This window comes from Pipistrellus hanaki (genome assembly GCF_964339955.1).
Source record: "Pipistrellus hanaki genome assembly, chromosome: 8".
NCBI classification, from domain to species: Eukaryota; Metazoa; Chordata; class Mammalia; order Chiroptera; family Vespertilionidae; genus Pipistrellus; species Pipistrellus hanaki.
In genome coordinates this window covers 14244023-14316111 of record NC_140510.1, presented here as the reverse complement: position 1 = coordinate 14316111, position 72089 = coordinate 14244023, and positions in this window count along the sequence as shown.

The window sequence follows — 72089 nt, the reverse complement described above, 5'->3', positions numbered from 1 at the left end:
TTGCTAAACTTAATGAACAGGCTTTATTTGATTAATTATTAATTGATACAGCACAATTATTGATCTTCTGTATATATAACATGCACTAAAGTATTTCATGGTGTATGAATAATTTTGAACCTTAATCTTATCACTCAACAAATTTATGGGCAAGGCATAAAAATAATACAGAACTCAGTTACTAAAATCAGAATGTGGTTAATACCACAAAAGACACAAAGATAAAATGTGAGGAGAAAGTAGTCAGCATTATTGGGCAGGGGGAACTGAGAAATAAAAGTTGAGTAAAGAGATGGCATTTTAGGCAACCATGGAAGAAACAGCAGGGATAAAAAGAATAACATTAGCACTTTTCCAATCTTTTTACAGCAATTCAAAAGTAACCTGTTTACCTTAGGATCCTCCTGGGTTGATGCCATGGCTAGGATGGAAAAAGAGCCGTTTTTAACTCGAGTTCTTTAATTACTTTCCCAAAGGTTACAAATATTTTATTTTTAAGGCCTCTCCTTGGATTTTTATTCCAGAAGACTTGTGTTATGGCCATAATCTTGTTGAGATATAATCCATTTTTCCAACAAGCATTTTCATCTATGTATAAAATGCATATACATCTAATATGTATAAAATGTTGAAGTTACAAACAAACCTGTTCTGGCACCTTTTTACTGGTGCAAATGCAGGCATTACTTTCATGAGTTGAGTACCATCTGCGGTTGGAGATATCTGTTTCTTGTGTGAAAGACAGAGGACTAAGCCTTGGAAATCAACAGTTCTGCTGATTGGGAGACATAAGACATGTAGTGGGATCAGCTCTGGATGCCTGCCAAAGCTCCCTAGATAATAATGATTGTTTTATTGGGCTTATCAATTATCTGCCTTAAATGTTAAGATGGCTCTCAGAACAGGAATAAATGAAAATAGGAATAATTTGTGATCAGGGAATTATAATAAAAGTTCTTTGATAGCCTGATCCCAGAACTTTAGAATAATGTGGGGTGACTTGGGGACTATTGTCACTAGTAGCTGACTTGAATGAGTAGTATGTTCCTGAGTTTCCAATGAACTATAGTTCAGTGGATTTTATGTGTGCCTTTCTGACTTGACAATGATTTATGACTTTGTCCATAGAGAGAATTTATTGAAGGCATTAGTCAATGATTGCAGGGCAGAAATTGTTATGCTTACATTAGGAGTTACCTCCAGTGGTTATTTCTATGGATTCTATGGATTCGTGGAAGAATCTGTATATACAAGTAGACATTCCTATGGCATTATGGGGGTTTCTGTGTGCTGAATTGTTTCAACTAAAGAACTGGTGGTGAGAAGAGCTTTAAAAACTCACATGAGGAAATTCTGGCCATCTATTTTTGTGTTCTATAAATTTAGGGTTTGAATCACATTTTAAGCTTGGCAGTATTGCAAAGAGAATTATTTTACAAAACACAAATGTCACCATTAAAAAGAAAGCGTAAGACTGAACGACATTTAGCAGAATGAATGCAGTGTCTTTCCATTGCTGTGGAATTCCACTTAGGGGAAGAAATTGTTTCTGAGATTGTTTATGTTTGGTTCTGGTTGAGGAGGAGGAGGGAGAAGTGAACCTGTTAAGAATGTCAGTGTATTAATCTGTTACAGTTATGTACCCAAAGGCCAATTTGCATAATGTATAATATATACCTGGAGCTCTTGGAAGCAGGTAATCTTCAGGGTAGAGGCAAATTATCACCATGAAGGAAAGTCTGGGGCCAGCCAAATGTCTACCCTGAGGAGTTTGTGATGATGGTTAAGAGATGGAACAAGGTGTAAAAAGCTGAATAAAGATAAGGTAGCCAAATCCAATAAAAGGGACAATTCACATCATGTTTGATGGCTGTTGGGTCAGTTCTTATAAAATGTGGAAATGAGGAGCCAGCTTGAGAGCTTGACTTGCATAGTCTAGACAATACATTAACTTTCTTATAAATGTTAATTCCTCCTCACATTTATATAGTGCTAGGCAATCCCTTTTGAGTGAGAATAATAAACACTTCATTATTTAAACTGAAAGATAAATGAAAATCTAATAGATTCTAAAGCAAGTGTTTCCCAGATGAGATTAACATATACCCATGACTATCTAAATCATCAACTTCAAAACACTAATTTGAATAGATATATGCGTTTATGTGTGTTTCAGCATTATTTACAACTAGAGGCCCAGCACCCTACAAGAGAAGCTCGCTTCTGCTTGCCTCAGTTGGCTGCCCCGCCCATCACAGCTCCCAGCTCTCCACTGCTCATAGCTCATGCTCCACCCACCCTCCATTGCTTGTTTGGTCAGGAGGCCATTTTGGAGTCATGACCACAGGCCTTTTATGATATAGATAGTCAATATATAGAAGCAACCTAAGTATCCATCAATAGAGGACTAGATTAATATATATATATATATATATATATATATATATATATATATATATATATGAATATGAGTATCATCAGCAATAAAAAAGAATATCTTATGTTTATAACAACAAGAAAGGACCTAGGAGGTATTATGCTAAGTGAAATGCATTAGACAGAGAAAGACATATAGTACATGATTTTATTATATATTAAATTTACAAAAACAAAACAAATGATTAAGCAAATAAAACAGAAATGGCTTCATAGGTATAGAAGAACAACCTAATGGTTGCCAAAGGGAAGAGGGGTTGGAGGATAGGTGCAATATAAATAAGAAAATAAATTAAATAAATAAATAAATAAATAAATTACTACTTTCTTTATTCCTGCCACTTGTTTGCTTAGAATACTATGTGACAGGATTCTAGAGAGGTGAGTTTTGGACAGTTGACCACCTAAAAATATTTGTATTAGTTTTCTCCATAAACTTGCATTTCATTATTATTTGAGAGTTTATAGTGTTATCACTGGGTTCTTGCAAGCAGTCCTTGAAATGATTCTTATTGAAAGAATGAAACTGTGTTTCACTTTTTGTTTTATTAGTAGTTGCAATACTTAGCAGAATAAAAGAATCTGTCCTTTGTTGATATAACACAGTGGTATAGAGCATATATTCTGGATGTAGTCAGACTTGCCTCCTCTGCTACTTACCAAGGTCCCTACATTTTTTTTTTTTTTTTTTTTGCAGAGTCATATGTACTAGCAGGAAATAAACCCATAAATTTAGCTCACATTCAACTCTGATATTTTCCTGCAAGCAAGAATTGTTATAGGTCTGTGTCCTGTCCTGAGGAACTCAGAAAAAGATACTGTGAAAGCCCTGTTGACAACAGGCCACATAGGATAAGAAAGTTCTGAATAATTTCTATCTGTAGTCCCTGCCAAGTAACTATAAAGTCTCAAATATGAGTATGCTGGAATCTTGAGGCTGGCAGGCACAGAAAGGCATATGGCTCGGCAGTATGGAAAAGGAGAAGCATATGATTTTTGTAATTATGGCTGTTCTCTGCTATTTTGATTCTATTTTCCTTTGGACGTATAATGAAAGTTACTTCCTTGGGTGTGACCATGAACTGGCCTTGACCAGTGGAATGTAAGTAGCGATTATATGTGCCATTATTGGGAAGAAGCCTTTAAGTTAGAGCATGGCTCGCCATATTTCCTCCCCTCTGCTGTGTCTATTGTGGGAGCTCATATCAGTAAGGAGCCTCTATTAGCATGAGTTCCATTAACTGGGAAGAAACCCCCTGACAACCTAGTATGGATATATATAGCATCAAGATAAATAAACCTTCATTATTTTATGTCAATGAGATTGTGAGGTTATTTAGTTTTGCCCATCTTTACTGATCCACATGATTTCTATGAAAGGTGAATTATTTTTTTTAAAAATATTTTTTAATCGATTCCAGAGAGAAGAGAGAGAGACAGAGGTGAGAAAGAAAAAAAATCAACTAACTGCCTCCTCATGGGCCTTGACTAGAGATCAAATATGCAACCGGGGTATGTGTCTTGACTAAAAATCAAACCTGCCTGTCACCTTTCGTTGTACAGAATAAAGCTCCGACCAACTGAACCCCACTGAACAGGGTGGAAAGTTCAATTCTTAAAGAAAGTAAAGACCAGAATTAGGCCTGTCACAGAAACCTGGGTGAATTCAGGAAACAATCTGGGTGAACAGCTATCAGAAGTTGATAATCATCTACAGATAAAAGACAGCAGGCAGAATTAGATGAGGACCTTAAGTTCCAAGTCAATGAAGTCGACAATTTGAAACTGCATTCCAGTTCTAGTAAGGAATACAACTGACTCAGTGGACATGTCAAGCGGAATACAGAGGCATGGATGGTGGGTACTGAAATGAAGGGATGGTTTCTTCTATGGTTATGCAGGAACCCAGATTTTCTCTAGTAGACTCCAAATATCAAGGGACCATCTTAGATTCCTTTCACATACTAGAAACCCAGTGCACAAAATTCATGCACTTGGGGAAGTGGGGGAAAGTCCCTCAACCCAGCCTGCGCCCTTTTGTAGTCCAAGAGCCTTGAGGAGATGTCCATCTGCTGTGGAGGCAGGAGAGGCTCCTGCCACTGCACTGTGAGCCCAGCTTCTGGCTGAGTGGCACTTCCCCTGTGGGAGTGCACTGACCACAAGGGGGCAGTAGTTCCTGCATTGAGCATCTTCTCCCTGATGGTCAGTGCATGTCATAGCAACCAGTCATCCCGCCATTTGGTCAATTTGCATATAGCCTTTTATTATTTAGGATTCTTGTGGACTGGGACCCTGGGCTTGCCTAAGCTTGCAATTGGTAGGTCATCACCATGACCAGGATTAGAACTAGAGCAGACAGGTTCTGAAACAAACAGCAATTGGTAGTAGAGTCTATCTGACAATGTGACAATGGTTTTTCTAAAGGAATGCTTTAGCTTTCCATTTCCCAGTTTTAACAATAATTGTTCAAGGAACATTATAAGTTACAATATATTCTCTAAAAGTAATAGCCATCTTTTTTACCTTTTTTGGTAAGGAGGGTGGAAAGGACTCACTACTCATTTTTCACAAATTGTGGAACCTGAAAATAAACCATTTTTATATGATTATCACTAGTGATAATTAAATCTAAAATTGGTCCTTTGGATTAAGTTGCCCATAGTTTCTAGTTCACTAAGATTCACGTATAGTGTTTCCTGCGTAGATTTAAACATTTTAAAAACTCCCATCATGTGCAAAACAATGATGGAATTTTGCAGCTGTTTCATAGTAAACATATTAAACCAAATATAACCCAATTAGAATTATTAAACATAAATTTATCCTTATTAAATAATATTTACAATTTCCTAGTATTGGTCTATTTTTTTCCATTCTTTAAATTGTAATTACAATAATCAGGAAATGACAATGTAACAGTAAGAAAAAAACAATACCCAAAATAAGACTTGAGTCATATATTTTGTTCTGAACAATTAATTTTTCTTTGTACAAAGAGTTTAATATAATTATAGGCCATGAGACATGGAAAGAAGATATATTATGTATATTAGTCATCCTTTTCTCTTGATGTTTGTTTTCTCTTTTTTTTAATTTATAAAAATTAACATTGGAAAAGGATTTTATGTGTATTTTGATCTCTTACATATATATAGTAAAGCCTATTTTTGTTGTTATTGTCATTTTTTTTCTTGCAAACTGCCATCCAAGTGCGAATGGAAGACAGTTTTAAAGAATTGTGGGAAAGGAATGTGGTCTCATGTAACTATAAAGGTTCCAATCTATCCATTCATACCTTCTTTATGGTAGGCATGCAAATGTTGGCTCTTGTGACCTATTAAGATTCCTTAAAGAGTGGATTGTTCCTTTCATAGTGTATGGTTCTCTGATGTGGATCAACAACTCTGCCTGAAATCTTGCCCTCCAGCCCTGTGATAGCCCTGTGTCTCCCATCCCCATTTTCCCTGGACTACTCTAGATAATTGAGTTTGGAGGTTCTTCAGATATCTAGAATCAAGTACTTATCCAAGAGAGAGGAGCTTACTGGTGAAGGACATTTATTTCTTCAGAGATTATCAAACTGTTAACTACATGTTGAATTGCTTATGGGTTTGTTCACAGGGTTGTATACTTTGTATTGTTTTTACTTCATTAATTGCTTATCTCCTTATTATCTCCTCCCCTATACTTTAACTGAGTGTATTTTACCCTTATTTTTATAACACCTTGTGCTTAACATTTAGCCTAGTAATTAAAAATTTTATGCCTTTCTGCATTTCTAATATGTACATTTAAATATATACAGTTCCATCTAAATATACTTTTAGCTGCATGTCACACATTTGATATCTATTTTCATTATTTTTGACTACATAATGTTTTAAAATTTTCAATATAAATTCTTCTTCAATTTGTAGGTTATTTAAAGCATTAATGTCCAATAAAAAATATGTAAACCACAATGCCAGGTCCTTTTGTGATTTAAATATTTAACCTTTTTAAACTTAAACCTTTGAATTACAATATTTTTTGGTCCTCTGATTGTGCTCAATGAGATACCTTGATACTGTTACTCCAGATTCTTGAACACAACTTTTGTCTCTTTCTTATAGGCTCTATCTCCTTCCCATCCCATAATCTTCTTGATTCCTCCAATACTCCTGCTATTAACTCTTCAGGCTTCAGACTGTCTGATCCTGCTGCTGTCTAATCCTTACCTCCACTGTGCTGTTTGAACCATCACCATCTGAAACCCAGACAGTCTCAAACATTTGGACTACTATGCAGAATGTTTAATTCCCTGTTCTATTTCAGAATAAGAAATATTCTTAAAATAATGTATGAGTTTAAGTATTTTATCAAACTTATTAGTTTATTCCCTTTCACCCTCCAGTTTATCTATAATATTCTTGCCTCACTAAAAAAGCTTCCTAAAAGCTTCATGCAGTCCAATCTTATAAACTTGGCAATTCACCAATAGGATATTTATATTTACTCTGATAAGCAAAAAGTGTTGGTCTTAAAAAATACATGAGACATACACACTCACCCTAGACTACATCTAATACTGCATGATACATATTGGAAAATAATGTCCTCCATTATGTCAAACCTACTGGATCCCATCTCTTATTTCCAACTAGGATAAGTTTATCTTAGTCAGTGCTGATATGACAATGGGACTAATAACTCTGCAGAAACCTTATTCAATAAGTATTTATGTTATTGACGGTGACATTTGGGACAAGAGTTAACTATTTGAGAAGACAAACTGGCATGAGCTAACTACTACTTTGTGTCAGGAAATTTAAAAAAAGAAAGAAAGAAACGTGGCCTTAAGTAAAAAGATGGTTAAATATAAAAAGAAAAGAAAATAAGAAAAAAAATTTCTGGCTTTGACATACCATCCAATAACAATTATGTTTAAAAACTTGTTTGTATATCATACATTTTCTCTCAGTTTATAGAAAAGTCAGGTTCTTGGCTGGCTTTAATTGCTGAATTCCTTAAATATGCATAGAAAATGTCAATCCTTTACCCTACAGATATAAAAACCTGCAATGTTTTATATATAAAAACCAGGCAACAGGTCCTTTCCCAGCATTTGCTGGTGTTTTGCTTGCAAGAACTATCCAAGAAGGAATAAAATTTAGCATCAGAATAAGAATGAATTATAGTAAAAAAAAAAAATCCAGGAGACAGAGAAAGATTTCTTTTTGCACTGAAGAAAAATTATAAACTGGTTAGAATCAGGAGAGTTGAGAGTGTCCCTTTAAACTGTGCTGCTGGAATTGATCTCTGTATGTTTTCTGGTATACGCTCCTTTGAAAGGAGAATGAGAGCCGAGATCATTGGCTGCACTGTGAAGCTGTCACGTCTCAGTCCTGAAAAGGTGCAGTACAAGTGGTTTGAAACAGTCTTTAGCTTTCTATTTCCTATCTCCAAGAGCTTTGAGAATAAACCAAGCGAATGCTTTATTCAGGGCTAAGTGAGTTACAGAGCCCTCCAATCTGACAGCGTTTCAACCTCGGAGTGAGGGAGTGAGAAAGCAGCAGGAGCAGCAGCCGCAGAAGCACAGCAGCCACAACAGCAAAGGCAGCAGCCCCTACTGAAGTCCAACAGGGGAGACTTGATCTCCAGTTCATCTTGGAACTCCCTCCACGCGGCATCGTGCACTGTCCAGGGTCCTGAAACATGAACCAAACTGCCAGCGTGTCCCATAACATCAAGTGCCAGTCCTCCTCAAAAACAATCAAGGTAGGACTCAGGTTTTCTCTCTTCCCTCTGCTTTTTCTGCACATGTGTCTTCATTCATCTTAACACGCGGACATCTGCATAGGAGGGCACAGACAGTGGAGATGCCCAGCTGGTTTGAGTTTGACTTAAGGTTAGATGGGACTGAAGGGTTTGGTTCTGTTTGCATGTATGTGTAGACCAGAGGGAGTTGCTTCCTCTCCGCAATTCTTTTACTTTAAGGACTTGTGCTTTTTTTTTTTTTTTGGCTGAGAATCTGTTAGTGGTATATTTGAGGAAGAAAGTTTAGTGAACTTCTAGAGGAGTTTCTGGTTTTCTTGACAAAACTGGTGGAGGATTTTGCCAACTGGTGGAAACAGATAATATTACACTGAATATGACATCGTATTTTGTTGTCATCTGGATTGGGGACTTCTTATTAATTCTGAAAGCAATGTGTATCCTTCACTGTGAGTGTTTAATTGGTGGTTACGCTAAAGTGGCTAAGTGAGGAAGTATAAGAGGTTTATAAGGGGAGTATAAAAACGGATGTTCTTATGTATGCCACCATATAACTCAAAACCAGTGAGGTGATTAAAGACACCTTTACTTCAGGTGCTTATTTCAAATTTGAGGCTTTTCTTTAATGATTAAAGGAAAAGGACCAAATTGAAAATTCTACTGTTCTGTTTTAGTTTTAAGTAATGTTTATGCCATTCTCTTTGTTTTTATTTGGGAGATTCTTACTTTCAAGGAGACATAAATATGCAGATTTCCAATGAAGGATTTACTCTATTTTGTCATTTATCTGTAAAAGACTATCAGTAAATTATTATCTGTGTGTATACTTTACATTTGGGGGGGGGGGAGTGATGAGTTCCTCTGAAGTTCTTTTATGGAAAATATATCATAATCTGATTGATCAACTTTAGTTACAACAATCTTTAATTCATGTACAATTGCATACATTTTACTGAGATTCAAAATTTTAGAAAATTCAAAATTTGAGAAGACTTACTTTTTAAACATTATCTTTTGATTTACATCTTAGGCTTGGGGAATAATTCATAGACTATCATTACAAAGTTATATAATTTTCAGCAATAAATCTCTTTTTAATGAACTTTTTGTCAGTCTTTCAGTGACAAATATACCATAAATTGAATATTTCTCTGCATGTATCTGCAATTATTTTTGAAAGCAATAAGATCTCCAGGATGAATCACATGATGCATAATACACTCCCATCATAAATAAACACATAGAGTTAACTAAAATCATGAAGAAGCCAAATTCAGATAATTCACACCATTTATAATGGCAAAAGTAGAATCATATTAGCATTGGATTTTCTGCACTCTGTCCAAGTTTGGAAAGAAAATACCAAGCTTTAGAATTTTAGTTTTTATGAATGTCAGATTCCCATGTATGTCAGTTACATAAGCATACCATCACTAAACAATGACAAAACAATGCATATATCACACTCTACATTGTGATCTATAAACTCCACTAGGAAATGTGTGTTGTAGGCAAAAGTGCAATTGAATTGTGAGCTAGCTATCTACCTTTGAGTCTGTTTAAAACCATAAAATGACCAGTGGCTTCCTGTGTAAGTGCGTGAGATCATAGAAATTGTGTGGGTTTTTTTGTCCTTTTATTATTGGGTAAGGACACATAAATGCTACTTTCTGGAACTTAAAGTCACTTCCCTTTTTGGTACTCTGGCATTCACCACCATCAGACAAACTGTGGAGCTAGAAAAATGTTCCTAGTGTAAGGATTTTGCATCATCTTGCTGATCTTGCAGATGCTCTGTGTTTTTTTTTTTTTTTAATATTCTAACTGCAGCCATTGACTTGAAACGAAAGGCATCATAAAAATTGGACAACCCACCACTTAGCAATGTATTATATTAATGGCGTAATGAAGTAATCTTGAATCAAGGCTCTGGGTGATTTGGTTAATTGTACAAGTAAGTTCTTTTGTGTCCCCTCACCTTTTCACACACATACACTCCTGCCTTGATATTGCTCTGGGGAGCCAAAGATGCTTGTGATGTTCATAAACTACAATATATACAGTTGCAAACATAGAACTATTAAGGGAGTAATTACTTGAATATTTCCCAATCTGCAGGATTAAAAAGGCATAAGTGGAAAAACTCTCTTCAAATTATGTGTCCAATTATGAAACATTTATGGCTTTTGGAATTTATACTAAAAACAACTATCTATATTTAGGTAATGCATTAGCCTATGGAAAAGTGCAGTAACAAAGTAAAGGAAAACTCCAAGATGAGAAGGTTTTTGGAAATATATTAGATGTTAGGGCTCAAAAGACTCTGAACTTTTAGATTCCTTCTTCTTTTGTTTCTGGCATGGTTTTCCAGAGTTTATTCTTTTTTCTTCACTCTTAAATAATGATGTGACCCAATTGGAGCTCTGAAAATACTCAAATACCTAATAGCCATAAATTGCTCCATTTTAGAAATTCTAAAACCTCTGGGGACTTTTGCTCCATGGTTCAGTGTAATACACATCTAGAGAATTGTTCTCCATTTCTATGTAGTAAACAATGGCTGTTCCTTCTCTTGGCAGTTTACTGCTAAAAGGAAGGTAATGGGAATGAACAAAAATGAATTGCATCGCTAAAAATAAATAAAATAAAACAAATAGCTTTAAAGCCCAAAATGTGTAGGAGGAGGAAGAAAACAGAGGTGTGTATGTGAGTGTTTATTTCTCTGCTTGAAGTTTTAAATGCAATAATAACTGCAGTCATTCGAATTCAGCAATTGTTGCCCCTTTAGACTGTTTGTGGTCATGCTTGTGATAGAGTTGAAGAAGGAGGGGTCAGGTGGTGAATATTATTCAGGTTGCATGACATTTGTTTCTGTGATTCTGGCCATTCTCCCACTTAACCAGCTCCTGACACACTTTTCCCTGTTGTACTTAAGCAGGTATGTCCTGTAGTCAAAGCTGATAGGAGACAACAGAGCAGAGGAAATCAAACAAAGGGTCCAGTTGTGTTCTCAGATCACTTTGGACAAAAAACTGAGTGCCATGCCCCCTTAAAAGCCTCTCCCATTTCAGAGCTTGAAAAGAAATAAAGTTTTTCCTGGAATCACTGTAAATCGTACTGTCAAGATAGCAGCACTCTTAAAAAAAAATCTTACATCTAAGGTCTGTACTGGAAAGTTTTAAGGATTGTTTGGTAATGCTAAGTGCACATCTAATCTTGGCTTACTATAAACTTGATTTCTGAAGAATTGCCCCCACCTTAGGCAACAAACTTGTTTTTTCATCTCTATTTTGGCTTCTCCTAGCTATACTGAAATATAATTAAGTTTTCCAGTTAAATCTCAGGACTTGGTTTATTTTTCCCCAGTGGAATTGCAAATTTAGAATTATGCCTAAAACAATGAGATTTTTGTTTCTTTCATATTCTAATATGTCTAGCATTCATGTATGTCTAAAAGTGGTAGAGGAAATTATCCATCTTTTTCCTTTTTTAGGTTAGAGATTGTGTGTGAATTATCAGGGTTGGTGATTCCTATATCATGGATCATATACATTTTATTTATCTCAGAAATGCCAAAATATAGTCCTCAACATTTCTTTACTTTCCCTATCCAGTGATTCTTTCCTATCAATCTCTTCTTCCCTTCCCCTTTTCAACATCTGCCTGGTTTATTCTATCACTAACTTCACACCTAAGTTCCTAATTTTATGTAGTAAGGATCCCAGGTTCTAAAGTTCTAGTTTACCACCCCCCGACCCCCCACCCCATAATACTCCTGTTGGAGGAGCTGCAGGTTTTTCACAAAACATATCCCAAGGAGTCTTTAGAATTTTCTTTGTCTTCAGGGTAAAACACTGATGAGTAGGCAAACCCTTCTTTCGATTTAGACTGCAATTTATATTGTACTATGAGGTGTTATTATGCTAATAAAGATATTTCCCCCTTACTACTTCTAACCCACAGCACAATAGATAAAATAAAGGAGTAGAAAAGAACAAAATTCTTATCACAAGGTTGCTTTGTTAAATCTGTAGGCTTGAGGGAACGGTAGGTAGAAAATAGTTTTTGTGTTTACAAATTGCTATTTTGCGGTGCAACATTGTGATGAGTTTTAATAGTGGGAATGGCTTGGAACTGCAAGGACTGGCGTCTTACTGATTGTGAATTGTACACCCCTGGGCTAAATGATGGCTACCACATCTGTAATTCTTCTGGTACTTGAGCTAATATTGCAGTTTAGTCTTAAAGAACATTTCATAGTTAAATACCCAAATTACATCCACAAAATATTAAAAGTACGGAGCACATGTAAGAAAAAGTACCACCTTTTTATGTCATCACAATACATAAATGGAAGATTCCCCCCCCACACCCCCCAGTTTCATTATCATGTGAAAATCTAAATGCAAAGATTATAATATGCTGTTCTACTGTGCCTTGTATTACAGAGTTTTCTTGGGCCTAACCCTGTGGGCTTTACTCATAAGGAAAAAAAATGTTACTAAATTATAATCTCAACACAGACTCAGACATACTAAAGAAAGTGTTGCTTTCAGTATTCTGAGATCCCTACAGTTCCAGCTGGCAAAGTACCAATTTCTCCTCAGCATTAGATGAGCAGGTCATCCTTTTAAGTGGTGATATTTGAAAAAGCCAAAAGAGAAGACTTAACAAGAAGCATAGAATAAAGGATATTGTGTTTGTGATTATTCTTTTCTCTTAGAAATGGTATTTTTAATAATTCTGACAAAGCACCATTCATATGCTTAAGGCAAAAATCACAGCCTATGTTGTTGCAAAGGAATAGGACCACAAGTTAGAAGTTCAGCTGATGACCAATTTATAGTCATGTACAATTTGCATTTCTTGCCAACCTTTTACACATTTAAGATTATAGGATAATTTTATTTCAAATAGCTATAAATTCACCATTTTTAAAGGGTGTACTAGATATTTTTTTATTTTCTTTTTAGTAAAATGTTATAAAATTTGCGAGTTTTGTATCTTATTAGCTTTTTTCTTAGTAAAATAGAAAGTTTCTTTTTTATTTGATATTTACATTTTTTGAATGGAAAATTTTACTGTGAACAATTGTTGTCAGATGATGTGTTTTGTGGCAAATTTAAAAAGTTTCAGAAGATATATAATATTACTTTACTTAATTCTTGGAAAAATAAAGAGTTGATTTTCTAGAAACTCGGGTTCTGGTCAGTTAGTAAGGCCATTCTTGATAAATTTGTGATGACAAGTCACTAATTGTCACTGAAAATACATGGTTCTACAAATGAAGTGTGAGGTAAATAAGCTAAGGAAGTGTTTCTCAAAGTATGGGCCAGTATGATCAGCATCCCTTGTGAGCTTGTTAGAAATGCACACTCTTGGGCTCCAACCAAACCTAATCAGTTAGAGTATGATGGTTAGAAAATAACTTTTTTCTTTAGCAAATTGGTATCTTAAAGTGTAACATTATGATAAGTTTTAATGGTGAAATGACTTAGATTGGCATCTTACTGATTGTGAACTCCACACTCCTGGCCTAAATGATGGGTTCCACATTTTTATTTATTATGGTATTGTGGGTATGGCCCAACAATCTATGTTTTACGAAGCCCTCGAGGTGATTCATGCACATTAAAATTTCTGAATCACTGAACTAAAGAACTGCAAAATAAGGCGCACTTGTGCTCTAGTTCACCTGAAAGAATTGTGTTTGACTATCAGGGATGGAGTTGAAACAACATCAGGATGATACTTGAAGTTATTAAATAAAATGAGTTCTATGAGAGCTGAGATTCTATCAATTTCTTATCTTTTATTCCTGACAGGGCTTATTTTACACAAAACCCTTCACACAGTAGACATCAAATATGTATTTGTTGGGTATTAAATGACTGTTAAGGTCTGTCAGATCTAATATTTTTAAGACCTTATTTAATATGTAACTGGATTAGAAGCCCTGATCTATCTTTTAAGTTCACAGCAAATTTCTCAAAATGACTTTTTGCTTGGCTTTCCATGATTTGAGCATCTGACTTTGGTTTGAGGCCATCTGATAGTCAACACCTTTGGTAACTAGTGAGATTCCTAGTCACTCTAAGCAGAAGGTGTATTGGAAAAGAGTCTCCCTTCTTGCCAGCTTTCCTTGAAACTTAGAACAAAATGAGAGGCAAGAATATCACCATAGCCTTTCTTTTCCTCCTTATAAATATTCTTTAGTCCTTTAACATTTTCCAGGTTGACAGGATATAATTGGTGGCAGTATACCACAACTGGAACAAAAGTTATCATTATTTTTAAGCCTGACCTCCCATATATAGACCTTTCCTGGTGCTACATTGGCAGAACTAGATTTACTGGTTAATAACCTATGAAACAAAGGAAGTTTACCTTATGAACAGATTTGTCTCTTGGAAATTTTTCATAGAACTCATGTTTTTGTTTTTTAGAATTGCCATTGAGAAAAAAATGATCAAATCTGCACAGCTTACCTGACTACCCACAAATGGATTAGGGCATTTAGGACCTTTCAGAAGGTCATCCTTAACTTGAGTTCTCACTCTCCCTGTACCACAGTGAATCATGTGGCCTTGGGGAAAGCAACCCTATTACAGCTTTTCTTTCCTCCCCACCAACAGAAGGGCAATAAACTTAAATCATCTCCCAAAACAAAAATGCTATGTAAGTACTTTGTATTATAATTTGTTCTAGCAGCAATTTTTAAGAGATATGACATTTTCATAGAGAGTTGTATAGTAAGAATCAATTTTTATGACATAAAAGCTGAAAATTTTATTTGCAATTATTATTAACTATAATTATGATAAAAACACATTTTGGAATTACCAGGGAGCTGGAAAGTATCTTCTAATATTGTAGTAACATCTGTAGATTTCTTGATGGACCTGTACCGGAAAGGTAGGGGAAGAGAACTGAGTTTAAATGTTGTCTAAAGAACTGATTAATTTTTAAAAAATGAAGTTACTCATCCCAGTACTGTGCTTCAAAAATGGGAGATACTTTAAGTAGCTGCATAGATTGTACATGTGGTTGAATTGAGTAGCAGTTTTATCATGATGTGGATGTAGCCTTTCTATACTGTGGGCTCACTGTTTCTTTTGCTTCATCTACCCTTCCATGCAATGGTACTTTTAACAAACCATATCCCTACTTGAAATGTCATACAAAGTTTTCCGATTGGAAGTTCTCAGTCGCCGCTAGACAGAGTGCTATGGTCTCAAATGATCACCGATATTCTCACATAATCTTTTCTTGTAACTGCTTAATAACAATATTTTGAGTTATGATTATTTGTTTCCATGTAAGTCTCTCCACTAGTGAGTCTGTCTTTTAATTTTGGTAATTCCAATGCCTAGCCCTGTATCAGGTATATTGCAGGTTTTCAATTAAGATCCTTTGAATGTAAGAACAAAGAAGCCTACAAATTAAGTTGTCTTCCCAAGAGATGCAATCTTACTTTTGAGTTCAGAAACATACAAGTCTTCCTTGACCTAAGCAGAATTACACATTTTACTTTAAAATAACTAAACAACACTTGGGGAGCTGACAAAGGGACCTAGGGACTTGGAATAACAGATATGGGAATCCTCCTGAAGATCAGTGGTTCCTATAAGTCAGAGTAGGCTTTGCATTATGAGTGTCTTTCTACAATAGAGTTGAAGAAAGTCAGTGTCCAAACTAGCTTCGTCCCCCTGTTTTGGAGCCTGGGTCAGCATAGAAGACACAAGTTGCTGCTGATTTTAATGGATGGGGCATTGTAGGGGGACTACGAGCTCTAGCACATTAGTGAGGCTCTTTCTCTTCAGAAACCTTAATTTCCCAGGTGAGTCACTGCTGCTGGATTGAGAAAACACTACTTCTCACAACTCTGGTTTCCAGAATTTTACCCTAAGAAAAAAGCGTGCTCTACTTTGGTTATAATGGAAGTAAATAGCATGAAAGTACTTATTGTATTTAATAGATAGGCCTGTTCTTGAAATAATGTTTTCAAGAGAATGAAAGAATTAGAGCAAAGAGAATATGCAAGGCAGGTTTTCTTGATCAGGGAAGAATAGCTACTGCAAAATTTTTACTTTTGTATATCCTTGAAGGAAATAAAATCAAGTGAAAGGACAGACCTAAGAAATAATGACTTTGATACATGAGCATAGCATTGCATGATGGAGAGAGGTGACCTTACTCTTTCATTTTGTTTCAGTCCATCAACATTTAGTGAAAGAGGATTTAAATATGAATAGAGTGATACTGCTTGCCTTTTTTTGAGGATTTTGTTAATCCTCACCTGAGGCTATTTCTCCATTGATATTTAGAAAGAGTGGAAGAAAGCGGAAGAGACAGAAAGAGGGAAACTTGGATGTAAGAGAGACTCAAGGATTGGTTGCCTCCCACGTTGACCAGGGATTGAGCCTGCAACCTAGGTACATGCCCTTGATCAGAATTGAACCCTGGACCCTTCAGTTTGTGGGCCAACAGTCTCTCCACTGAGCCAAATTGGCGAGGGCAGATACTACTTGTTTTTAAGGAACACAGCCTAAGATAGAAATTTGTACATTTACAACTAAGTGATAAGTGTTAGGTGGAGCAAAGACAAGGTTTTTTGTTTGTTTGTGTGGTGTTTTTTTTTTTTGTTGTTGTTGTTGTTTTTAAGCATTCAGAAATCCAAACCAGAATCCTAACAGAAGTTAGATTGATAAAGAGAGGGAAGAAAATATTACATACACAGAAAAAACTTATGCAAAACTCGGAGGAACAAGGCAATGTAAACTATTATGAAAGCATTATTAGTGGAGACGATTATATTACAGAATGTAAGTGATTAGAAGAGAAAAATTATCATGCAAATGCATATGGGGGGCTGGACTTCATGTTATCTTTCAGGATTTGACTATCCTCAGGACAAAGCTTAAAGGGCAAATAGGGCAAAGAAAAGATTATGAGATCAAAACGGGGGACACAGTCTGTGACCTTGGAAGCAATCCTGAGGTTCATGGCTTTAGGTAGAAAGCGAAGATGGTAACACATTCCTGGTCCATCTTTCAGGGTAACCCAAGTATTAAGGTATTATTAGCAGACAGATATTACTGAAGGCACATCTTAAGAACAAAGGGTTTATTCATCAGCTTGATTTAATACCACCCACTGTCATGAACACTCATAATAGTTGGTATTAAAGGCTTTATTTTTATTTCTTTTAAACATAGAATCATTCCTATTTTTTTTCATGAGTTTTTTCTCTCTCTCTCTTTTTTTTGTTTTGTTCAATCTCTCCACCCACCTCAGCACTCTCCCACCTCTAGAGCTGTCAGCCTATTCTCTATGAATCTTTCTCTATTTTGCTTGTTAATTAATTTTATTTATTAGAGTTTATATATGAGTGAAATTATATGATACGTGTATTTCTCTGAATTATTTTTTTACTATTGACAATCATTGTGCTGTACCAAAATTTTCGTCTTTAATATTTGTAGGCAATATACAGGAACTAGTTGTCTTTTCAACATCACCCAGTGACACATGAATGAACTCTGTTAATGGCATTTGAGTTAAGCATAGAAGATGACTGGAAATTTCAGGAATACAGGCAGAGCCCTCTTCCTTTCAGCTTCAGAATGTCAACAAAAACAACCAAATTCACAATTAACTTAACAGGTCGAAACACACATGTGTGATTGTCGCCACTGAGAGCTTTATATGTATTGTGGATGCATGAGTCAACATTTATTTTTAAATTGTCAACGTGCATCATATATACTGGCTAGTTGGTTGGTCGGACAGTCAGATGTACGTATGGTGGGTCATTTAGCATTTTATATATACTATTGACCCCAGTGCAAGGATTCCTGTACATTGAAAGGAAATGTAGCCACGCTACCTCCTCTCTGGTTCTGGGATAGATCACCTGAGAACAGCCACTGCCAAGTCACCGCATCTCAAGTCACCTGCATTGAGCATCTGCCCTTTGGTAGTCAGTGTGTGTCATATGTACCAGCTGGTCCGACTGTCTGATAGTCAGAGGGTCACCTAGCCTTTTATATAAACTACTATAGATAGATGTCACCTCAATGCATTTAATATTTTCCAAAAAAAATTAAATGTTACTATATTTACGTTGCACACATGATTTAAGCATTCACTTTGCTTTCAGAAAACAAACCCAGATCCTTAACCTTACCCTAACAACTTTGAATTACCTGTCCCTTGTTTTTTCTTTGATCATACTGTGTTACATTCTCTCTCCCCCCCCTTTGCCTTATAACTATTCTCCAACCCAACTGGCCTCCTTTCTGAGCTTGTAAGAAGCCAAGTTCTTTGCTATACCATTGTCTTTGTGTTTAATGTTCCCATTGTCTAAAAACTCTTTTGTCACTTCCCATAGCACCTTTCTGGTTTCAACTCAGGCCTCTTGTGATGAACTCTGTCCATCTAGGCTGTGTTCACTCCCTGCCAGTTCTGTAGAAGCTCATCACCAGAGGTGACAATTACCTTTCATTGTGCTGATGGTGCTATTACTAATGTCTCCAAACCATAAGGCATACTTACGTCCATGAAGGCCTTTCATCTTTGTTATATTCTCTATTAGAACCTTATAGAACATGTTGTGTTATTCATATATTATTTTATATAGCTACTAGAAGCCCTGCACACAAATCTGTGTGCCAGTAGCTCGCCAGGAGTTTGTTGTCGCCCTCCTTCCCCCCCCCCCCACCTCCGTCCCCCATCCGTCCCTCATAGGTTGCTGCCTTGCTGCCTCCTATAGCTCTCCACTGCCCACTTGTAGCTCGCTGCCCCACCCTCCTGTTGATGCGTGATCCCGTCATTATGTGGTTGGTCATTATGTTTCACTCTGTAACGACATTTACATATTACATCTTTATTATATAGGATAGGTTATTGTATTATTTATCTCTTATATTATAAAAGAACCTTTCTAGATTCTGTTTCCCAATTATTTGCCTATTGAGATTGTAATTCAAAAAATGATAAAACATTGCACAGTTGAGGCTTTGAAAAGGCATAAGAACCAGAGCCAGTTCTTAAGAAGCTTACAGTCTGGGTTCTTTTCTCCTTTCCTTCACTTGGATGAAGGAGGGGGAGATGAAAAGACTAAGTAATTGATGAAAATACAGTGTGAATGTGCTCTGGGAGATCAGAGAAAATACAACTCACTCCAACTTTTAGAAAGGAGAACCCTTTGAATAATTGTAATCTTGGTGAAGAATCTGGGGAGAAAGAGGCATTTGAGATGGAGGGTGTGTAAAAGCACCAGGCAAGGAAGAGCACTACTGCCACCACCACCACCATTTCCATTACCACTGACTCAGTGTTGCCATTGTTAAATGACGGCACCGTGATACACACAGTCTGGGTTATATCTAATTCCCACGGTGACTTAGCAAAGACAGCATTATCATTCTTATTTTATTTTTTAATTTTATTATTTATTTTGAATATATTTTTATTGATTTCAGAGAGAAAGAGAGAGGGAGAGAGATAGAAATATCAATGATGAGAGAGAATCATTGATTGGCTGCCTCCTGCATGCCCCCCACTGGAAATCGAGTCTGCACCCCACCATGTGCCCTTGATCAGAATCAAACACAGGATCCTTGAGTTCACAGGCCAACATTCTATCCACTGAGTCAAACAGACTAGAGCATTATTCTTATTTTATAGATAAGGACATTAATTTTCCCAAGTTCTTTTAGAGTATAAGTAGTGTAACTCATATTTGAACCCAAATATATCTTACCTAATAATAGACAAACATGTAAATTGACTGTACCTCTGCTATGCCACCAGCCAATCAGGAGTGATATGCAAACTAACCCTACAAAGATGGTAGTTAATTTGCATATACAGGCACCCAGTGACACTTGTGACGTCGCCATGGCAACAATGCAGGCATTCTACCCCACCCCCAGTCTCTCAGGGCCTCTTGGCAGTGTGGGAAGGTGGAGCCAGAGCAGAAAGAGGCAGCACTTGGAACAGAAATAGGCAGCTCCAGGGCCTGAGCAGAAAGGGCCTGGGCCGGAGTGGAAAGGCGATGCTGGCAGCCAGAGAAAGAAAAGCCCATTCTAGCATGAATCTTTGTGCATCAGGCTTCTAGTTTATTATAAAATTCGAGATGACAGCCCTGGCCTGTGTGGCTTAGTTGGTTGGGTGTCATCCCATGCACTGAGGGGTTGCCAGTTGACTCCTGGTAGGGGCACATGCCCTTGTTGTGAGCTTGATCCCCGGTGGGGGGCAAGAGAAGCAGCTGATAGATGTTGTGCTCTCACTTCCATGTTTCTTTCTCTTTCACTCCTTTCCCATCTCTCTAAGAATCAATAAAAACAATATTTAAAACTCAAGCTGACAGTTCAGGTTTTCTGGCTCGTATTTTAGAATTCTCCTGCTCTCATCAGCTCTTTAAGGAACTAGTTGCTGTTACCCAGGGTTCCTTGCTGTTTTAAGCCTCTAAGTCAAAGTTCACTGTTTTCTCTACAGGAAAGCCCTGTGTCCCCCTTTTTGCCTGCCTGGTAAATAATGCTCATCATTTTGTACTTTCTTGTTAGCAAGGTCACCTCCTCTCTGAAACATTGCCTCTTCCTTACTCTCTCTTCCAGTCCTAGGAAGACAGCTTGCTTTGTGCTTCACTATACCTGCAACACACCATTGCCTCCATATACATTTATCTTTGTATCCTCTCCCTTCACTCTCTTCTTATCCCACCCACCTTCTTCCACCCAACCCATCCTCAGTTAGATTGCAGGCTCCTTGAAACAAACTCAGTATCTTATTTGTCATTGTGACTTTTGCATCTAGCACAGGCCCTGACATAGAATTAATGCTCATACAGCATGTGCTGAATGAATGAATAAGTGGAGGCCATCCAGTGTGGAGACCGATGTGTCGTTGCTCCAGGTTAGCCTTCATAACGTTAGTGTTTCCTTTCGGTTTATATATGATCACATGACTCATTCTGGCAGAAAATGTAAGTATGAGAAAGAAAGCCAAATATGTTTTTATTTTTTACAAAGGACTGTTGTTTCTCACTGTCTATGTGTACTAGTATGTGTGAAGCAAAATGAGAGTTGGGTTTTTAAAATGTAAATACAACCTATGTTTTCTTCTAGAAGTTTTATGGTTCCAAACCTCACATTTTAGACTTTAACCTCTCTTGGGTTTATATTTGTATATGGTGTGATAAAGCAGGACAGTCTTATTTTTCTGCATGTATCTGTCCCGTTTTTCCAATACCTCTTATTGAAAAGACTCATTTCCTTGTTGTATAGTATTACCTCCTAAAGGAAGAATATATCGGTACTCACTCTTTTCTGAACACTCTAAACTCCCTTCAGAACTTGACATGATAATGAACAACATGAATTGATGAACAGGGTCAGATCCAGAGAAAGAGAAGCATCGATCAGACTGGAAAACCTCAGAAGGAAGGTAGAGGAGGGTGGGGGTAAGGGGGAGAGGTCAACCAAAGGACTTGTATGCATGCATATAAGCCTAACCAATGGACATAGACAACAAGGGTATGAGGGTATTGGGGGGAGGGGGGAGGGAAATGGGAGGATAAGGACACATATGTAATACCTTAATCAATAAAGAAAAAAAAAAAAGAACTTGACATGATGTTCTTCTTTAGCCCTTCAATACCTGTTGATGTTTTCTTCAAGGTTTTATTTGAGAAAGATCATTAGAAGAAATTACCATATTAAAAAATAAAAATGTAAATTCAGTTGCAGGTGGCTTATTGATAAGTTCTTTTATTAGTGATTATCTAAAATCTTTTAAAATAATCTCAAATGTGATTTATTTTTTAAGAATATAAATTTTGCTTAAGAAAAAAATATATTTTACTTAAGATGAAAAACTCTGTACCACAGTTTTCTATTGACTTTTTTTTTCTCTTACCTTTGGGAAAATATTTATGGCACGTAGTTGTGGTGGAATTGTAAGGTTCTTCCCCAAAGAAACCCAAAACATTCCTTTCAGCTGATAATCCTAAATTTGTGAACTGGCTCAGAACTGGAAAATTCCCATTATAATGCTGATATCAGCCTTCTCACCAGTTCTTGATTTTTTGTTTGTTTGTTTATATAAGTCAAGAATTTTTCTGTTGCCTCTCAATCCTTCCTAGGAACACCAAGAATTATTAGCCATCACCCCAGCCTTGTTGCACATCATAGCAGCTCTTCCTGAAATCAGTTATCCCATCGAGACTAAGGAACCCAGTGCCATAGTGGTATCTCCTAGCCCACAGGGACAGCCAATCCTGAACTTCTCAGCAACACCTGTGCTCCGCTCATTAGAACCCCATTACTACCTTAGTGAAAGGGAGTTCTTTGGACCCGCTGAGGAACATAGTCAGCTGTTGGGTTCTCTGATCATATGTAGTAAATTCACTTTAACATTCATGAGCCTGCTGACCCTTTTCTCAACATTCTGCTAATTAGTTCTAGCATCTCTACATCATTTATTATAGGTCATCATTCATGCCCAAGTTTTGTTTAGTTGAATTTATTGGGGTGACATTGATTAATAGAAGTGTATAGGTTTCAGATGTGCAGTTCTATAATACATCACCTGTTTATTGTATTATATGTTCAGTACCCCAAATCAAATCTCCCTCCATCACCATTTGTCCACCTCTTTACCCTTTTCTACTTCCTCCACGTCCTTTCCCTCTGGTAATCACCATATTATTACCTATGTCTGAGAGTTTTTGTTTGTTTGTCTGTTTAATCCCTTCACCTTTTTAACTGAGTTCCCCAACACCCCTTTCCTTTGACAGCTGTCAGTCTGTTCTCTGTATCTATAAGTTTGTTTCTATTTTGTTAGTTTGTTTTGTTCATTAGATTCCACATATAAGTGAAATCATATGGTACTTGTCTTTCTCTCATTGGCTTCATACCAACAAATTCATTTATATTTTACCACCACCCTGCTAAGTAGTGGGAACCAGCATTTTAAATAGCTGATCTTAGTCAAGACTTCTGCATTCAGTATCTCTTAATATTTCAGAGCAGACAAGCAAAAAAATATTAAAGCCTTAATGATCTGATTATGGAAGAGGTAAAATTGGATCTCCTACTCACTCCCACCTTGATTCCACAGATGAAGACACATTTATTACATACCATAGTAATATTGCTTATAAAATGTATGTAACCGAAGGGCTTTTCTTTCTAAAATATATAGGCCCTTGATTTTCTATGAAACAATTGAATGTTGAGAGTTTTGCCTTTGCAAAATCTCACATTTTCAAAGTCCCATTATACTTTAAGTCTTTATCATGTATCATTAGCAGACTAGAAGCCTGATGCACAAAAATCAGCCACGGGGGGAGGGGGGTCCTCCTCAGCCCAGCCTGAGCCCTCTCTTCTAGAGCCCTTAGGGAATGTTCGCCTGATGATAGGCCCATTCCCCATGTGTGCTTAAACCTGCAGTCGGACATCCTTAGTGCTGCTGTGGAGGAGGGAGAGGCTCCCGCCACCACCGCTGCACTCACCAGCTGTGAGCCCCACTTTTGACTGAGCAGCGCTCCCCTGTGGGAACGCACTGACCATCACGGACAGCTCCTGCCTTGTCTGCCCCCTGGCGATCAGTGCACATCATAGTGACCCATCGTTCCATCATTCAGTTAGTTTGCATATTAGCCTTTTACTATACAGGATAGGACCAACCTGAAAATAGCAGAACTGGGGATCCACAATTCACTGAGTCAGGAGAAACAATACAGAGACCAAAAAGTACATCTCTTAAGAATTCAAGTAGGATGTAAAATTATAAGCTAATTTTAAAGGATAAGTTAGAGCCATGGAGAGAAGGGCACTTAGAAGCAAGAACAAGTTCGCACAGGTATGGATGAACAGTTTTTCTGAGTCCATTTGGACCAATAACTTTTTATTAGGGATACAAGCAGAGAAATCTGTAGCTAGAGCCAGAGTAAGAATATTAATAAGAGCAACTACAACAGAAACATGTGTGTGTTCCAAGTGTTTGCAAAACATCATTAGACAGGTTTTAGTTGAATACTAACTGCAATCCTTATTATTGACAGGGTATGTTGAAATGAAGAAGTAAATATGAGGTGTTGAAATAAGAATAATAGCAGTATGTATTGAAGTATACATGCACTATATAGTTTTATGAATTGAAATAGGTTTTGGAAGAGCAACTGTTAATGTAATGGTTGTTATTATCTGGACAAATATTTGAAGCATTTAAAGAGCTGGGGTGAATTTTCACTGGTCAGCAAAACAGTGCTGAGGCAGCTTACCATTCTGGATACTGTTGGAGGTCAATAGGCCAAGGTCACCTATAAAACTAAAGTAGCACCAAAAAAAGCAACAAATATCCTATTAACAGTGCATGTGTTCTGTTCCTGGCCACTATGGCTATCAAGTCCCAAGTTCTGCTGCTGATGGCACAATAAGAAAGCTGTGGGCAGCCCTGGCTGGTTTGGCTCAGTGGATAGAGTGTCGGCCTGCAGACTCAAGGGTCCTAGGTTCAATTCCGCTCAAGGGTGGGGTTCCGTACCAGGTAAGGAGTGTGCAGGAGGCAGCTGATCAATGTTTCTCTCTCATTGATGTTTCTAACTCTCTATCCCTCTCCCTTCCTCTGTGTAAAAAAATCAATTAAAAAAAAAAAAGAAAGCTGTGGGCAAATATAGAAAACAGTGGGTAGAAGTGAAGCTAACCATGATCTATCTAAGCTTCATCTTGGGGCAAGATTTGAGAAAGAATGTAAGCTGAGTTTGTGAAATAGGTGATGAATAAGGTCTTGGAGGGTAGTCTTGGGTAAATAAACATTGAAGGTACAGATGATGTTAGATATAATGTATCTCTTATATCTTGTACTGAGACTTTTGTCAGTCAGTACAAATATACGTATGATACCCTGTGTCCACTGGTCTCACTTGGTCTAACTCAGGATCTCTTAGCCTCACCAAGAGTGACTCATTGGACTAGATTGTTCTTTATTTTGAAGGCTATTCTGTGATTGGAGTATAGTTAGCAACATCCTTGGTCTCAACCTGTCAGTCGCACCCTCCCCAGTTGAAACCAAAAGGTCTCCAGACATTGGCAAATGTTCCCCGGGAAGTAAATTGCCTCTGGTTGAGAACCACTGCCCTAGCTGGTGGCCATTGATCCAGGTGAGAGAAATTTGGAAATAGAAATAAATGTGGCTCATTCTTGTCTCATGGCTTTTTCTGAATTGACTGCCACTGTTACAGCCTCCCCTTGGGCCTTTCTGATGCGAAGGATGGTTGAGTCAACCAAATGGCACTCACAGTATTTAATAATTACCATCCAAGGTTTATAGATAGAGAGGTGCAGAAGGAGGGCCAGAGTTCTATCCTCAAATCCAGGTAAAATACTTGAACCTCAGTCATAAAACTCTATACCTCATTTCTTTTCTCCAAAAGTAGCTTTCATTTTATGCTTTGCAGAATCCAAGCCTTAGATATTGAGAGAAAGGCAAAATAAGCAAGACTTTGGACCCTTCTGCTTTTTCATCCCATCTCTTCTTTTACCTTGGCCAAAGCAGCATGACCGTCATGCTGAATGGTTAATGCAGAATGGTTAATGCACCTATTAAATAAGTAACAGACAAAATCTTCTGCATTATGTTATTTTTCCTGCTTGCACTTGGAGAAGACAGAACCAGCATTAACTTAAAGAAAATCTCAATGATATTTGAGTGTCCTCGGGGATCTGTTTTCAAGGGCAAGGTGAGCTGAGGCTGCAGGGATATTACGTTTGCTAATCTGCATGGTAGGAAATGACTGGAACCCAAAAGGTCATTTGATCATCCATCTCCGGTCTTTTTCCAAAACAACCATTTTCTTGCCTCCATATTTCTCTCTTCCAGGCTCCCCTAAGCTATTTTGCCAGAGTTGTCTCCTGGCAGAGCCTTGACAAATTGTACCCTTTTCTCAAGAATCTAAATTCTCATCCTGGTGGCATCTTGCTTGGCAATCCTCAAGTTCTATATTAATCCAGGAATTTCTAACTCTCTTCTTTGTCATATAATATGGGTCATCTCAGGGCAGGAGATATACAGAGTGACCATTCACATCTCCCCTATTCACCTGTAATGCTACCTGAAATTCTACATTTGGGAATAGACCTTGTTAAATAAAGAGACTGACTTCCTCAGTTATCATTTTCTTAAAAGGCAGATAAAGTTAAAAATTTTGACATATGTATATTTTGTCAGCCAGAAACCAACCATCTATTTCGGGAGGCAATATTGCATAGTTGTTAATTGTGTGCTTTGGAATCAAACTGTCGCGGTTCATGTTCCAGGGTTGCCGCTTTTAGCAAAATTATCTCAGACAAGTTTTCTAAATCTTTAGGAATCTCATTTTTTCATCTGCTGAGTGGGATAATAATGTTCTCTCTATGAGAGTTATGGTAATTAAATGCGGCAACACTTGTAAAGCAATTTTTAAAATGCCCCTCAGTTACTACTACTTGATTTCTGGGGACATCTCACATGCATATTATAAATTAAAGAAATCATTGATAAAAATAAATGCAACATTGGAAGGGATCTTGGCAATTTCACAATACATGCTGTTTGGCAAAATCAGGGGTAAGAAGCACCAGCCTCTGTAAGTATGCATTATAGATCTAGGACAGTGGTCCGCAAACAGCTGCTCTCGAGCCACATTGCAGCTCTTTGGCCCCTTGAGTGTGGCTCTTCCACAAAACACCACAGCCTGGGCTAATCTATTTTGAAGAAGTGGCGTTAGAAGTTTAAGCTTAAAAAATTTGGCTCTCAAAAGAAATTTCAATTGTACTGTTGGCTCTGTTGACTAATGAGTTTGCCGACCACTGAATTCTAGGGGGACACAGGTCTGAGTAAGGTAGACATACAGAAAGCTGTGTCAAAAATTCTATGAGACCAGCGAGAAAATTTTTATTATAAAATTTATTTCCCCTCTTCCCTGGGCTTCTCCCAATCTGTAATACATGCAAAGTCTAGGGAGTCAGTTTGGGATCACAAAGGGATTGGTCTCTTCTGTATTACAAGAGATCTCAAGCCATATATAATTCAAAAAAGGATTTCCCTAGCTGGGAATAGAGTGGATAGAGTGTTGGCCTGCAGACTGAAAGGTCCCGGTTTTGATTCTGGTCAAGGGCACATGCCCGGGTTGCAGGCTTGACCTCCAGTAGGGAGTGTGCAGGAGGCAGCCAATCAATGATTCTCTATCATCATTGATGTTTCTAGCTCTCTCTCTTCCTCTCCCTTCCTCTCTGAAATCAATTAAAATATATTAACAAAAGAATAAAAGCAATTAAAATTAAAAGCAATGGTTAATCATTAAGCTTATCAGAAGGCATTGTCATTACATTTTTGCTTACAATATTATACTTGTTATTAATTGGTTTCTCACTTTATATGTCACTTAGTGAAAAGCCTTATGCTACTTTAATAACTTTTTCTATTTTCTTCTTCTTTTCTTGAGTTGTAGCAAAAGGAGTCACACTTTAGTCTCACCATGACTTACCCTGCTATTCATTCTTGGGCTGCCTGGGCCCATGTAGTGACAGGTTATCCATCAGGGGACATAAAATACACTGGGATTAAATGCATTCTCATCTCTGGAAATTCTCTTACAAACCATCTCCCAAGAAAAGTGTCTTCTATTTTCTCCTGCAGACTATAAGTGGCAGAATGCTGGCATGATAATGGGGCTGGATATGAAAATGAGTACCACATTTTCTGAAAATCATTCCATTGCAACAAAATACATTAGAGATTATTCCATTTTAATTTTTTTTCAATTTTGACATTTCTGAGTTTCTTAATTGTTTGGAAACAGAAACCAAAAATTCAATGCTATTAAATGCAGTCTTTTCTTATATTTTGGTATGGTAATGACTGTTTGCAATCTGTAGATTTTCACATATAATTAAAGATTAGTCGATATATTTAATTTTAATTGTCGTGCTCTCCCTTATTAAAAGAACCTCAGTTGTCTGGATTGCAGCAATTCTGAATATGTGGGGTGTCTCCCCAAAATGTGTACACACTTCAACAGCTGATAACTCACGTAATTTTTATTCCTTTTCAAGTTTAACTGATTTGAAATAATGGGTGAAGCCAGATTAAGCTTTGAACAAAGATTATTTACCCTCAAGTGCCATTAAACATTTTTATGGGGATACATAAAATATAAAGTTTATGATACAAAACCACTGACAATGGCCGATGAGTTGAGGGCACACCAATGCCAAAGGAAATTATTTTTGATGTTTGCGATTCCATTGCTTCATGGTATCAGCAGTGCCTGGACCAGAATGGTCATCAGTTTGAAAACAAATATTGACCAAAAACATTCATTTCTGTAGATTCTTTTAAATTTTGAAGATGAACTGTGAGTCAATAAACAATGAGTTCACAATGATTCAAAGGGTTTATACATCTTGGGGCACGTCTTGCATAATGATTTAGATGTACTCATTATAACAGCATAATTAAGAAGAAAAGAGCTGTTGAGCCAATTCAAAATTTAAGCAGGATAACACAGAGTGAGCATTTAAACTACTTATGTAACAAAGGTTTAAGCTCTTCATTTTGTGGAAAATATAGAACACAGAGCATTATTCTTTTCTATTCATTAGAAACAATTTTCTTTTAAGCCTTTCTTTTCCTGCTGTGAGCTCCATAGTTTGGTTCGTAGCACTCTGTCCACACAAAACTAATAAGTTGCATAGTTTTCAATAGAAGTTGGCCTTTCACGAATTCAGAATTCCTATTTCTTTAATTAATCCAAATTAGATATTATGTTTATCCCCAAACAAAATGCATCCTTACATCAATTAAATGAGCGTTTTTGATGAAATGTTCTCTAACAGAGAATAAGTAATTGAGATATAATTGCTTGTAAATGAAAAATAGCTGCCACTTTCACGGCAAATGTGAGTTTAATGCAGATGATTTCCATGATTATGATGTGTTTTATGTGGCTTTTTATACCACTGTTTTGGAAGCATTCAGAGTACCAGTTGAGGCAAAAAGCATCTTAATGTTTGTTTTAGTGTTCGGCAACAAATACAGTCTATAAAATATGTAGTAGTTAATATTAAAATCTCATGCTGACGCGTAACATAAAGTGTTTATTCTGTCTCTTTAAAAGCACCAATTTAAAGCTTCACCTGAATGAGCTCTCACGCAGCATTAGGGTTTCTTATGATTTCAGCAGGTGAGCTCCCGCGAAGTTAGGAGGCCCTTCTTTTCTCTGAGTTGGCACAGCATGCAACCTGAGAACCATTAATGAGCCTGCCCTGCTCTTTCTTTTAAGCAGATCATTGATGGCAAGCGCCTCAGTGCCCACAGGGTTTGCTGAGTGACCAGAGCACAGAGCATCTGCCTTCTGAGCCATCTCTGTGGGAGAAGGTGTGTGAGATCTAAACATCTCTCCCTGTCCCACTTATTTCACAGGAAAGAACACATTTTATTATTATTTATTTTTTAAATTATGGTTGTATTTTCTCAAGGTTGCCTTGACTTAGAATTAGATTTCTTGCCTTCCTCAACTAATTCCCCTCTCCTGTGCACTTCCTCACTCCCAAGAATGATCAGGTTCCCTTTAAAAATCAGGTAGTACACTTTAAAAAAAAATATTGCATTACCTGCTTGAAGAGAGAGACTCTACAATGCTTTAAGAAAGCCTGTCTGTGTTGCTCAGTAGTTGAGCATCAAGCTGTGAACCAAGAGGTCACAGTTTGATTCCTAGTGGAGGCACATGTCCAGTAGGGGATGTGCAGGAGGCAGCCGATTAGTGATTCTCTCTCATCATTGATGGTTCTCTCTTTCTCCTCTCCCTGGCTCTCTCTGAAATAAATAAAAACATATATTTTTTAAAAAGTCAGTGATGTCTTGCTGGTGCAGGGGGCCTGTGCATGGGGAGACAAATGCTTGCTTTTTATTTTGGTCAGACATCACATCCAAGTGCCACCTAGCCTTGGGCAAGCCATTGAAACACTCTGGAACTCATTTTCCTCATATTTAAGTTAGAGGATTAGAAACAACATATTAAAGTACCTGATAAAAATGGAATATGAAAGGAGATAGCTTCAACATTTAGATATAAGAAGAACAGAAAAGAGAAAGAAATGAGGAACGAAAGAGGGAGGAAATGAGAGCTGCGTAGAGGCTGAGGGGCTGGTTAGGAGATAATGAGACCTGGACCAACTTAGAGATTTCTTCCTTGTGAACAGAAAGGGAGAAATATTGTGGTATTCATCCAAATTCATCACAGTAGAGAATTAACTGGGACGGATTGTGCTGTGTCAGGAAAGGCAAGGACAAAGATGATCAAAGACACACGTGGGCTTTATTAGAACAAAACATCATCCTGCACTACCAGGTAATTTCATTATTTTTTAAATACAATTTTATTTTAGAGTAGTTTTATATTTACAGGAAAGTTGTAAAGATAATATAAAGAGTTCCATAACCCAGTTGCTGTACTGTTAATATTTCACATTACTATGGTACTTTTGTCACAACTAAGGAACCGATATTGATACATTACTATGAACTAAACTTCATTATTTGTCTGATGCCATAAATTTTCTTTAAAAGTACTTTTTCTGTTTCAGGATCTCACTCATGATACCACAGAACATTTTAGTCATAGGTCTTTTCCTCCCATCATGATAGTTTTTTTAGGCTTTCCTAATTTTTGATGACTTTGACAGTTTAAGAGTCAGTTATTTTACAGAATATCCCTCAAGTTGAATTTGTCTGATCTTTTTCTCATAGTTAGACTGTGGTATGGACTTGGGGAGAACCACCTAAGAAGTGATTTGCTACTTAATTCACATTCTACCAAAGACACGTACCATTGACATGACTTGTTATTGATGATGAAGGAATGGGGAGGCACTGTGAAGGCCTCTTCATCGCTTGCCACATCTTAGTCTGGGCAGCAGGATATTAAGCACAACCTGTACTTAGCTATGCTGTGTCTCCTTGGGGGGGAGATATCTATGTAAATTATTTGGAATTCTTCTATTTCAATATTGATCTCTTTTCCCTTCCTACTTATTTATTCAATCACTTATCCCTGTCTGTAAGAACTCATGGATATTTATTTTATACTTTGGATTATAATCCAATATTACTTTTTAAATTTTTTCTCAAATCAAACTGGTTTTGCCATTGGAAACCCTTTTAGGTCAACTCCTGTGTTCCTTTTCACACCCTCAACATTTTTCTTCTTGAGCATTTTCTCACTTTCTGACACTACGAGATGTTCCAGGCTTATCTAGTATTCTCTGCCCTGGCCTGCAATGAACCATCTCTCTAAGCAGACCTGGTTTCTTTTCTTGGCAATGATATTAGAAACCAAGATCTGGGTGCTGGGAGTGTTTATTATTGCTGGAGTGTAATGAGGGGCTTTTAGGCCTCTAAACAAGCAGAGCTAGAAAATATTTGTATACTAATCTGTGCACATATACATATCTATAATTATTTCAGTATCCTGTTAGACTCAAAATCATAAGAAATCCTAGAAGAAACATAGGCAGTAAAATATCTGAAATGTCCCATAGCAATATTATTTCTAGTGAATCACCTTAAGCAAGGGAAACAAAAGAGAAAATAAACAAATGGGGCTATGTCAAACTAAAAACTTTTTGCACAGCAAAGAAAACCATCAACAAAATGAAAAGACAACCCACTCTATGGAGAACATATTTACTGATACATTTGGTATGAGGTTAATAGCCAGAATTTAAAAAGAATTTATAAAACACACACACACACACACACACACACACACACACACTAAGCCAATTAAAAATGGGTAAAGGACATAAAAAGACACTTCTCCAAAGAGGACACCCATGCGGATGTCCACTGGGTATATGAAAACATGCTCACTAATCATCCAAGAAATGCAAATTAAAACCAATATCTATCTATATGTAAGTATATTAAGTATTTAAATAAAAGTTCATACTGATATTTCCAACTTTAATACTATATACCACATGGATCATTCTAGATTTTTCCATTTGCTTATCTATAACCTCACACTCCAACAGTGAGACATGATTTGCTCTGGGTCATTCCAACTTTACATGAACAGTGGTATAGAATTGTTAACCTCCATTCCACTGAGAAAGACATTATTGATTATAGTACAGTGTTTATGCACAATTTCTTTGATCTCTAATAATATACTTTGCAGTCATTTACAAAGTTCTTAAGTCAACATCTTTTTAACCTATCCTCTTCATTAAGGTTATGTCAAACTTTTATGATAGACTAGAGGTCCAATGCATGAAATTTGTGCACCCTCTCCAATCTGGGACCCCCAGGAGATGTTTGACTGCTGGAATAGGCTTGATCCCACAGGGAGTGACCAGGTCACAGGGATTGGACCTAAATTGACAGTAGAACATCCCTCTTACAATCCAGGACAGCTAGATCCCAACTGCTCACCTGTCTGCCAGCCTGAACACCCTGTAATCACTCCCTGATCAATGCCTAACTGCATTTTTTAAAATCAGTTTATTGATTTTAGAGAGAGAGGAAGGGAGAAGGTGTGAGAGAGAGAAACGTTAATGTGAAAGCAAAACAGGGAATCGAGCCTGCAACCCCAGTATGTGCCCTGACCAGAATCCAACCAGTGACCTTTTGGTGCATGGACAATGCCCAATCAACTGAGCCACATTGTTTAGCGCTCTCATCAGTTTTTATCTCTCTACTTTTGCCTCTTCCAGAATGTCATATGAATGAAATAATAAAATATGTAGCCTTTGTAATTAGACTTTTATTTAGCAATATGCATTTAAGATTCAGCCAAATTGTAACCTGGATTACAAGCTCATCCTATTTCATTGCCGGATAGCATTCTCTGCAGGTGTATCACAGTATGTTGATCCATTCACGTTTGCTGGAACATCTTGGTTGCTTCCAGTTTTTGTTGCTATTGAATAAAAGGACTATAAGCATTCACGTGAAGATACTTTTTGTGGGCATAATTCAAATTACTTGAGTAAATACCGAGGTATACAGTTGGTAGGACTTCTAGTCTATGTTTAGCTTTCTAAAAAACTGAAAAACTGTCTTCCCAAGTGGCTATCCCATTCTGCTTCCAGCCAGCAATGAATGAGAAGGCTTCACCAGAAGTACTACTATGTTTTTTATTTATTTTTATTTTTTTAGATTTTAGCCATTCTCATTGGCACGTGGTGACATCTTATTGCTTTTAATGCAAGTCCCTGAGGATAAAGAACATCAAATACCTTTTTGTATTCTTTTTTTTTTTTTAATGTATTTTATTGATTTTTTACAGAGCGGAAGGGAGAGAGATAGAGAGCTAGAAATGTCGATGAGAGAGAAACATTGACCAGCTGCCTCCTGCACAACCCCCACTGGGGATGTGCCCGCAACCAATGTACATGCCCTTGACCAGAATCGAACCCGGGACCTTTCAGTCCACAGACCGGCGCTCTACCACTGAGCCAAACCGGCTTCAGCCCTTTTCGTATTCTTATTGGCCATCTGCATCATTTTCTTTGGTTCAGCTTTTTTGCCCATTTTTACTTAGGTTGTTTCCTTGTTGAGCCTTCAGAAGACTGTTTTCAGACATATTTTAGGTACAAGTCTTTTATTAGATATGTGACTTGCAAATATTTTCTCCTGTTTGTAGCTAATCTTCTCATCTTCTTATCTCTATCCTCACAGAAAACGATTTGAAAAGTTGTGTTTTTTTTTTTTTTTAAATTTTAATCCTGTTTTAATCCACAACCATATCCTCTGTTATAGGGGATGGTTCAATTCATTTTTAGTGTAAATTACATTCATTTCTGTTATGCTACATAATTGCCTAATAAAATATATTTAAAAGAACTACTATAAATGGAGTGGTCCGGTCCAGTTCATAGACTTAATTTTCCCATTCTGCAAACAATGACAGCTGTGTTTGTTAGAACATCTCTTATTATCTAAATAAATGGCTTCAGGCTGCAGGGAACCTATTGCATTCTATACAGAGTACAAAAACCATGAGCACTGGGCTCAGGGACTTTGTTTCAAATTCTGATTGTAATATTTTTTGGTTGTGGGAAAGTACATAGCTTTTCTGAACTTTGGCTTTCTCATCTGTGAAATGAAGACAATGTCACCCACCTATTTGAGATGCCATGGGAAGTACTTATATAAAGTACTTAGCACAGGGCCTGGCACTGTGCATGCACTCAGGAAATATTAGTTGCCATTTTTTTTTCTTCCCCTCTCCTGTGTTCCACATTTTCTTTCAGTCTCTCCTGATTTTTCCTAATAGAACTCCTTAATCTACTGCTAATTTTCACCCACCATTTCTATTACAACTCAAAATATGACATTCCGAGGAACATTTCCATTCATTTCTACCCTGCACAGGGCTCGTCTTATTGAGAAAATGATTTTTCTGTTTTTAGCAAATGGCTTCTCTCACATTTCCTAATCTCTAGATCACAGTTCCCGTACATGGCAAGGAGTGTCCATTAGAAAGGAGCACGTCTGCATCCCTCATTTCTAACCCACCATGAAGCCCTGTCAATTTGACTACATAAACATCATTTCAATCAGCCTATCCCTGTGATTGGATAGGAACATAGCATTGCTCATATGACCATTGTTCTAAAATTAATTTATAAATTTAATGTAATTCCAAATAAAACCCCAGTATGATTTTAATTTTTTTTTAACTTTTTTATTTTTATAGGCCTGACAAAATTTATTCCAAAATTTATTTGGAGGAGAATATGCTTGAGATTCACTTAGAAATGTATGAAAGAACTCTATAAAATAACAATAATAAAAGCAGTCTGATAGTGACCAAATATATTTTAACAATAGAAATTAGTATCATAATCATACTTATATGGATACATGTGGTGTGTATGTGTGTGTTTCATTCACATATAAATTGAGTGTTGTGTCTATGTGTTACATATAAAGCATATTACAATGGTAGTGTTTCAGATTATTAGAGAAAGAATGAACCATGCTGAAGGTCTGAATTGCATAATAGTTTTGAGTGTTGGTCCCGGAGGCAGACTGCCTGGTTTTTGTCCTGGCTCTGTCATTTCCCAGCTGTGGCAGGTCTCTCGATGGAGACTGTGGTGACATGGTCGCCTCAGAGTCCACATAAAAAAGACATTGGATTTTCAACTCTACCTGATTAGTGCCCTGCAGAAAGACAAATGCACATTTTTCAAGAGAATTTAGAAATTTGGATTTCACACAAAATTTTAAAAAATATTGAATTCAAATTTTTAAACATTGTGAGAGACAAAAATAAATATCTATAGGTCACGGTTGGTTTGCATTGTTTGTCTGCCATCTGACACTTAGAACCTTTAGACTGTACTACCCTGTCTCTTCTGCCAACTTGTATATCCCCATTGCTCCTTTCACCGTAGATAATGCAGCTTAATACTTGTTGTTGTTTTGTTGTTGTTGTTGTTGAATCAGTTTGGTTTTATTCTTGAGCCTTCCTGATGCTCATAAACACTTTAAATCATTAATAATAACACCCCAATTTATTTTTAACTTGGTGCTGTTATGGAATTGCTATGTACACCTCTGATTGTACAATTTTCCATCAGGTCGTTTTCTTGTTTTATAGATGGAAAGACTAGGAAGCTAGTTTGCTTTTCTAAGGTGCAACGCTTGTGGCCAGGATAGATTTGATGCCACATTGTCCACATATGCCCTGTGAGTGAGAGTTGGAAGGAAGTAATGAGAGGCTCAGAACCTCCGGGGTGTAACGTGCCCCAGTACCGGTGAACTGAGGGTGCTGACCACATTTGCCAGGACCATTCTATTGGGTGACATTATCAGGGCCATGGGTTGAAATGCATAAAATACAGGATGAAAGAAGCCCTCCAATTGCAAATGGGTAGCTTATCAAATGTTTATTTGTAAATTATTTGTTTGGAACTCAGTTACAAATAGCAATTGCATTTCCCCGAAGGCTTGTCCACATAAAACTATTTAGCCTTAATGTATCTGAAATAGTGTACATTTTCCATGATGTGTAGAAAATAGAACTTATATAATTCTAGTAATTAAATAAGAGAAAAAAAAGTAAAACGGAGGACTTTAACATGTATTCGGAATGCTAATATAAAGGAGAGAAGGATTCAGCAGAGGAATATGTAGAAACTGGAAAATCATTTTGTTGAGCTGTTAAGAGGAGTTTCTGGACATTTTTAAAGCACTTGGAAAATTAATGAAATCATGTCTTTGAAATTCCTGACTTTACTTCATGAATTCTAGATTTTCTTTTACCTTACTCTCCTCATAATTAAAGGCTGTTTCTGGTGTCCTTTTACATGAAGACAAAAGAGGTTAAAGAGAACAGGAAAGAAGATAGATGGGGCGCATTTTTTAATGACACAGACTCTGAGAGGACAGCAAAGGAAAGAAACTTAAAGATCATGTCCGTTTCCATAACAATGATGGAGGGGAAATAGCTATAAGCTATGTGCAGGGGAGAGAAAGAAGCAGAGTTCTTGATTACTCATGAGAAAGGCAAAATTATGCTGGTGGCAGGGACCTTTTCACTGAGAAACCCCAGCAGCTATAACTATGCTAGTCAATCATCTCGGGAACCTTGGTTATGATCCCTGGCAAATGTGGGATTGCTACAGAACTGAGATCAAGAGCGCAAACACTGTTCAAATGCACTAAGTATGTAGAATTCCAAATATTTATTAAATGAGGAAGAGTTTCGATATCAAATAAAAGTTGATATGTTATTTTAATGTTTAGATTTTATTTTCCAACCTCCTTAACTTTCAGTCAGCAGAATGGAAAGTAGAAGTTGTCTAGTTAAGATGGCCAAGTGGTTGAATCCGGGAAACTGAGAAAGGAGGAACAACCCCTGGCATTGGTGCAGAGTGTTAGGAAGCACAGTAGATAACAAGGCCCAGACAGGGACAGGGACAGGGCAGGGCTCTTCCTGACAACCAGCTTTACCCAGAGGCAGAGAAGAGAAAGACAGTGCGAGAAAGGAATTGTCATGGTCTGAGGACAAAAACAAACCAGGATGAAGAACCTGAAACTAACAGGACCAAACAAATGGACACCATGATGTGAGCAGGGCAGCCGTGTTTCCCTTTGCCGTTCTCTCATGAGTGAGACGGCTTTCTTCCCTGACTCTTCGTCTCCTGGCATATGGGCCAGTGAGATTGAATTGCATCGCAACTCTGAACTCCTTGCAACACAGGCATTTCAAAGCTCTGTGAGGGGGTTCAGGGCCTGGAGACTTTGCTAATGCAGCAGGGGGTCATGGGAGTTTTAATTCCAGCTGCAAATGCTTTTGCTTTTTGTTGTTATGTTTTCTTTCTTTTATTTTTTAATCATTTAAGTTTAGCATTCTGGCTCCAGTTGTGATTTGTCATAACAATTTTTTTTAACAATGATAAAAAAAAAAATCAAGAGTTTCTTGCCTCTGTGAGTTCTCTTATACATCAGCTGAAGGGTTGTACTCTATACAGCAAGTGAAGTTAAAATTCATTTTTCATTTAAAATATTTTTATTGATATTTAGAGAGAGAGAAGAAAGGAGAGGGAGAGAAACATTGATGTGAGAGCAGAACATCGATTGGCTGCCTCCTGCGTCACTCCCCCTCCCCCCCCCCCCCCCCACACACACACACTGGGGATTGAACCCGCAACCTGGGCGAGCCACACTGGGCAGGGTTATTTTTTATTTGAAGTTGAAATTTCAAGTCACTTTTTACCCTGTGAGGATTTTAAGAGAGTTAAATACACTCCTAGCTGAAACCGGTTTAGCTCAGTGAATAGAGTATCAGCCTGTAGACTGAAAGGTTCTAGGTTCAATTCCTGTGAATGGCATGTATCTTGGTTGCAGGCACACATCCCCAGTAGGGGAGTGTGCAGGAGGCAACTGATCGATGTCTCTCTCTCATTGATGTTTCTAGCTCTCTATACCTCTTCTTTCCTCTCTGTAAAAAAATCAATTATATATATATATATATATATCTAAAATGGAAAAAAAATAAGTGAATTAAAATTTAAAACTGGTAAGATCGAGGTTCTAACAGTAATAGGCATTTATAGCATATTCATCATATGTAGGATATATGGAAAATTTTATCTTGGTCACAGTTTGTTTGAGATATCCAATTATCTCAGTCTAAAGAATTTGAGGTTGATCAAGTGTCAGAATTTCTAGAATTTCGAGTTACCTCTTGAGTCCATCCTTACTGATTTTGCACTTCTCATTACTAAAGATTTGCAAACCATTCAATCATTTTTCTACAGAAAGGCATAAGTTGCTAAAAGAGAAGTCAGTCTCATTTTATGTGTCGTTTTAGGTCACCAGGATAAAGCTAACCTGTGCAGGACAGGCCGAGGGAAGAATAATAGGCTGAGGCATAATATCAATCACTCCCCCGCATGCATTGTCTTTGATTGATTCTTTTCTAGCTTTTCATGTACTGAAAATAGCCAGTATAAACTTATGAGGCAACTAAAATAGTCTTAAAATACAAACTTATCTACCTCTATTGTATGGAATTCCCACATAAAGCCATTGAGACCTGAGAAATGTCTAGAAATTCTATAATTTACTTGGAAAATGGTGGCTATGTTCATATATGTTTTATCTTTTATTTCTTTCATTATATTCTGAGTTTCTTTAAATAAGGATCATGTGTTTTATTTCTTATATTTTCTTCTCCCATATGACAGGATCTAGGATATACTACTTACAGACATGTAAAAGGGGACTACAAAAAGGTTCATACAATTTTCACTGTGTACACACTTCCTTTTTCATGCCTGTTTTACTTACCAGCTAGATTTTAAGCACCTCATTGGTTACAGTCTTGTTTCATAATAATAGTATAACAGTTTGGGTCTCACTCCTGTTCAGAACATGTGGCAAAGAGAAGTTTCTCAACAAATAGTTGTAAATTAGTCTAATATAAAAGGAAATAAGAAAAAAAAAGAAGAGAGGCAAGAGCTTTTGGATTAAACTGTGGCCTTAAAATCCAAATAATTATTTTACAGCTTAATTATATGTCACATCATTAAGGCTTGATAAATAATGCCTCCTCGATACTACATTTAATGATGGGTAATAAAAATATGATGTTGGCAATAAAAGATAGTCTATTGTTACCTCCTTCCCTCCTGGTTGGTGAGCAAATGCTATAAAGTTAAAATGAGAAATAGTTTAAATTTGAGAGATTTGGACAATTTTCAAGAGAACATTTGTTTCCTTCAGGCAGTCTAACAATGTGTTAAGGATTAGAGCAGAGGAAATTCCAGCATGCCGTGTTTTGAGATAGATTCCTGGATACTCAGACAAGAGTATCCAGGGGACAAGATTGAAAAATCCATCTCAGAGCTTCTGCTTAACTTTACATCTAACAAGTTCTCAAATGTTTTTATTTTTAAAAATTAGTAGAAATAAACCAGAGTGATAAGATATTTTTCTCAAGATGAACAGTATAGGTGTTTTTACTTTGGTAGTTGAATGTAATATGGATGAATATAAAGAAAACATACATTTTTAATTAAAAAAATTCCTCTTTTATATGTTGTAGCTACTAGTATATCCTTTGTCCTTATCCTTTTGGGCATCAAAATTAGAGATAATTTCTTATCCTAGTGTCCCCTATTGTCTGTTTTAATCTTCTACATGCAACTTACCCATAACTAGGCCATTAGAACAGATTGAGCAAAGATCACATTTCAAGGCCAAGAAGACTGAGTATTAGAGGTCAGGCAGGTAAGAAAAGCACTATGAAGTAAATGATTAGTTGAGATCAGAACTAACAGGAGGATGGGAATCCTGTTAGACAAAGAGTATTCAGTACTCAGTATTCTACGCTTGGTAGAATCTAAAACTTGTCACTGCATCCACAATCAGGATTGTTGAAAAAAAAAAAAAAAAAAAAAAAAAAAAGCCAGACCTCTTTAAAAGGCAGTAAAGTGCCCAGTTGGAGTGGCTCAGTGAGCATCAACCTATGAACCAGGAGATCATGGCTCAATTTCTGGTCAGAGCATATGCCTGGGTTGCAGGTTTGGTCCCCAGTGTGGGGCATGCAAGGGGCAGCCGATCAATGATTCTCTGTCATCATTCTTGTTTCTATCTCTCCCTCTCCCTTTCTTTCTGAAATAAGTTAAAAAATATATATTTTTAAAGGCAGTAAAGGCATATTTTATTCAGTTATAACTATTGCAATAGAGGAGAGACCTCAGTGTACACTGAGCTCAACTCCACTGACACAAAAAGTAGGAATGTTTCAATGCTGGATGTGCTAGACAAAAGGCACCCAAAGGTGTAAAGGAAATTTGGTTAATATGACTAGGCCAGTTGTCCGCAAACTCATTAGTCCACAGAGCCAAATTATCAACAGTACAATGATTGAAATTGATTTTGAGAGCCAAATTTTTTAAACTTAAACTTTTCCTAATGCCACTTCTTCAAAATAAACTCACCCAGGCTGTGGTATTTTGTAGAAGAGCCACACTCAAGGGGCCAAAGAGCTGCATGCGGCTTGGGAGCCGTGGTTTGCCAACCACGAGACTAGACCATCTGGGTATGATAATTGACACTTATCCAGAGAAGAAACAGACTTCTCATATCTTTATGTCAGGAGGTAATGCTTCAGGTTGGAGCAAGGCTCCCACTAAATTAGGCCTTTACCCTCCTACAGGGGCTGGGAGTGACACCTATTTTCTTTGAATGTTTATATTTTAGAGATGGATCTCAGGTCCCAAGATGACAGTTCGGGATGGTGGAAAAATTGTATTTCAAGGAACAGAGCAACTATTTATAATTTCAAGCTTTCCATATTAAGTGTTCCAAGAAGAGTTTTAGGTGGCTAGTGACCTATCAATCCCCAGGTTTTGACTGAAATAAACAGTAAGTTTCCCTAGCAGCATTGAGTTTACTCTGGCAGGCCTATTTAGAGAAATTGGAGTCATCCTATGACATGACCTTAAGTTGTTAGAGCCATGTCAAAGTTTGGTCAAGACTCTTAGGGCAGGGATTTCGATGGACTCTGCAGTCCTTTTAGGGCTTAGGGTTGAACAGCCTGCTCATTGGTGTCCAATGCAGAATCCGTGTGAAAAGTAGGAGAGCCATTCACCTTCCGTGCAGAGAAGAAACAAATCAAAGATTAGTTCTGGAAACTACGTTTTATTTGATGTGCACTCTCTCATGCCTGGTTTGTACTTGAAGGCAGTGACATCACAAACTAGATTTTATAGCACTATTCAGATGATTAAAAGTAATTTAGTCTCATACCATTTGCAGTTACAGATATTATTTCTTTAGTATTCTGTACTCAAGATTGATAAATGAATAGAGATTTATCCAAAACATATTAGAAAATGAACATCTTGATTAGTAAAGTACACCAAGAACCTCAGAATGTCCTGGCTTCAAAGCAATAAGCAGATTTTTAAAAATTAATTTAATTTAATTTAGTTTTTCTGGCACTATTTATCCCCTCTGTGTCCTCTTCTACCTCCCTCATCCCCATAATCACCATACTCTTGTTCATGTCCATGAGTTCTCCCTCTCTTGTTTCTTTCTTTTTTTTATTTATTTATTATTTTTTTTTTTTGCTCAATCCCTCCAATTCCCCTCACCACTACCAGAGCTGTCTACCAGCTCTCTACCATGAGCCTGTCTCTAATAAATAGGGCTGGTAGATTTCAGTGGTTAGTGGTACTATCTTATCAGGTACTATCTTATCAGTGGTTAGTGGTACTATTTTATCAGAAAAACAGACAATTCACTGATACCTACTTCCACCCAAGAGATTCAAAGTTCTTAAGTCTTCATATGCTTTGAAAGACCCCCAGCCCTTCTAAAGGCCTCTGATGGTTTGTGAAACAGCACACTGCAATAAACCTGAAAGAAAAAAAAAAATTCCCTGAACACTCTGAAGACCAGGAAAATGCTTTTGAACAAAATCAATCCACTCCATGGCAACGCATCTCCACTACTAAGTCACCCTCACAAGAAACAGAGTTCCTATTGATCCACCACCTCTCTCGCCCTTACTCTCCATTTCCTACTTTATTTTACAATCTTCAGAAGAGGGAAAGAATTTTTTAAAAAGAAAGTCTCTAGATGTTACCTTACATTTTCAGACTGAGAACATATAAAACTATGATGTCAGTATCGCTGAACAGTTTGACTAATAGTGGTACTTCAGGATCCATGAGAATGCCATGCAGAGCCTTAAAAATGCAGACGCTCAGACACCAGGTCCACAGATCAGGATGAGGCTCTGGATTCTGCATTTCAGCAAACACCCGGGCTAAACAAATGAGAACTCCAAGGCTGAAGAATACATTTGCAAGAAAACAAAGCTTGGGATTTCCCAATACAAATCGCAATAACAACTGGGAACAAATAATGCTGCCATGTACGTACCAGTAATATGAGGGCCTGATTTATAAACTTAAGATGCCGGTAAATATCATATGTTGATTTATTTATTAAATAAATCTTTATTAAAAAGCTTTATGACAGGTCTGGAGGAGGAACTAGTAGAATAGTCCTTAAAAAGCTGGCAATAAAACAAGAAGTAAGTAGGCTTGCTGCGGCTGTCATGCTATGTGGCTGAGCTTGTGCAGTTAAGCCTTGTGTCTTTAGGAGAAACCAATCAGCGCAAGGATTGGGAGTGCAGGTCATGGAGAGGCTTGAGAGAAGAACACACCCGCATTCCTGAACTCTGGCTCCTCTGTTTCTTGGGATGCTCTTGGCTCAGACTCCTTTCTCCCAAACAAACAAAATAAGCAAATGTATCTTTGAGTATCTATAAGATATTAAGCAGGATAATCTTTCCAGTAGACACACTGAGTTGAACAATGCTAATAGGTACTCTTAGTACTTTAATTAAGGCTGCTCTCCATAGAACCTTATTGTAAGAATAAAAATTTCAAATCTTAGCTACTGTAAATTGTGCTGCTATAAACATAGGGGTGCATTTATTCTTTCTGATGAGTGCTTCTGATTTCTTGGGGATATATTCCTAGAAGTGGGATCATTGGGTCAAATGGGAGTTTCATTTTAAATTTTTTTTTGAGAAAACTTCAAACTGGATGAACAAAAATAGGCCCAGAGACATAGAAACATCAAACAGACTATCAAATCTCAGAGGAAAGGCAGGGGAGGGGAAGGGGAAAGAGATAAACCAATGAACTCATATGCATATATGCATAACCCATAGACACAGACAATAGGGTGGTGAAAGACTGGGGAGGGTAATGGGATGGGAAAGGTCAATGGGTGGGGGGGAGGAGGCATATATAATATTTTCAACAATAAAGATTTTCTTTTTTTAAGAATAAAAATTTTAGGCAAAATATGAAAACAAAAACAAACAACAACAAAAAAAAACTAACTCTTTAAGCTGACCAAGCATTTTCAGGCTAAAAAAGCTCAAAATCAAATCAAACCGAACATCAACAAATCAAACAGAAGCCTCCACACCCTCCACTTCCTCCAGGCAACCATGTGCTCCTTACTCACTTTCAAGAGTCAGAGTGCAGAGGACCCATCCTCAGGGTTTGCAGCTCTCTGGAGTAGAGTGACTCAGAGATTTTCCAAGTCACAGCTCCTCCTGTCGGACACCTAGGCAATGCCTTATAATGGAGGGGCAAGAAACTCAGCAGAAGGTGTTTTTCATCCAAGGACACCAAACTATGTCCCAAAGTAAAACACACTACTTACCTTTAATCTTTCTCTCACCTTGGAGTGACCTTCCTCCTTTAACAGGACATATTCTCACTCTAAGTCACAGGCCAGTATTGATTATCTCTCTTTTTTCAACATCTGAGTTTTGAAATTTGTGTGCCCCTTTAAGAGTTCCACCAGTGTTGTCTAGATTATGTTGTTTACTCTGTTCCCTGTGCAGGACACTGTGGTGGGCATGAGCTGACAAAATCTTGTTCCCACACTTCTAAGATCAGGCACCATTAGTTTTTCCAGTTATCATGTTAGATAGAGGGTTGATCTGGGTGCAACAAGTGTGGTTTTCCAAAGTTTAGTTAATATAATGGGTGAGAAAAGTGAATTTACATAAAACATCCAAATAAAATATATAAATACTAGAGGGCCAGTGTGCAAATTTGTGCACAGGTGGGGTCCCCAGGAGGGTGGAGGGGGTGTGGGCAGCATGAATGCAGGCACAGAGTGGCCAGGCGGGCTGGGAAGTCTACTATGGCTGTGGGAGGTGGAGGGAGCTACAGGAGCAGCTGGAAGCAAAGACTGAAAGCGGTACAGAACGAAGGCCTGGGTCCTAGGTGCTAGAGGAAAACTAGTGCTGGCAGCCAGGGGAAGGAATGCCTATTGCATGAATCTCTTCATGCAACAGGCCTCTAGTTTTCTAATAAGTTTCCTTCTAAGAACCTAATGTGTTACAGCAGATATAAGATAGCTAAAAGTGATTTTTGTGGAAGACAATTTAAGCAATCCCATCCTTTATAATCTATTTTACTACTAAAAGGGTAGTATGCTAATTAGACTGGGTCGAGCAGCCATCTTCCAGACATCCAACTTCTTCTGAAAAAAGTCATGGTGGTGGGGGCCATTAGGGATGATAGGATGGCTGGGGAAGGCAGTTGGGGACGAGATCAGGCCAGCAGGGGAACCAGTTGGGGGCAACCAGGCTGGCAGAGGGGGCTGTTGGGGGTGATCTGACAGGTGAGCAGTTAGGAGTCAGTGGTCCCAGATTGTGAGAGGGATGTCCGATTGCAGAAGGTGCAGGCTGGGCTGAGGGGAGGGGAACCCCACCCTCCCCACCCCAGTGCACAAATTTCATGCACCTGGCCACTAGTTGCAAATAATGTTGCAATGAACAAGGGTGTGCAGATATATCTTTGAGGTACTGATTTTATTTCATCTCTCTATATATACTCATTAGTGGGATTTCTGGGTAATATGATAGTTCTAGTTTTATTTTTTTGAAGTAAGTAATTTTTGAGACCAAAATTTAGTACTTTGTATTTAGTGATTTTGGTCTACTGTTAAAACTAGTTCTTTGAGCTCCACCTATACTGTTGTAACAAATCTTATAGAAAAACCTTGTTTTATATTTTGCCCTCATATACACTTGACATTCAAATATTTTCCTGTTCTTTTGAATAGGTAGCAGTGCAATTTTTTAAAAATATCTTCTCATTTTCATTCAAGTAAGTCATACATTTTTAAAAAGATAAATATCAGGCATATAAATTTAAGAGAGTCCTCAAGTTGCCTGTCTATTCATGCCAACCTCCTTTTCTGGCGAGTTCTTTGTTCATTTTAAAAATCTGATGATTTCAACTTTAATAAAAAACATTCCAATTGTGATGAAAAAATAAATGTCAAGTAAAAATTTCATCCATTTAAGTATAGAATTCTCAAGAGAAATGGTATCTTTATAGTTTAGAAAATTATTGTATTATTATTGTACTATTAAGTTCCATTGAATTTAACAATGAAAAAAATTTTAACTTTATAAAACATTATTTTTAATTGGTAGAAGCCTACAGCATCTTTAATAAACCAAAGTAATGAAATTAGGTTCAATTATTTTTAATCAGAAATAAAAAATTATATAAACAAACAATAATTATTATGAAATTCCCTCAAACTTTGACTAACTTTAGACATCAAAATTCAATAAAATATAAATAAATTAAGAGATATAAACTCTGAAAATTAACATCATTATCTTTTAAATATCCATACTTACCGGTAGTAAGAAAAAATGTAAATCACAGCAGCAAGTTACATCTATAACTTTCATAATAGGCGAAAACACATGAAAATGAGAACATTAAAGTGAAAGAACTGGAAATATTTGCTACATTTTAGGCTGCCAGGAGGCATAAGTAAGTTAATACACATAATTCACTCCCAAACATTGTCTAATATATATTAAGTATTCAACTAATGTTACCCATTTTTATTACCACTACCACTAGTAATGGTAATAGTAGCTTGTGCAAACAGGTTCATCATCAAAGGATAGATCTTGAATAAGGGCAGAATTAGCATTTCTTCATTATAAAGTTTCCATAGCCCTCAAAATACTTGCTCTGTGAGTCTCGAAGGAAGGGACAGTGTTTTCTCAGTTTACATAGCCAAAGAACACTAATGTGGTGCAAGGATCTCACTGGGGACTGCTCTGCAGAGAACAGCAGCCTATGGCATCCAGAGGACTAACCACTCTCACAATCTCCTTTCAATAAACAAGTCCAAGCCAGAGTTCTCTGCCAGCTCTGGCTCACATGCCTCTATGCTGAAAACTCTAACCTCACACTCTTTATCAAGGCTGATCTAACAGATAATAAAACATAATAAGTTATAATAAGCACTTATCATCTGACACATTTACATCATCTAATACATTAACTCAGTCCCAGATTTTTCTTGGTTGCACAAAGACCTCTGCCAGAGGGAACGTTTGGAGTGTTCATCCTCTCAGACACCCTGTGAATATTTCCAGCCTATTTGAGTCTGTTTTCAAACAAAGCGTGGTCAGAAGCTGTTTTAAACCTTCCAGCGGAGTCCAAATCCCATCAGAAGGCTTTGTGAAATATCATCCATGCCCAGAACCCGGGTGCATTTACAGTGCTCCTGCTGGATTTTTTCTCCTGATCCTCTATTTTTCAGATATTCATTCCATTCTTCTCTCCAGGGAATCTGTCCAATACTAAACACAGCCAATCTTACTGGGGAGCTTCCCAGAAACGCAACGCCAGCGGGCCAGGTTCCGCCTTGTCTAACAGGAATGGCCCAGGAGGCAGATGACTAGCTCCTCACTCACATCCAGATGAGCAGGCAGAGCTGCGCTGGCTATAGCTGGAATCCTGGCACCCAACCTTGTGATTCTTAATACAAAACGCCACGTACCCTTAAAGGGAAAACTAAAGACTTTTCTCACAATGCCACCGATTCTCGCATTAACTCCCAGGAGGGGAACATAGCAGCTAATCCTCATTTATGAGCCTTTATCCCATTACCAACTGTGCTCAAGGATTACATTTTAGCTCATCCCTCAATGAGTGGCCTGGCCAGAGAATTGTCTTTTTCTCCCTACCTTGAGTTGGAGAACAAGGGATCTGAATCTGGGCACACATGAAGTTGGTTGGACCAGCTCCTGAAGGCAGAAGTACAACAAGTGATTGTTTTCCACCGGCAATCTCTGTGTAAGATATTCAAACGACGCACACTGAAGAGGGCACACAGATAAGAGTCCGAATGCAGCTCTAACACTTACTAACTGCATCCTCCAGCAAGTTCTATTATCCCTCAAAGCCTTAGTTTTCTCAATTATAAAATGGGCCAATGTCAGGATTGAAAAACACACAACAACCCACAATGAATGTTGAAACCTTAACAAATGTCAAAACATAGGGAAAGCTCAGCAAGTGTTATTTTTATAACTTAACCATTTATTGGTCCAGGGATTTTTTTTTTTATAATGTCCGCAGTTTTCCACCAGAGATTGAGTGTGCCTTCTGAATGATCTTTATGACAGCAATTGCTGTTCAGGACATGTGTTTCCAGAAAGGTTAATTTTTCAACCTCTAGTCACTTCCTGCCCAGGGAATCCCCCCGCCCCCCCACTACTAGTCCAATTCTGCATTGGAGTGCTCTCCAGGCTTGCTTTCCCTCTCCATAGGCTTCTTGCTAAATGAGTTTCCAGGTGATGATGGGCTTTGCCTTCTACTTTCCGACCTTTATAACTCTGCACAATAGGAATATATCTCAAGAAACTAGAAACATCAATCAGAAAGGATATATGCACCCCTATGTTCATAGCAGTACAATTCACAATAGCTAAGATTTGGAAACAGCCTAAGTGCCCATCAGCAGATGACTGGATCAGAAAACTATGGTACATCCACACAATGGAATACTATGCTGCCATAAAAAAGAATGAATTCTTACCATTTGCAGCAGCATGGATGGAACTGGAGAGCATTATGCTTAGTGAAATATGCCAGTCAATGAAAGAAAAATACCACATGATCTCATTTATTTATGGGCAATAAAGAACATTATAACTTGATGAACAAAAAGATAGATACAGAGGCAGTAAAGCATGAAACAGACTGTCAAATTACAGCGAGAAGGTTGTGGGGGAAGATAAAAGATCAACTAAAGGTCTTGTATGCATGCATATAAGCCTAACCAATGGAAGCAAGATATTGGGGGGTGAGGGCACGTTTGGGAGTTGGATGGGGGGGCAATAGGAAGATATGTACACACACATGTAATACCTGAATCAATAAAAAAAAAAAATTGGGAAAATAATTCTGCACAGGCTCTTTCCACCTGCTGCCAGCTTTGTAGGTAATGAAAGCTTGGGGGAAGGAGAAGGGAGGACAAAGGACTCTTGAGAGGAAGCTGTCAAGATCTCCAAGCTCATAATCAATGCAAGACTTGACATAGTCAGAGGCCCCCACTGTGGGCTGCACATGGCTAAGAAAGGCTTGGGGAAAGGAGGAGGTAATTGAACAATTGATAGAATATGGCTAAGTGGATAAACAAAAGGAAAGAAGAGGGGAACATGAGGAGACACAATTCTACTGAATTTTAGAAAAAGTCTTGGAAAAACTTTAAGATCTATCTTTTAATCATTTTTCACTTCTTTAACCATGTAATCTTGGGCAAAGTACTAGAAACTCCGAGTCTCAGGTAATCCATGATGCAACTATGATATGGTAATGTGAACAAATTCTGTGAGAAGGTGCTTAATAAAAATTAGATGAATTGTATTTTATAGATGAAACTTTAGTAGATATATTTACCTATAAATTTTTAATTTTGACCTTATATATATGGTGCCAAGCTATTGTTGTTTGAAAATATGGTGGAATCCTGATATAATAAAAACATCAGATCAGACCCATAGTTATCATTAAGGTATTTTCTGGTGCCTACTGTGTTCTGGCAAGCTTTCATATCAGTATTTTGCCCTTTTACTTATACTAAGAATGCTTTAAATTATGTAAAAAAAATTAGCCTTACCAAAGAAACTACTTATACCAGATAGACTTCTGAATATACAATTCCTCCCATTTAACATTATATTTCAAAGTGGCCTGGTGCTTGGATTCATGCATATTGAAAGAAATTAATTAGAAAATTTGTGCATTGTTACTACAAAAAATTATGTAAAAATAGTATATATAATATAGTATTATAAAATTAAAACACACAGCTCAGCAGTACACCAGATTCAGGGCCAACAGTGCCCCATCAACTAAGTAACCCATGGCTGAAGGTGGAATTGTGTGGCCCTGGGGACGAATCAGTCTCCTTCTTCTCTGGTTCCGGAGTGTGTCACTGGAGAACCTCCACTGCCAAGTCACTGGAGTTTGGCAGTTCCTGCATTGAACATCTTCCCCCTGGTGGTCAGTGTTTGTCATATGTACCAGCCAGTCAGCTGGTCAGCTGGTCGAGTCACTTAGCCTTTTATACATATAGATCCTCCTGAGAACAAGAAAATTGATAAAGATTTTAAAAGTCTAAATTCTTTAACATTTGGAAAATAAAAATGAATGAATGAAATGAAAATCACGTATTTTCTACTTAATATGTTTTGATGACATATATTTTGAAAAAGCTAATGGTTTTATAGTATTCTAAGTGTGAATACTAAGTCACCATTTTAAATAGTGAACATTTCTTTTGTTGTAAGTTTTCACTATTGTAATTAAACCTGTAATGGATATCCTTGTGTAAAATTTATGCTCCTGGTTATTCTATCATGTTTTTTAATCTCCATGAAGGAACAGGAATAGGTGTTTGTTATTTATAGATTTGAAAATCAAACTTGACCCCGAGTTTGTTATGCAAATGTGAGTATAAAAAAAATACCGTTTTCCTAGCATGCTTGCAAAAGTGGTTACTTTCCTTTAGCAAATTACCTTTAACCTTCTGCACCAAAAATGGCATTTCTCTAGAAAAGTTTTACCTGTTTTGTTAAGAATATTTTACTCACTGAAGAAAAAAATACATTATCTCAAGATAAATGTATGTCATATAACTTCTGGGAGAATTAATTTTCAAATATCTAATTCTAGAATTTAATTAGATTAACTTCAAGGCAGATTTCGTGAATGTTGTCAGATGGGGTATTCATGAGACAATAATATTTTCCTAAAAACTGATGAGCATGTTTGTGTCTTTTGCTTCAATGTTTGCTGAGTGTGTCTACATTTGTAGAAAAGACTTTTAAAATATAAAAAAGATTAATGAGTGAATACAAGCTTTTCATCAAGAATTGGGAAGGATTACAATCCCTTTACAAATTTGAAACTTTGTATAAGATTATATATATTCATCCTTGTCCTGGCTAAGGAACATCAGTTGAATGCATCTATTATAACTGGTTTGCCTTTGCATTGTTACTGACAAAATTATTTTTATATATCTAATTAGTAAGTAATTTGTTCAGTGACTTTTAAAAAAAATAGGAGCTATTGTACCAGAAACGATTCATTCTGACCAGGTAGCATAATGTATACATTTTTAAATACATTTTTAATTTTTTAATCACATTTGATATATTATATTAGCTTCAGGTGTATAACTGTGTGACATAACATTTATATATAATAACATACATAGATTAATTAATCAATGTCTTCTCAATAAATTCAATAAATAAAAGAAGATTTAGGAAGAAGTTTATTGTTCTTCAGGTCAACTTCTATGCTGACTAAATAGCCCAAGTGTCTATCAGTGGATGAGTGGATAAAAAAGCTGTGGCACATTTACACCATGGAATACTACTCAGCAGTGAAAAAGAAGGATCTCTTATACTTTGAGACAGTATGGAGGGACCTACAGAGTATTAAGCTAAGCAAAATAAGTCTGCCAGATAAAGATAAGTATCACATGATCTTACTTATCTGTGCAATCTAAAGAACAAAATAAACTGATGGACAAATAGATCCAGAGACATAGAAGCATGGAACAGACTAATGAATCTCAGAGGGAAGGTTTGGGTGGGTAGGTGTGTGGGAAGGAATTAACCAAAGAACTTATATGCATTAGGCATAACCCATGGAAACAGACAATAGGGTGATGAATGCTTGGGGTGAAGGTTGGTGTAGGCTAGAAGGGGTCAATGAGAAGGAAAAGGGACATCTGTAATATTTTCAGGAATAAATATAAATTTTAAAAAATAAAAATAATAATGTTCTTGAATGAAGTTCAGTGTGTAACAATGCTCTGTCCCCATGGAACATTTTTTCCCCCCCAATTCACACTTTTGTTGGTGTTCATAAAATTCACTTTCTCTGAATGGCCAGCTCCCACTCAAAATTTGGCTCATGTCTTGTTCCCACTTTTGGGAAGAGTTTGCTGACTTCTTTCCTTTCTGCCAAACTTTTGAGACTATTAGGGAACCCTGCTCTACATTTCAGATGTAATTTTAGATTTTACCTCTTGATATAAATTATGCTAACTTTCCACATTACAGAGATCCTGAAAGCAGAGACTATACCTTGGTCAATGCTGAATTTTTGGAAGCTAATGGAAGAAGCCTGGCATACAGTAGGCAATTAATCAATATTTGTTGATTCAATTGACTGAACTAAAAAATTCATGAGGAACCCTGATCAAGACCCTGAGCTTTTTAATTATCCTATTGAACAAATCCCAGGAAAAATTTCTGGATCAGGCTCAGCATTTTTTATGTGAATGTAATATACATTTGCCCACATGATGAAATATGTTGGTAACAGTTTCCATGGTATTAAAATATTTATATCTTTGCCAGTTTCCACAACCTTTATGACTTCATTATTTAGGTTAAGTTTTGAAATCCCTGATAGCAAGCTAATTTGGAAACACCCATCAACATAACTGATCAGATTAGCCTCCATTTTCTGCCAGATGGTCCTAGAAACCAGATTTGGACCCAAATAAAGACCTGTCTACCCTACAACTCTGCTTTATGCAAGTAACAAGTGTCTCCAAAGCAAAGTAGTGTATTAATGGGCCTCCAGGACTCAGAAAAAAACAGAAAGAAGAAAGAGTGAAGGAAAAACAGAAAGCAAAATGCATTTATGTACTGAAAACCAAAACACTGAATCTGAAATTCTTTTTCTTTTGAGAATTGGAGAGAAAGGAGCCAAGGGCAGGCCATTTGACTTGGGAGAGTATTAGGGCACGAATCCATTGGGTTCACCATGGAAGACTGTCTGGGCTGAGGGCAGCAAAGCGCAATCATGAATGCTCTGAGTTGAGTGTTATGGAGAGGGCATTGGAAAGACTTCATTGCTCTGACCAGGAAGCTGACCTTAGCCACCAGCTTTAAAATAAGAAGGGTAGTTACAAGGTTGGCAGTGATTTGACTTTCTGATGCATATCTTCAGGTCTCGGAGCTTTCCTTTTGGCAGATTCTATAACAGTGAAGAGTGGGAGGTGTACAGATATAGTAAAACTGTGTTTTCACCTTGGCTTGCCATTTCCTAACTATGTGACTATCTCAGGCTAGTTCTTTAATCTCCATCTGCTTCAGTTGTCACGTCCTGAACATGAAGATAATAATAGCGTTTCCTTCCGAGGGTTCTTGCAGACATCGGGCAAAGAATGCGTGTGTCGCGCTTGTCCCAGAAGTAATAATAAACGTTCAAAAGTCTTGTTGCTTATCACGTTGTGAATCTTAGCAATCAGTTCCCGCAGGTAAATTTTCCAGCTTTTGACTAACAAAAATGTATTTTTTTTAATTTTGAAAGATTTCCAACCCTCAGTAATATGGGCATCTGTTCTCTGAGACCTAGAAAATAATCACTAATTTTTGCAAAGCGCTAAAAATCCACCATATTCTAAATGACCTTTCAAGTGCTATCCTGGTCTGAGTTGGCTGGGGAGTAACTTGAAGGTGAAATACCCCATTAGCAATCCCCCAGGTGAAAGGAAAATTTAAAATAATATTCTAATGATTCATTGTACATTACTACGCCCCATTAGGTGCTTATATTACATCTCAGGGCACAATCGGTATCTGTCATCTTGCTTATGGCTTTGGTGCTAGAGCAGTTCAATTTCATTTCGCAACTCTCATGCCCATGAAGCTGTAGCTCAGGTGTCATAGGATAAAATATGACTCAGAAGTACATATTCACTCCTAAAGCAAAGCGGGGAATAATTGATGAAGAAGGTGTCTTTCCATCTGGTCAAACACCATTAAAGTGAGTATACGATTGATATGAGAACAAAGTAAGACCAACATTCTCTGAAACTTTCTGGTGAATTCATGAGACTGTGTGTGTGTGTGTGTGTGTGTGTGTGTGTGTGTGTGTTCCATACTCAATAGAGTCCCATTTAAGTTATTTCGTAAGCATTTAAACTAGATTTCTAATCATGAATTTTACTGCATATGACTAGTTCATGAATATACCCATTACATAAAAAGAAGCTCCAGTAAGTAGACATATGCCTTCTTTCGTTAAAAAATTATTTGTTTTTAAACTGGCAATGCTAAAGGGAGAAACACCAAAACAGCCATGGATACATAATAAACCAGTTGTCCTCACTGTAAACAAAACTATTGAGTTGGCTAAATAACTATATTTTGATTTCCCCCAGAATCAGAATGCCAACTGCCCCCTCTTTTTCTCATGTAGATGCTGTTGTGGAAAAACTCAGGCCCACACTCCAATCAGAGCACTTTCCCCACACATTCTACAGAGTGGAAAGGCATCCGGGTTAACCGAGGCCTGCAGTAGAATGCAAACATGCCTGAGGGATTAAAACCATCACCTGGTGGCTCCCCCTTTGGTGTGAATTTTTTAAAATGTTAAATGTGTGATTTCTTTCCAAATCAAAATCAGACACAAATGTGAACTCTGCTAATTAGACAATAAATGAAACACTATTAGGATTTTGGAATCCTATAGGAGAGGACAGGCCAGGGCCATTGCCACAGTGTGGAGCTTTAATTAAAGATAACATGAAAGTTGTGTGTGTGTGTGTGTGTGTGTGTGTGTGTGTGTGTGTGTGTGTGTAATATACGAAGTGACCAAAGAGAGTCTTTGATATAGATGTGTAAGAGCTTTAAGAATGGATTTAACCAGGACTGCTCTTCTGTTTGAGATGCTGTTGGCTGCAGTCACCGTGGCGATGGCTGGAAATCACCAGCGCCATGCTGCTCACACAGATGCTGTTGGAGCTCCTAGACTTTCCCAATGCTGTAAACGGGGGAACATGCACAATTCAGCACATCTGGTGACATTTGATTTGGGATAAAAAACCACTTCTGTGACAGCTATTTTTTTTTTTTTTTGACATAGGGATGAGTTTGTCCTAAAAATGTCTGTGGAAATTGGATTAATTTGATTGCTAATATATGATTAGATACTTTATAACCAGGGTTTACTGTTTGGGAGTTTTGATATATAATAATTTATTTGTGTGTTTTTTAAAAGGTTGAGAAATTTAAACACCTTGATACTGATATCATATTATATCTTGGGAGGCACTTTTTGCATTTTAGGATACTGAAGTAAGACTCACTCTACAAAATACACTGGAACTGGAGCAAATGCTCTGTGTTTGAGTAAGAGAGGATATCCTGAAAGAGGGAGAAGGATCTGGAGACTCAGATAATACATTATTTTATTAGTGTGGCTGTGGAAAAGGAAGGGGAGAATGTGTAGGATAAAGACAAGTGCAACCTGCATTCTGATTGGGAAGTCACATGACTGCAAACCTTGTTTAGGTCAACTGGCCACTCTGTTATTTTCTTTTACGCTGGGTATTGTCAGAGTTTTGTACCATCTATAATAATAAAAGCATAATATGCTAATTAAACCAGATGTCCTTCCAGACGTGGGGGAAGCCCAGGTCCCGGGTGCCAGAGGGACGCCGGTGTTGGCAGCCAGGAGAAGGAAGGCCTATTCTTGCATGAATTTTGTGCATTGGGCCTCTAGTAAAATATGAGACACCAGAAAGCTTTTATAGAACACATATTGATCAATTTCAATTTTGATATGGCTTTGGAGGACTGTTGATTATCTCTAGTCTATTTTAAAATATTTATGAGAGGAAAAGATGAAGCGCCGTTTACCTTGATGGTTAGAATACACATGTTTCCCCAAGTGTAGCAAGTGAATCTTCCACTTTGTTATTTGCTGGAGAATCAGGCACCATACCCTCCCACTGTCACATAAGTATTGTAGTTAGCGTCTTCCTGCCACTTAGGGCTAGTGCGGGTCCTCTTCATTATGTGGATTTCTGACTTTGTCATTTCAGGCCTAAGTGTTAGAATTTTGCTGAAATATACAAGATTCTTCAATAGCCTTCTACTGACTCTCCTTTCATTTGCCACTTCCTATTTTCAGCTCAGATGTTGCTATGAGACGAATTTCTTTAAGGAAGACTTTGTTTTTCCTGCTGCTTCTGAAATTTTCAATCCTCTTCCAGGTTTCAAAGTCATCCTCAGTTTTGTTTCACTGGCTCTCACCTTCATTTCCTGCTCCTCCTCTACATAAAATGTATTTATCCCTCCCCCTCCTCCAATTAAGCTTATTCCTCTCTGTCTGTCATAGTCTTCCTGCCATTCCCTGTGCTACTGCTTTTCCCAAGAGCATCCACCCACTTTCTCTTTTTCCTTTCTCAATCTCACTGAGGTTTAAGTTTCTCCTTAAATTTCACCTATATAATAACAAAATAGCTAATACTCATTAGTGCTTGACAATGTGCCAGCCAGTGTTCTGAGCACACATCATGCACTAAGTTGTTTCATTAAAAAATATTTTTATAGAGAGGAAATGGGAGAGAGAAAGAAGAACATCGATGTGAGAGGGGAATAGCCATAGGCTGCCTCCTGCATGCAGGGATCGAGTCCCAAACCCGGACATGTGCCCTGACAGGGAATGGAGCCAGAAATGATTTGGTGCTTTGGGGGAGCGAGGACGGAGACATCTAACCAACTGAGCCATGCCTGCCACGGCATTAAGTTGTTTAATTTTTACATCAACCTTAGAAAGTAGTTCTACATCCTCATTTGTAAAATCAGGAGATTGAGCACAAAGGAGTAACTTGCCTGATAACACAGCTATGGACTCACTCCACGGGGATACACAGCCAGGCGGCCTGCCTCCTCACCTATTCTCTCTGCTGCTCCGCCTCCGCCACCTGCTGCCTCCCCCTGCAGGCTCCTCTCAGGCTGCCCCGCACACTGACTTCCTCTGTTACAGAGTACATGAGTACATGGTAGTTTCATACAGAACCATAGAGAGTATTATTTCACTGTGTCTGTTTAATACATTTTAATTTTTTCCTGGGCAAATATATAGCAATAAATCTTAAAATGAATTATATGTCTCATTTTACTTTCTTTCCGAAGCATTATATAGTCCCAGCTCATAGTAGGAATCATCAAGCACTCCTTGTATTTGATAGATAATCAAAGATAACTTTCCTCCCCTCCAATTATACAATTGTCTTGATTTTGTAGTTTATTTGAGCACATAGAATAAGCACCTTCCAGTACAGTGACACAATATTTAGATATAGTGTTTTAAATTCCACCTATATGACCTATAAACTCAACTTAGGTGACAGTTGACTAGCATTCTGCAATGGTTTCTGGGTGGGCTCTGGTAGATCTGAAAAAATATTGTAAAACCTTCCTCCTCATATAAACATATACACTAACCAGAAAATCATACAATTTGTAACACACACACACACACACACACACACACACACACCCCTTGCTATAGGCGACATAATAGGATATACTATTCAACTACCTGGGATTCTCCTTAAAGGGCACCAGACAGCAACTGCTTCAGAAAACATGGATATTGACTAAAAACTCAATTTCACTGTTTTGACTAATTTTTCTTTCTTTTAATGAATATGATAAACAGACTGTGAGGAAACATCTGGTTTTAATATTGGATTCAATCTTAAATAATAGCTACTGGGAGCAGATTCTAGAAGTAGGCAAAGTTTTGAACTCCTTTGGTCTAAACTGGAGAAATAGCTTTTATTGTTGTTAATTCTCACCTGAGGATATTTTTTTATTTATTTTTTTTAGAGGGGTGAGGGGAAAGGGAGTGGGGGAGACACATTAATTGATTATGTCCCTCACATGCCCCATCAGCGCTAGGGATTGAATCTGCAATCTAGGTATGTACCCTTGACCATGAATCAAACCCATGACCCCTTGGTGCTCAGGCTGATGCTCTACCTACCAGGGCTAAAAGGCTTGTTTCTGACATGCATATTAACCAAATGATTCCTGACTGAGATATTATAATTGTTGTGAGGGTTTATTGAGTTTCTTCTATGAATCAAATATTTTAATAATAATGCCTTTATTGGTCTTAAATTTTACTGCCTTCCTCAATCTATGAGGAAGGGTGGTTATTTTGTTTTGTTTTGTTTTGTTTTCACATTTTACAAATAAAAAAAAAAGTTGGAATTCAAAGATAGTAAAAACATTTGACCTGGTCACATTATTGGAGCGTAGCAGACATAGAGCCTAAATTCTGATCTGCTTTTCTCCACAGTCCCTACTGGAAATAGTGCTTTCATGCTGGATCCCTGATGGTGAAATAAAAAGTGGCATGGTCTCCTATAAGCTCCCCCAGCTTAGTGAGTCCCCATTTTTGTGTCTAGGGAATGGGAGAGTTTCTGCCAATGGCACTCTCTGCTTTCTCTGTGAATCTAGATTGTTTGCTGACAATGAAGATGGAGCGTAAGATATTTGAAGAAAGCCTTTGTTGAACGCCATAGGACGCTAACTTAGAAATCCAGAAATATTATAAGCAGGTGTGAATTTTAATGGGATTAAACTTTAGAGAGAGATAAATATCTCCCTTCTGCATGCTTGCTTGTTTGTTTATTCTTTTGTTTATGAGCATTACAGATGATTTCAAAAAACGTTTCTAAACTTCTGTTTCTTATGATGTGTGAGTAGAGGTGATAGGACTTGGTAGAAAGGGTGGAATGAAAGAAGTGCAGCAAGAGAAAGAAAGAGGGATGGGGAAGGAGACAGGTCTTCAGGAGTTATGAGGGGGTATTCACAGTCACTCACAATTATTCCCATGGCCTGTGGACTTCAAACACAAATGGTGAACTGGGTAGAGCACATATTTTAGTTAAGCCTTGGATGGTCTCTTTTAATGTTGGTCTTGTCATCAGATCATTAAGATTGTTAGACCTCACAGGATTGCTGTAAAAACTAAATGGTCTTATATTTCTCTTTATACCCTTTCTCTTTATACCCTTTGGTTTCTTTGTCCCTAATATAAGTGAAATACCAAGCCTGCTGCTACATAGTAAGTACTCAGGAAATATTAGGTTCCTTATAGCCACTTCTTGCTTGCTGAGACATTGGTTATTGTTTCAGCTCTTCACTGTTAGGGTCATCTGGGGCGTGGAGAATGAGAGAGGTCCTCAGGGGATGCTATTTCAGGGCCTGTGCTGGAGGGACCATCTTACTCTCACACTCAAATTTAGATGAAAATAGGCCAGGGGTTTCTCTGTAGTTATTAATTTAAATTTATCACAGTGCCATCTTAGTCCCAGGTGTCAAAGGACTTGAGTATGTGGCTTAAAGCAAATTGGAAACAAAAAGTGTCAATTTTCTCTGGTTCCGGAACGCTGGGTGTGCCTGGATCATGAGGCTTCGTGAATAGTCTCTTCGTGGACTCTACTGAGGAGGTGAGAGTAGGACCTAGTGATTCCATCCATAACAATGGTCAAATATGTGTGTATTTTTTACATATATATATCTTTATAATGCACAGTCATTTGCAAAAAAATTATAGTTAATTGCTTTCTATATTTAGCCTTGAACATTCTGAGCAAAGAGACTGCATGAAATCAATGTGACTGCAAGGAAGCATTAACTGAACTTGGCCTTGATGAGGACATGCTTATGGAACACAGGGAAAAGTTACTTAATCAGACCCTAGCGTGCTGCTGCGCTAAAGACAAACAGAACTGTCAGAGAGGGCTTTTGACATGTGTCCATTTACTCTTGCAGAATAACAAGCAATTAAAAACAGAAAGGGATGACTATTTTTGAATAGTCCTCTGGGGGGAAAAATACAAAATCAAAACAAACAGAAAAAAAACAGTGATTGTAGTTACAGGAAACTGATGTCAGAATGTTACAGAATTTACCAGGTGACAGACAAATACACACCCAGGTGTACCCGGAGATACAGGAAAAACCCACTTATTTCCAGATGTACTACACCGTGACTCAGGGGAGCCTGTTTCCAAATCCTGAGCCGGCCAGTATGGAGGAAGCTTTCTCTTTATACCCTTTGGTTTCTTTGTCCCCAAAATATGGATCAGACTTCTAGACCTTTCACAACCTTTTGTGGGCTTTGCAAAAAGCCCAGTGTGTTGGGATGGGGGTTGTGAGACCACACCTAAAGGCCTGGCCTGGCACCAGCTCTGATAACCCCCTCTGAGAGTTGTGTATTGTTCATAGTTTATGGCCTCTGTAACATGTGAAGTATTTAGGTAAATTGGTCTTGCAAGACCAGATCATTAAGGAAGGGGCAGTGACTAGACTATAGGTTAACAGGAATGTGCATTAAAGATACTGATTAACTCGGTACAGAATCTGGCTGCTGGTCTTCTCCCCCCAAAAATGTATTTTTTTTCCTCCTCAGGAACCCAAATAAACCTCAGCATGAGCCATTTCGCAAAACTCGGTTCAGCGTCTGGAGCACCACCAGGCTCATTGAACCTAATTATTGGCATAAACGCTGCACAGTGATCGGCAGTAAGTGGTGGCGAGGAGAATTAACCTCTGTCACTGTTAAGGCACACTGACTCCCAAACTCAAAATAATTCAAAGTTCTGCTGCCGGTTCGACCCCAAACCAACAAGGGAGCCAGCGGAGATGGTGCCGCAGGGCCCAGGAAGCTCTCGCCAGGCACACGGTCTGGGAGCTTCCAATTGCCTCTTGCCCCATATTGTCGCCAGAAGATCAGGTTTTCATAAAGGATCCCCTTTGCTAGGAAACGTTACCTTCCATCATCGACTCTGAAAGCAGCAATTAAAAGAATTATCTTTAAAGATCTCCAGACGCCTGTGGAGATGATACTCATAATTACCCTGAAGAAATTGCCATCCCTGAACATATCCATGACAAAGACATTCTTATTTGGGAGACAGCACAAAAGAAGTGGATAGCAGAGAAAGGCTGCCTTCCTTTTATCAAGCTCCCGTCTTCTGTAAAACCTTTCCCCTGTGATCCCATTCTCTGAATAAGTTACCCTAGTCAGGTAACTTGGGGAAGGGGTCAGGTTTGTCCTTCAAATCATCTTTCTGTTCTTTTCACTTTTTGAGCTCCCCAACCCTCATCCCTTCCCACACACGGGGACTTCATGAGTGCATGGTGTCAATTTGTCTCACTGACCTGGTCACGGGGAGACGGAACCTTAGGCCTTATTGGTTCCATGGAGAGCTGGGCATGCTTCAGACAAACCTGGCAAGATGCACCAACGCTGGTGCCTCGGTGTTCATATATGTAAGCCGGGAGAATTGCTATAAGGATCCACTGAGATACTGTGTGCAAAGGTGCTGGACACAGTCCTTGGAGGGCAGGAGACGCAGATAAAAGTAAATCCCAGCCCGGTTACCTTCCAGCACAGCGCTGTGCATGTAAACATGTAAACGGATACCGGGTGGGCAAACGGAGGTTTACAGTTGCATGGTGACATTCTTTTGAGTTAATACAGCTCTTGTAATAATCATAACCTGCACATCCTTTTCTATACGCACGACTGTAAGCCTACTTTTGCCTACCCCTTATATTTTTCTTTACGTGTCATAACTTAGCTAGGGATTTCTCCGTAGCACATGAGTCTGAGAATATTAATTCACCACCAGCGAAACATGAGTGTGTTTAGATTTGGGTTATGAGTGCCTTTGGAGACAAGCGGACTTTGCAGGTACCAGCAGGAGTCCTGTGCCCAGAGTGTCCTCAGCTTGGGGATGGGCTGCCTGCTAGCATTTCCTCCCCGAAAGCTGCCTGCCCGCTGGAGAACCTCTGACATCACTGAGGAGGAAGGTCAGAGAAGGTAGATGCAAAAGGCAGATCATTGACTCAGTATTTGCCTATTCATGGAGCTGCATTTCACTGTCTGTGATGGCTTTTCAAGTGAAGAAAAAAAAGAGGGAGAGGAGAAGGGGTGAGGAAGAGGGGGTAAGAAGGAGGGAGTGAGGAGGAAGGGGTGGGGAGGAGGAAGCCAATATTTTTTTGACCTGATTAGGTTTGACCCTCATGCTTGGGCTCTTTTAGTCATAAGGAGGAATTTCGTCCACCAAGACAGAAAAACCTGTGACACAGTCTTGTTAATTCCCAATTAAACATAATGCTTAAGCAGCAGTTGACATTACCTGCACTGTTTTCAGGTGTTTACCTAAAGACGACACTTCAGTTTTCTGCATGGTCCTGAGGCTCATGTTGATATCCCACTTTACAGGGGATGCAGGCAGAGGGTGCGCCCACAGCTGCCAGCCAATCATCTTTAGTGAATTTCCCAACTCTCAGCTACCCCTTTCCTAGATCCAGGGATCCACAGCAAATGTATATCATTTTGACATATATTTAATCCTCTTTAGGCTTTAATATCAATATCAATTACCCCCCCCCCCCAAAAAAAAGAGAGGAGCCAAGCCTTAAATAAAGCATGCCTCTGTTCCACAGAGGACAACGAGGCCCAAATCCCACTGGACATGGCTTCAGGGCCCCTGGCACGGATGTGGGTTTCTATGTGTGTTTATTATCCTTCAGGGCAAACATGCCAATATCTTACATGAAGAAAAAGTGCAGTGACTTTTTCTTAGAAAAATAGCTACTTTGCCGTTGTGCTGTTCATTGCCATAGAGGACACGAATTGTTCCTCATGGAGGCGGTAAAAAAAAAGTAGGTTGGTTTCCCTGTAACAGTAACAGGAATTGCCAGGCATTAACCAGGAATTCTCATGGCCTTACTCCAACTACATCCAGACATGCACTCCTTCCCGGTAAAGAGGAAAAGCAACTGTGCATAGGCAGAGTTCACAGCGGGCTGCAGGGCTACTTAGGAGGCACTTGATTAACTGGACTCTAGGGACAAAGCTTCTTCAAATAACTTGATCTTCTTCTTCTGTGAGCTCCTGAAAGAGAAAGAGGTAAGAGATAGGAAACACGCGTGGAGTGAGGATTTAGCCTAAGACAAGTTTCCTGTTGTCATGGGATCAGCTTAGAGCATGTTAGCCTTGCAAGGAGGCTTGAGGTCCCAAGGCCCCGGCTTCCAGGAGCCCTTTCCAGCCTCTTTGCAATGGTCCCCAGCCTCCATGTAGCAAGCAAGAGGACTAGGCTACTTGAGAAAGGTAGATAGCTTTTTGAATATATACATTAGAAGAGGAGCCTTTGGTGCAATGCATTCTGGTAATAATATATTTTCTAAAAATAAAATGCAGATTTAGACACAAATAAAGAAGTCTGTTTCCACAGATGGGTAGAAATTGTACAGCCTGCACCCTGAAACGTCAAAACTCAAACATTGTGTATCACACGTTTGTTTGTTTAGTTTGTTACCATTTGCAGCAAGAGGTTGTCCTCAACCCAATTTCACTGTTAAGAGAAAACCCCAAATAATATCATAAATAATTTGCTGCTGCTTCCCTTTGAAAAATTATTCCATCTTAATCCGAAACCCATCCAGCACCACCCCTCGCTGCATCCTCTATCTGGCATTCAATATGAACTCTCCCAGGGTTGCTAGGTTCCTTGGGGAGCTCTGTTCGTGCAGTTGCTGTGGATGCGGCATGGATTCCAATAGAGGGTCATTAAGCTCCAAGTTTAAGTCCACGTGTCACCACAGGTCCCTGCTCACACAGGTGTGTAACCAACTGGGATTCTGTAGCAGGTGCAGAGCCACCCAGAGGGCTTGCCACAACACTCCGCGGTGCTGCTGTGCTTCTCTCAGTAGCTGGTTCTGCGGATTCCAGTAGGAGCCCACTCATTTGCATTTTTCACATGTTCCCATCTGATGCTGATGTTGTTGGTCTGATAACAACACCTCCACAATGACTGTTTCCAAAACAATCACTGAGTGATACTACCCTAATGAAAGATGATGAGGGTGCGGGAGGACACAGCCCTTTACCAGGCTGTTGGACACACCAGACAGAGGCACACCATTTAGGAAATAATGAAGATGGAGTTTAGTGGTTCAGATTTCATCTTCAAATCTCAAGTCAGAGGTTCAGATTCATTATGGCATTTTCCACTCCCTTCAGATTCCATTTTTCTAGCCATCCTTTTCTCTAGCCCTGCTATGAGATGTGCTGTTTTCTGTTTTAGCTACTTCCATAGCTCTCTTAACCTGGAAAAGAGGACCAAAAATGATCATTTGGTTCTCAGCACTTACTCTTTCGCCCTTGGACAGAAATCAGAAATATTTTTTAAGGAGAAGGGGGAAAGACGTACACTAGGAAAAATGCCTGTATCTGACTGGCTCTGTATTCAGGTTCCCATGGAAACAGGATTATAAATTAGTGATTTGCTTTTACTTAATGTAGTATTGAGGAGGAAAATGCCTCTCTTTCATTATTCAAATGCTTCACTTGTGCTTTACCAAATTACAAGCAATGCCAGTGTAGGCTTCTAAATAGCTTAAACTGGTCTGCCATATTAAACTCAGAAAAGAATGTCTCATTTAAAAATATAAGTGAACTAGAACTGTTTTGTGACAATAAATTATTGGCATTTTTACCTTCTTTTATGAATTACTGATGTTTAGCACTCAAAGAAGCAACATACTTAGGCAGAATCTATTGTAGGAATTTTTAAAAGCCAGATAATTGATTCACGTACTGCCTTCTTTTTGTTTTGGAAGTGGCAGCAAATAACACTCAGGGACTGATTTTGTCTTTTCCAGCCTTTTATTTAATACAGGTTCAATTTGGGAATTATAGTCACTTCACATACAGGATAATATCTCTTAATGAGCACAATAAAGGAAGAATATACCTGATACAAAAGACAGTTTAATCACACTACTTGCCAGGCCAGGGGAAGTGAAAGGAATACAGTTGGAATTTAGTTGGAGGCGTATCTTTTTGAGTTTGCTTCTCGAGAGACACTTGACCAACCTGACTTCCAGCGGACTGCAGCTGCCAGGGCAGAAACAAGTCTCCTGTTGCCATGGCCTATCGCTGGGAAGGAAGGTGCCTGTGTTGACAGACAGGCTGGGCTGCCCCAGTGTGCAACTTCCAGGGACTTTGCATGGACCAGCACTACTGCTGAGCAAGGTTGGCTTGGCCCCTGCAGGAGCAAAAGTCTCAAGGTTTCTGGAGAGCTGTTTCAGGGGTCCTCAAACTTTTTAAAGTGGGGGCCAGATCACGGTCCCTCAGAGAGCTGGAGGGCTGGACTATATGAACTACTAATTCCTACTGTAACACCTTGGCTGCGCTCACTGCCCAAAACACCTGGAGGGCAGGATCAGACTCCCCTGGGGGCTGCATGTGGCCCGCGGGCCGTAGTTTGAAGACCCCTGGTCAACAAGGGGTGCCTTGCCCAGAGGAAACTCTTGGATAGTCTGCACAAACTCTCAGTACTTAAATGTCCCTGGGCCATAGTTCCTTTTTCCCGAGTTCTTATTGATAAAATCCAGCAGGGGCATGCAGTAGTGTGTTTATCAAGCACAGCAGAGGAGATGCTGGCATCCTAAGACAACTTACTTTAGTACATGGAAACAACTTGACTTCTAAAAACTTTTTTTTTGGTCTTTGTTATAAACAGGTGGGTTGAAACAACTCAGCTTAAGTAATAAACAAGTAGATTTGAAATCTTATTAATAAAAGCCAATATACATACACATACTGATATTGTCCATGAGTAGAAAAGGAGTTTCCTTTCCTTATTTCCTTATGTGCATCCACAGCAACATTGGTGGGTAAAGTTCAATATAATCAATTACCCATCAGCTTCTTAAAATGTGGCTCTTTTCCCAACTAACTTTAAGACATTCTGTATCCTTATTATTGATTTAGTGAGATCTTCATTACATGGCCATTCACTCCAGCTTTCATTATGGATCTGATGCCACCATAATAATCAAATTCTTAGGCTTTGAGAAGTATAATCTGTCTCTAAAGGGTCTATGTGAAATATAGTGGCAACCATACTTTGGTAAAAACTGCTGTTTGAATTTTAACCCTGCTAAGTCTGGCTCTTGCATCTGATTAAAACACTGGGTACTTACCTCAGCTTCCAGGTGAAGACCTGGAGGCTAAGGCAATTTTCTCTTGCCTGGGACCAGGACCACAGGAGATTATTCCCACTGACTCAGTAGCTTCAGGGATAGAAACTGTAGATAACCTTTAGAGTCTAACCGCTGAGCTCTGCTTCTGTGTTATCGCTATCACAAGATAGGGCCACATTCCAATGTCCTGCAGGGTGTGACTGGGAACCTACCCTGCGGGCTGTCCCCAGTCTTTAGAATTTAGTCTTTAGTATTTAGGAACAAAAGGAAAATTCTTGTGGTTTAAACCTTTAAAAGGAATTGCCTACCCCTGAAATGGTGCAGTCCTGTGGAGACCACCTGCCTGTGGTGCTCTCGCGGCTGTTCTGGCCAGTTCAATAAATCCTTGCCTGCTTTTTTAAATTAATTAATCAGCCTCCGGTGGTCTTATTTTGAACCCAGGGTTCGACCCCACAACACTATGCACTTGATGAATAAGAGTCTACTTCAGCTGAGGAATCCGTGACCACCTTCATGGTATGATAATAAAGACTAGAAAGCTTGTGGGACATTTAACTTATATTTTTATCACATATTTACATTAACATTTCTAAGGTCATTATGGGAATCCAAATATTTCTTCAAATGAAAACACATTAAGCTATTTTAACATGTAAATTATTTGATCAGCTGTTGCAGATGTATGAAGATTCTAAGCTACAGGGATACAAAATGGCTGATGTTGGTTAGGAAAGCTTGGTGCTACCCAATGTGTGAGACAAGTGCTAGGCTGCAAAGGGAAGGCTCAGGGATGGAGAGTGGCCTCTGTATGAGGATAAAGCCCCACACAGAACTTGGAGGACCTCAGGAGGACCTCTGAGGCTTAGCTTGATCTATTAAGCAATGTTTCTAGAGGCAGTTTGTCAGTCTTTCATCTTCCACACTCATTCCATTTGTAGGTTCTTCCTCAAAATGTTTCTTTTTAATTCAGGATTTTGAAACTCGATTTTACAATTTCATAAATAATGAGATCTAATGTGGCCATTCCCTGTTTTAATATCAATTTTCTAAGGGCCAGTGAGCAGGCCACTTCAGCTTGTCAATGTCAACCTGGGATCTTATTATAAATGCAGAATTTCAGGACCCCCCTCAAGCTCCTGGAACCACATTTGCATTTTCATAAGATTCTAGCTGGTTAGTGTGCTCATTGATGTTTGAGAATTATTGGCAAAGAGTTTTGGCACCAGAATCATATATGAGTATTTATTCCAATACTGCTGGCAGTGTGAGAGCAGGTTATTTAACTTCTAGTTTTAGATCTGCCACTAGCTATATGACCCTCCACCCATCAGCCAGATTTTCACTCTCTGTTCCTTGGAGTTCTGTTCACTCACTTAGGATTACTCGTAGGTTGAGTGGTGAGGTCAAACACTCCCACCTGGGCCCTGAGCAACTCCAGTTCTGTAGCTTTTATCTACTAATCGCTAGCATAAGACAGTTCAAGGAACGGTTTGCCCATGAAAGCCATTGGAGACCTACTGTCCATGAGGAGTTCTAAAGTCACTTCCAGATCAAAGTTTTGTATAATTACAGTCTCACTAATTGGTATGGATAGCTTTAAAGGAAACATCTCTTCATTTATATACACATTTCAGATACTAAAACCATCAGTTTGGTTGCCTCTAGGGAGTTTCATGAATAAGTTGAGAAACTGGGGCCTATCACAGAATTTAACCGCTGTCTTTCTCAGTCTTAGCCACATACAGTCCTGACTTTACTCCTTTCGACACCACATAAGATCTGTTTATGAGACCTCATGATATTATCATTTGTTTAGTTATTTTCTCAGTTATTTGGGTGTTCTCTGGCTCTTACCTGTCCATTGTCCAGATCCATTCACTGCATACATTGATCTAAAAGGGGTTGAATGTTCTGAGACACCCATTGATAACCTAGATTGGGCAAAATGATTTCCAGTCCTGTACTCCCTGGTGACCTAAAGAGTGAAATGGACAGTCAGTGGGTCCAGGCTGCTGGGTACTTGAGCCAATTAAGCAGATACAGGATTGAATCATATATGAGTATTTATTCCAATACTGCTGGCAGTGTGAGAGAGCAGCAGGTTACCCACAAAGACCATCTCTCCTCTCCACATAAGGCAGCTGCATATAAGGAGGAGGACAAAGATTACGTGGGAAAATAGGCAAAAGGATATGCAAAAAGGTCAGTTAACAAGTAATACAGGCTAAAGATTTGCCAAGGTCTGTGGGTACACAAAGGCTGGTAATATGCAAAGGGAAGGGTGTCTTCAAAGGCCTGGTGCCTCTGGTTTCTGAAACAAGGTTGTTAATCTTTCCATAATAATCGGCAGCTCCCTGATGGGGAAGATGGGCTGCATCTCCAGGTGAGCTCTCAAGTCCCATATGAAACTCCCTGCCAGGTTAGAATGTGCCTTCTGTATTCAGAACCAAACAATCACAGTTAACAGAGCATGATTAATATTTCTCATAATTATAGCTGGTCCCCAACATTCTGTTTCTGCCCCTATCAAGATGATCACACTCCCCCATTCATTTTTAGCTGTTACTTTTCTGCAACCGAGTCTCTGAGTCAGAATCAAAGTTATAGTCAGACTCCTCTGCATTCTGCAAGGAAAGAGGGGACATGAATAGCCCATTTCCAAATGTGGTTTCTTCTTTCCTGAAAGCAGCAGAAAATGTTCTTCCCAGTCTCATAGTGTGGAGCCATCACCCACCTTTTATATTTTCATCTGATAGCTGCAGCAGTCTATTACTTATTTATATGTTTATTGGCTTTTCATGGCACATTTCCTCTGAAGAACTCAGGCAATTGAAGGGTTTGTTTTAGGAGGCTGCAAAGTATACTCTTACTTGTTTACCTGTGGGATTCACATGAGTCACTTTATATTCTCCTTCATCTATTGTGATGAGATTATTATAAAAATACTTACATTTTAAAATTTTCTCAGAAGTATATAGTTCTCATTTCAGAATGCAACCACCAAAAAGGAAAAAAAAAAATCTACTAAAACAACTGACCAATGTTCCTTTTTTAGAAAAATCAGTCTCATCAGTAACTCATGAAATTTAGTACCCAAGTCAGGAACAAAGCATATAATCATCACTTAATAATATTTATGGATGATAGAAATGCAGAGTAAATACAATTGATCTCTAAAATATCATCAAGTGATTATAAATGTTTTGCTTATCTCCAGAGGATTTATCAAGTGCTGCTAAGTGTTTTTTGTTGTTGTTTGCTTTTTAATATCTATTTCGACCAACACACATCAGAGGCACACAGTTGCTATTTGATAACTGATAAGGAGTAAGAAAATGAAAAAGGTAAAATACAGATGACCCCTAATTTACACATAATGCATTTCCAGAGACTGCTTCATAAGGGAGATGGCTTTCAGGCAAAACACACACTGCAAGAATGCTGCTGCTCTTGTAAACTGACAGCAGGCAAAGTAAGAACAGTCAAAGATAGCTACAGATTTTAATAGGTATTGAAAATGATTGAAATAGTAAAAAACAGCATGATAAAGCCCAAGTGCTGTGCAGAAAGTGGAATTCTAGCAAACGATGATTGGATAAATGCAATGTTACTTCCCTTTATGAAAGCACCCACTGATGAGGAGAAACTCCATATTCTCCACAGAAGTGTGCCTAAAGCCAGTCTATTCTTTTCTCAACCTTCAAAAGTATTATGCATTCCCAGAACCTGCTTATTATCAGAATCCCTTGAGGAGATAAAAATTAACTGCAAATCAAGAAAGATGTGTGCAATATGAATCACGAATTAAGCTGAGCCAAAGCAGAGTGCTTAAATCTCAGAAGAGCCAAGCATCCAAACAGAAAATGTGGCTGATTTGGTCGGAAAGCGTTCTGAGACAACATACTCAAATGGAAATGGCTGGCTTTCCATTTGCCTGCCCTCTCACGGGCAAATCACTAGTATGGACAGAAATTCCCTCAATCTAAGAAATACAATAAAAAGAAAGAAACTAATGCAAGGTATTTAGAAGGATGTTATATAGAAAACAAAAGGCAAATCTGATAACATTTCAGAAAAATAACAAGAAAAAATGAAATAAAAATATATTTTTCATATTTGAAAAAATATATCAAATGAATAAATAAAAATAAACATATACCATTGAGAGGAAAAATAGGCAGGCCTTAAGATGGAATGAAAGAATAATGTGACTAATCAAAAAATGTGACTATATTAAAAATACAAAGCCTGGCCAGGGTGGCTCAGATTGACCTAGGAACCAAGAGGTCAAATGCCCAGAAGTGGGTGTGCAGGAAGCAGCCAGTCCATTATATTTCTCTTTTATTGATGTTTCTATTCCTTTATCCCTCTTTCTTCCTCTCTCTCTCTAAAAAAAAAAACAATACAAACATATTTTTTAAAATATAAAGAATTTTCAAAGGTGATAATAATGTTTTGTGCATAGAGGAAAGGTTTGAGATAATTACAGAAAAAAATTAATGAAAACCAAATAAATAAATAAATAAATAAATAAATAAATAAATAAAGTGATTACACGTAATTTTAAAGGCATAGAAATCAGGCAAATAAGATATAAACTATGATGATATCCCTAAAAAGAGAATAACATCACACAAAAAATTAAATATCCAATAGCAAGACATTTCCTAAAATCAATTAAAAGCTAAATCTTAAGGCTAAGAAGAAAAAAAATCTATTGTGTTTTGGGAAAAGTGGATGTGAAGGTTATTTTAGTAAATGTATACAAAGTGCCTATAGATGTCTAGGTAGAGAGAGCGAGCAGGTCTAAAATTCTTCATAACAGAATTCAATGCCAGAACACAAGAAATTACATAGAGTAATAACAGGAATTATCCAACTAGAGGCCTGGGTGGGGGACCAGCTGGTTTGCCCTGAAGGATGTCCTGGATCAGGGTGGGGATTCCCTTGGGGCATGAGGTGGCCTGGGCGAGGAGCCTGTGGTGGTTTGCAGGCTGACCACACACTCCAGCAACCCAAGTGGAGGCCCTAGTATCTGGGATTTATTTATCTTCTACAATTGAAACTTTGTAGTCTAGAGTGGGGCCAAGCTTTCTGTTCGATCCGTGCTGGTGGCAACCATTTCTGTTGGAATTTATTTATCTTCTATAATTGAAACTTTGTAGCCATAAGCAGAGGCCAGGGTAGGCAGGGGCTGCAGAAGCTTGGCTTCCTCCATAGCCTGGGGCACCCTAGCCTTCTGCTCTCTCCAGCTCCGTGGCTGCCATCATTTTTGTTGGAATTTTTTTATCTTCTATCATTGAAACTTTGTAGCATTGAGTGGAGGCCTAGGCCAGCAAGGGCAGGGGGAAAGCTTTGCTTCTTCCATTGCTGGGGAAACCCAAGCCTCCCTCCTGCTCTCTGTGGCCGCAGTTATCTCGGTTGGGTTTATTTGCAAATAAACTGATTGGCGCGTGGGTGTGGTTTGTGGATGTGGCTTGCAGATGTAGCAAAGGTACAGTAAATTTGCATATTACTCTTTTATTAGGTAGGATATTTTTATACCCAGCCAAGCTGTTATCAAATATAAAGGTTATATGCCAATGAGCACTCAAAGATTATAATACCCATGACCCTTCTTTTTTTTTTTTTTTTAATATTTCTATTGATTTTTTTACAGAGAGGAAGGGAGAAGGATAGAAAGTTAGAAACATCAATGAGAGAAAAACATTGATCAGCTGCCTCCTGCACACCTTCTACTGGGGATGTGCTGGCAACCAAGGTACATACCCTTGACCAGAATCAAACCTGGGACCCTTCAGTCTGCAGGCCATGCTCTTTCCACTGAGCCAAATCAGTCAGGGCTGATGACCCTTCTTAAAAAACAACCAAACTTTATGAAAGAACTGAATCATACAAGATAAATAAAAATCTCTAGATTAGAAGGCTAATTCCATCAGCATTAAATCAACTTACCCATAGTGGTTAAAAATGTATACATGTATACATAAGGTTAAAAAAAACAAACAAAAAAACTCTGAGAATTGTGATTATAGAATCAATATAAATACTATAATTATATTGTGACATTTGGTATTATGTTATAATTTCAAATGCTTATATATTTGTCAACAATTGAGAGAAGTAGTGACTGGAAAGATATTCTAACAAGATGGTTATATTTTAAGGACCCAGGTAGGCATAGCTCTTCTTAATGGAGATAAAATAAAGATTACTCTATAAGATCTGATGACTCTAAAGACAGATATATTACAGAAGAAAAAAGACAGGGAGAATCTTGAGAAATTATTTGTAAGACTTCATAGTTTGGAAAGAATTGAATCCTCTGATTGCTCTTTTGGGGCTATCCTAGGTTAAGTTTTTAAAAGCAGAGCCTGAAGTAGGAATTTGGGCTCATTTATTGAGTTAGTGCCCTTAACACCAGAAGTAGGTGGCTCTAATTCCACACAGATAATTCTATGAAAAATGACACAACTGTGGGCCATCAGCAGTCAACACTCATAGCAGCTGGTGGGCTGGCTACCTCTGCCTGATAAAGGGGATCTGAGGGTAGGGTATTGACAGCACTACTTGATGTTGACTTTTCCTGTTTCTGTCAGTCCCCTATTACCTGTTATTATAGTTT